At 37.3% G+C, this 72,089-nt stretch overlaps 3 protein-coding genes and 3 non-coding genes across 7 annotated transcripts; 4 read left to right on the top strand and 2 right to left on the bottom strand.

The window, feature by feature from the left end:
- Window positions 1-1,263: 1,263 nt before the first annotated feature.
- On the top strand, window positions 1,264-2,284 carry LOC104758006 (ethylene-responsive transcription factor RAP2-1). The gene has a single exon (XM_010480806.3). It carries the CDS (start codon window positions 1,485-1,487, stop codon window positions 1,956-1,958), a length of 474 nt encoding a protein of 157 aa, XP_010479108.1. The 5' UTR covers window positions 1,264-1,484; the 3' UTR covers window positions 1,959-2,284.
- A 10,369-nt stretch (window positions 2,285-12,653) lies between these two features.
- On the bottom strand, window positions 12,654-12,760 carry LOC147924564 (small nucleolar RNA R71). Its single transcript, XR_015587862.1, has one exon. It is a non-coding gene; the product is annotated as a small nucleolar RNA R71 (small nucleolar RNA).
- Window positions 12,761-31,821: 19,061 nt separating this feature from the next.
- Window positions 31,822-31,928, top strand: LOC147924563 (small nucleolar RNA R71). The gene has a single exon (XR_015587859.1). It is a non-coding gene; the product is annotated as a small nucleolar RNA R71 (small nucleolar RNA).
- Window positions 31,929-38,118: 6,190 nt separating this feature from the next.
- Window positions 38,119-39,597, bottom strand: LOC147924562 (uncharacterized). Its single transcript, XM_087496835.1, has 3 exons — window positions 39,104-39,597; window positions 38,726-38,854; window positions 38,119-38,617 (listed from the first exon to the last, which is right to left on the bottom strand). Exons 1-3 carry the CDS (start codon window positions 39,595-39,597, stop codon window positions 38,119-38,121), a joined length of 1,122 nt encoding a protein of 373 aa, XP_087352961.1.
- Window positions 39,598-43,612: 4,015 nt separating this feature from the next.
- On the top strand, window positions 43,613-43,718 carry LOC147924561 (small nucleolar RNA R71). The gene has a single exon (XR_015587911.1). It is a non-coding gene; the product is annotated as a small nucleolar RNA R71 (small nucleolar RNA).
- Window positions 43,719-65,498: 21,780 nt separating this feature from the next.
- Window positions 65,499-67,016, top strand: LOC104758005 (WUSCHEL-related homeobox 4). Of its 2 annotated transcripts, none has more exons than XM_010480805.3 (3): window positions 65,499-65,944; window positions 66,165-66,482; window positions 66,579-67,016. In XM_010480805.3, exons 1-3 carry the CDS (start codon window positions 65,705-65,707, stop codon window positions 66,771-66,773), a joined length of 753 nt encoding a protein of 250 aa, XP_010479107.1. In that variant the 5' UTR covers window positions 65,499-65,704; the 3' UTR covers window positions 66,774-67,016. The 2 variants fall into 2 exon arrangements, with proteins under 2 accessions (XP_010479107.1, XP_010479106.1); XM_010480804.3 differs by having other exon boundaries at window positions 65,499-65,959.
- The last annotated feature ends 5,073 nt before the right edge of the window (window positions 67,017-72,089 follow it).

The raw sequence follows: 72,089 nt of genomic DNA, 5'->3' as shown, positions 1-72,089 counted from the left end.
TGTAAATTACGCTAAACAAGTTAAATTGAATTAAAATAAAGCAATGCAAATATTTAAATAAAAGTGTTGTGAATTCAGAAAATCAAAAGAGCTAAGCCTAGGGAATTTCTCAAAAAATTATGAAATATTAAATCAGATAAATTAATTAAGGTTCAAGTAATAAAAATCAGATCTAGAACTCTAAACTTTTGGTAAAATAATCAGTTCTCACTGCAATTATAATCTAAATTTAAAACCAGAAAATCCAAATCTCTTTGTAAAATTCCAAGTAATAAATCAGCTTTAAGAACAGGTTTAGATAAGTTCACAGAATTATTAATTCAAATCTCTTTGTAATAAACAATTCTGCTCATCAATGGTTTAATCAAGAAAACAATTATATTCTCATATCAATTTATTTCCCTAAGATAACAATTTTAGGTGATCAGTCAAGAATTATTGTGAAGAACAACCAAGGATGAAGATCATAAAAGATTAAGAACCCTAAAAATCTCAGATCTGATAAATCATAAAAACCCTATGAAAAACCCTAAACCTAACAGGCAAATTACTCAGACATGTTAAATAAAGCACAAATCATAATTCTGAATAACATGAATAGATATTAAAAGTAAAAGAGGGAGTTCAAGAAATCTTCTCTCTACAAAAAATTCAGATCTATCTCTCCCAAAAGCTCTCAATATCTTTTCTCTCAAAAACTGCTAGAAGATAATTTAAAGGTTTCTAAAACCTAAAAATAATATATATACATCCTAAAACACGTCTAGGGGCTTATGTTGCAATTATAGAAGACTTTGGGCAAATTTGTAAAACATCCAATTTCTTATTCTCTCGTCGGGTAAACATTAGTGTCGATCGATGCTCCTTTGTGTGGTGTTGATCGACGCTCGTACTCTGATCCAACTCTAACTTGACTTCCTTCGGTAAAGTGCTCCAAAATGATCCAAATTGTTCCATATTGCTCCATCCGTGCCAAATTCCTAGATAATCTGTAAAGACTCACAAATAACCTAGAAACAAATCAAAAGACTCAAAAAGCACACTTATATCATGGTTCAAAACCGTAAAGACCATGATATATCACAAGGACTCACTTACATAAAATAAACTATAACATACGTTTTCTAAAGTAAAATAACAAAAAGATTGTAAATGATACTTCTAGACATAAACCTAACTTATAAATTAAGTATCCATCGAAATATTGACAACGTTTCTTACAAAAGATTCTTGATTCTTCCATCATTATAATTCTGATTTCTCTTTTTGGGCGAATACACAAGAAAAATTTAGTCGGTCTCATAACAATCAATGACAAAGTTAGTGATAAATTTAGTAAAGAGATAAAAAGTGAGAAGTACGAGGTTACTTGGCAATTTCTACAAAAACAATACTTATAAGCGACCGTATTTTTTTAGAATTCAACATAAGCCACCGTACTTTATAAACTTCCACTGCCCCCAAAAAGTTTTGTCTCTTTATCAATGGAAGGAGAACAAGAAGAGTCTACGATGCGAAAGAGAAGACATCCATCTCAAGAAGAAGTGGCTAGGAACGTGGCTACGAGGAAGCCATACAGAGGAATACGGAGGAGGAAGTGGGGTAAGTGGGTGGCTGAGATTCGTGAGCCTAACAAACGCTCACGTCTTTGGCTCGGCTCTTACACAACCGATGTCGCCGCCGCTAGAGCCTACGACGTCGCAGTCTTTTACCTCCGTGGTCCCTCCGCACGCCTCAACTTCCCTGATCTTCTCTTACAAGAAGAGGACCACCGATCAGCCGCAGCTGCCGCCGACATGCCCGCCGCTCTTATAAGGGAAAAAGCGGCGGAGGTTGGCGCTAGAGTCGACGCTCTCCTCACTTCTGCTTCTAAGTCACCGCCTCCTCCGACGGCTAAGTCCTCTCTGTCGGTAATAAAACCCGATTTGAATCAAATACCCGAATCCGGAGATATATAGTCAAGAGACTGAGAAGTACACACAATATATGTAGTTTGTTTTGGTTTGTTTAGAAGATTACATTTACTACATATACGATACATACAAGAATACATGAAGATATAGGTATGTATACATGCATAAGTATTATATATGAATCAACAAATTGTTATAGACTTTTATTAGTTCCCCGGAGACAAACCCGGCTAAGAGCAATCCTTGAGAAGCGAGTTTTAGTTCAAGTTGTAATACTATGTACATTAATTTTTAGGTAATTTTGTTTAAGAATTTGTAGTTCGTTTCCTCTTACTAGTTTATTAATATTTGAACTCCAAATTTTGATATTATAAGCTTGATGTAATCTTTGGATCCGTAATCCCAATAATGCTTATTTACGTTATCATGAGGATATTGGTAGAGAATTTAAACCGAAACTTGTACTTTACATCAAAGATCTATCTTTAATTATCTTTATGTGCTTTCAACGTTCGCTCATCAATGAATTAATTAATTTATTGTATGATTCGCCGATATTCCGATGACTGTACTAGCCTTATTTAAGGCGTGCAAGGAAAAATTTGTTTGTGGTTTTTTTACCTTTTTTTTTTTTTTTTTTTGGAGAAAGTCAAGTTAGCAGTAAACAAATCCTTAGATTTCGATAAAGTGGCACAGCATTTCTTTTGTCTGATCAATATAATCTATACAGGAAAGCATTTTTAATAAGTAGACATAGATTAAGAGATTATTACATGAAATGCCACTCAAATTAGACTTAATTATCTAGCCAAACAGATATTGAATGAGTTAGGATTGTCAAACAAATTGGAGCCAAACATATATTATTTTAGGCCTGGGCAAAATACCCGGATCCGAATATCCGATCCAAACCGATCCAAAAAATCCGATCCGAATCCGTATCCGAAATTGTAAAATATCCGAATGGGTTCTAAATCTCTAAATCCGAAAACCCGAATCCGATAGATTATACGATATTAAATTGTCATTTAAGCTAAACAAATAAAAATCGTAGCCAAACAAGATGGTTACACGATATTAAATTGTATATTTTCCTAAAAGCTAAATAAATCTTTCCACGTAATTACCATAAATACCAATAATTACAAGATAATTTTCTAATTTTGAAATTATTATCCTATAACAGCGGAATCAACAAGATAATAATTATCTAATGTTTATGGAAATTGAATTAAAAATAATAACAATTACCTAATATTAACAGAAATTATTTAAATTTGTTGTCATAAAAATCGGAGTCTTAAATTCAAAATTACATATATGTAAATATATTTATGGTGGCGAAATTTGTGGACGAACAATTAGGAAATTTATACAATATTTTGGACAAAAAATATCTTAACAATAAATAAAAAATCACAAACCGATATTTAATATATGTCATACGATATCATAACAATAATGAAATAATTGTGTTTAAAGCCTAAGATTGTCCCTTTTTGTTTTTCAATTTCAGTAGCACATATTTTTTTCTTTATATTTGCTAATTGAAGTAGAATCTATTTTTGAGTTTTTTTTTATTCTTGATTTCAGCGTTCGAATGGATCAGCGTTTAAATAGAGCATGGAGACATTTGTTTCTCCATCTTGTGTGTCAGTATCTCTTCAAAACTATGATACTTTGATATATTTATTTTTGAATATTACTTAGTTTGTTGATTTGGTGGATTTTATACTATGTTAAGTTTGATCTTCATTTTGCATGACACACCCTTTGATTGAAAGAGTTTATAAATAGATTTATTAAATCATCAAAAAAAGTTACCAGGATATTGAGAAGAGCAGGAAGGGCTGTTCATAGAACATGGATCCTCAAAGCAACTCATTGAACTGTAATTATTTTTGTTAAATAATGATGTAATTTTGTGGTTATTATTGAGTTTTAAATTGATTTTTGTGTATTATTAATTTGTGTGCTTTGTTTTTGTAGATGGTAAGCTTTGGTTCAATATTTTGGACTTGGGAATCAAACTCATAGGTATGTAGTACACATAAACATTAAGATTCTAATTGTTGTTAATTTTTATTGTTTTTTTTAAATAGCTAATAATTTGGGTGTGTTTGTGCAGGGTTAAACGTCATCATAGTCGAGAAGCCTACAAAACTGTCTTTTTCTAAACAAAATTGTATTTTAATTTTATGTTAATAAATCTTTATATTCATACAGAGAATAAATGACTACTAAACCTGAAAATTTTGTACAATTCCAACTCATCCTAAGACAAAGATTACACAAAAAGAAAGTATGAAAATCATTTCAAAATAGCTTGGCTGCAGTCATCAAACGCACATAAGGATGTCCATATTTTTTGTGAGATTAGGAGTGTGAAGAAGAAATCATGTAGGTTGAAACATGGAGTAGTAAAATCAAGGGACTTTAATTATGACGTGAAGAATATATTTCACTTGTGATTGATTTTATTGTATTTAGACTTTTGAACAGGCAAACAATATGTTGTATAGAAGATTTCTGTATCCATCCACACATTTAGTGTAAGATATATATGTGTGGTATAAAATATAAAGTGTTTATTAATATATTTTACAAAGACATTGTAAGTTCACATTTTTTGTTTTCTATTTTACCAAGTGTATAATAATATTATTGAATGAAGGAAAAAAAAAACCAACTCCTGGTTTATCAACAGTTTTATACCCAATATTTTTGAAAATCATTTTAAAAAATTGTGAACATATCAGGTTATTAAAAAACATATCCTATATATGTAAACTTATTTAATTTGATGGTATATTATGTTTATAAACATAACTTCACACATGTAATATATTATAAATCTAATCAGTGTTGGCTTAGCACATGTGTGGAGGGTGCAAAAGATTTATTCTTTTACATGTTATCATTTTTTTTAATATAAATAGTATATATTTAGGTATTGTTTTTGAAATTGCACTGGGTCTATATTAAATTTGAGCCGGCCCTGAATCTAATAGCAATCTTAGTTTTTGAAATCAATACCGCACATACGTGCAGGTCCGAATCTAGTAAGAGATAATTGGAAACAAAGGATCACTAAAAAAAAGTTTGTTCATATACATTTTTATTTTAAAATTGTCATTTTTACCTAAAATATTCATACAAATTAATAAACTCAAATTTAACAAGTTTTAAGTAGTAAAAGCTAGGTGTATATGTAGATATACAATTTTTTTTTTTTGAATTGAATGTAAAATTAATTCAAAGCTAAAAAGACTGTTTTTACAATGGATGTGTACTGGTGTTTAAAGAGATCCTAAAACTGGATGTTGAGAAAATTTTGATTACAGGAAAAGTAAACTTCTAGTATCAATTATGGCCTTGTTGCAAACCATTGGACAAGCCCGCCATCGTAGGAGTAATCTCCTTGATTGCGGATCAAGATGAATCTGTTGCGAATAGTCTTGTCAATGCGCTTGACTAGCTGTGCAGAAGGAGTAGAAGGTTCACCGTGACGTCGTTTATTGCGTTCTTGCCAGATGTGATATACAGCAGATTGGAAACAATACCGGAGAGTGAATAAGCGCGTGGTGCTATATTGGTTGGTGTGAAGCAGAGTGAGGATGGGATTCCACTGAGAAATGTAGTCTGCACCAAGGAACACTGCGACAAGCGTTGAACAAACAGAGCCTGTCTAGGAACAAGAAAAGAACAGATGATCCCGGGATTCCGCAGAGCCGCAGAAAATACAGGAAGGATTATGAGCAGAATTCCAACGACAGACGCGGTCACCAGTGGAGAGGCGATTGCGGATTGTTAACCAGACAAAGAATGAGTATTTAGGCGTGGCCTTTTTGAACTAAACATCTTTAAACCAGTCGACCTTTTGAGTTGTTTAGCGAATGAGAGCTGCCGTGTCTTTGGTATTAAAATCCTCTGTGTATGTGTTTCTCGGTCCCTTCCAGAGAGAGAGATCAACGGCCTCTGTGAGCGTGAGATTGGCGATCAAAGTCTCAATGTTATTCAGGGCAGTGTTGCGATGATGTTTCCTGTGATGAGTAGCCTTCCCAGAAGTGATGGTAGCTTGGGATGGGATACCAAGAGCAATATGTCCCGGAGATTCAGTATACTCAGAGAGACGACCCAATGAGCTCCAAATATCATGCCAGAAAGATGTGGACTGGCCATTGTGCACCTCTACTCTATGGAACTGTTGCGCCAAATGTTGGTATTTCAACAGTTTCCTCCACATCCAAGACCTCTGGGATGTAGTAGCTTTGATTTCCCAGAAAGATCTCTGCTTCAGAAGTGTCCCTAGAATCCAGCGATGCCAAAGAGAGTCTTTCCCCGACAATATTCTTCATATAAGCTTGAGACAGCTTACCTTATTGGCTTCTTTAATCGAAAGCAGACCGAGACCACATTCATCACGGGGCCTACAAACCTCTATCCAGGAAACCTTTGCCATGTTAGTTTTAAGCTCCAGTCCAGACCAGAGAAACGCAGAACAGAGCCTGTCAAGTTGGTTGATACACTCACTAGGGAGGTGGTAAGTGGAAGTCCCAAAATTCAGTGTGCCAGCAATTACTGAACGAAGCAGCTGTAGGCGACCTGCAAATGATAGATAGCATGCGCGCCACGAAGTCATTCGTGAACGAATACTCTCGATAAGAGGAAGACAGTCAGCAAGCGTCAGTTGCTTCGTTAATAGTGGTAACCCCAAGTAGCGAACAGGGAGATGACCAGTTGCAAAGGGAAAATGTTGAAGTATATCAAAATGACTTGTCTCTGGAACCCCAGCCATATATAAGGTGGATTTCTCCACACTTATCCGGAGACCTGACATGATAGCAAACTCACCAAATATCCCCAAAATAACTTCAACAGAAGCTTTTTGACCATCCACAAACACCATTAGGTCATCAGCAAAGCAGAGATGAGTGAGTTGAATGCGCTAGAATTTAGGATGGTATCCAATACGTCCCTCAACAGCAGCCTTATCTAACAATGTTGATAACACATTCATGAAGATAACAAATAGATATGGGGAAAGAGTGCAACCTTGGCGCAATCCCCTTTCACTCCTAAAGAAACCAGCAAGTTCTTCATTCACCTGAACCGAGAAAGATGTTGTGGTAATTCAAAGTTTAATCCAGTGAATAAATGTGTCTAGTAGACTCAACGCCCTAAGACCATTCAAGAGAAAATCCCATTGTACAGAGTCAAATGCCTTTGAAATATCGATCTTCATATCACAACGGGTGAGATTGTGCCATACGGTAATCTGTGACTACTTCAGAAGCTAGCAACACATTTTCCATCAGCAACCGGTCCATCACAAACGCAGACTGATTAGAAGCAATAAACTTAGGCAACAACACCTTCAGTCTATTGGCAAGTATCTTTGATATGACCTTATAGATCACATTGCAACAAGAGATAGGCCTATAATCCTTCATCATCGTGGCTGAATCCGCTTTTGGGATCAATGCTAGAATGGTAGTTATTGATGTCTTTAGGGAGGAAACCTTTTTCAAAGAAAGACTGAATGGCCACTGTAAAATCACCTTCCACTGTTGACCTTACTTCTTGAAAAATTCACAAGTGAACCTGTCTGGTCCTGGTGACTTGTTAGACGGCAGCGAGAAAAGGACCGATTCGATCTCTGCCGTCGTAACCGGTGCAATTAAATGTTCATGATCCGCAGTAGAGCATCAAAAACTCAATATTGTAAGTCCTCCACAGATAGACCCTGATAATCCGTTGGGATATTTGTTAAAAACTCTTTAAAAAACCGCTCTGCTTCCTCCTTGATGTCGCATGGCTGATGTAGAACATCCCTTTTCTGAAGTTGTGATTTGCCTAATAGTATTCTGCGTCTTTCTCATCTCTGCACTTTGGAAAAAATAAGCAGTATTCTGATCTCCTACATTCAGCCAGTGAAGTTTCGACTTTTGTTTAAGATATCCCTCCTCTAGTTTAGCCACAAAATCCCACCGTTGAAATGCATTTTTTTCCTCCTCCATCCGAGCCGGTGATGTATTAGCCAAAGTGGCTTCTTGCTTGCTACAGAGGTCGTCTTAAGCTTCCTGAGTGCGTCTAGAGATATCTGCCTGATTTTCTCTACCCAGGCGACGCAGAATTGGCTTTAGACTTTTGAGTTTTTTTGAGAGTCGAAACAAAGCAGAAGTAGAGGAGAACAGAGAAACAGAGCCCTACCAAGTGGTCCTTAACAGTGGCCTGGAATTGTGGAAGCAAGGTTAGGAAATTCGAAAATTTAAATGGCTTCTTCCCATGCTGATTGACAACATCAAGGCTAATCTGTCCGCGAGAATGGTCAGAACAACCTCCTGAATCAAACACACAGTATGAATGAGGGTAACACTGCAACTAAGCTCTGTTAACTAATCCCCTATCCAGTTTTTTTACAAATAGGATCCGTGTCCCGCTTATTGCTCCAGGTGAACTGAGGGCCATGTTGTTTCAAATCAACAAGGGAACAGTGATTAAAAACATCCTGGAAATCACGCATCCCATACCACATAATTGGACAGTCCACAAAAGTAGAATGCTCACTTCCATCAAGAGTCTCATTGAAATCCCCACATAACATCCAGGGTTTGTTCTGAAACAACGGAGAGTTATGGTGACACTTAATATCTTCCCATAGTTCTCTTCGACCTTCATCTGTGTTATAAGCATACACAAAAGAACACAAAAATTCCTCCTCCGCTCCGGCCAGCAGAATCAACCAGGTGATCATCTGACTACTCTTGAACACCGGTGTTACCCTGACACTATCCTTCCACACCACCCAGATACGACCAAGGCGATGATGCTCATAATTAGACATAAAAGACCAAGATGAAAAAACTTTATTTACAAGGCTAGGCGCTATATCTTCCTTAACCTTTGTTTCTAACAAGAAGCCAAACTGCATGTTCTTACTATTGATCCAACTCTGAACGACCGAGTGTTTAGATATTTTATTGAATCTTCGAACATTCCAAAAGAAACCTGACATTAAGGTTTCTTCTTAAGACCTTTCTTCTTCCCAACACCAGAATTGGTTGCTTTAGAAGCTTGGGAAACCGTTGTTGAGAGATACTTGTGTAACTCTTACGAACCCCTTGGGAGTGAAGGCCGAATACTAAGCTCTGCCTACCGTATTTCATCCGTTACCACCACGGTTGCGGTTTCCTGCTCACCCTCAGTATGGACTTGAGTATTCGAGGCAAGGATTTCGCCTTCCTCGACATCCTTAATTGGTTCCTCCTCCGTTTTGGTATGTCCTTCCTCTCCCAGCACAGCAAACCGGGAAGGCGACACAGAAATGCCCTGAGTAACCATAGGATATATATTCTCCAACAACCTGCTTCCCTTTGATGGAGATACCGAACACCATTCTCCATCCACACCCGATCTCTCCCCTGCATTGGCATGAGTATGTGACTTATCACCCTCCACTACTTTCTCTGACAACCCTTGTACCGACTGAACAACTGCCCCCAAATTTGGAACTGGAAACATGACCTTCTCCAATGCAGCGTTCTGAATATTAGTCCCTGCATCCCAAACCAATTCCTTAGTAGGATCCTCTACTTCCGGTGAACAGGTAGTACCCTCAAGACGAACAACCGCCGACCCTTTTTCAACCCTGCAGACTTCCTTCAAATGTCAACATTATACAATTATACAATTATAGAGTTAATACAATTTTTTACAAAAAAAAGAATAATTTATAAGTTATTTTTTCGAGAGAGAAAATTTGACACAAAATATTTAGAAAACGTTCTTACTGTTCTGAACATACCGGATTTTGTATTATAACATTTTGTACATGTTATACTAATTTCAGAAAAGGTTTTTGTTCTAAATAGTTTAGTAGTCCGAAACAATAATTATCGGAACCGGATCCATCACAATAATTTCAGAAAAGGTTTTTGTTATAAAGGTTTCATGTTATACTAATATTTTGTATATTTGTATTTTTTATCCAATTATCAGAAACAATAATTATCGGAACCGTATCTATCACATACCAGAGCATGATGAAGGAAAATAAAGAATAATGAGAAAGACGATGACGAATTGGATGTTCAAAAATTAAGTTCTGGATATCTCTGTTGATGTGAAGAACAAGGTGAAGAATAAGGTGAAGAACATGTAAATCCTTTTTGAACAAAGTGAAGAACAAGACGAGTAGAAAAAAAAAAGGTTTCATTTTTTCTTTGATGATAATGATATGGAATGATGACATGGAATGATTCATCTGACGTAAATTTTTAGGTTGATGAAGTGGCAAGTAAGCTACCAAACTAACATGTAAATCAGCCTAATAAACCAGCCATCAAACAAAACTATAAGTCAGTCGCAACATGAATACTATTATAGTAATTAAAAAACGAAAAAACAGTTGTCCAATTTAGCCATTTAATATCGTAACTCAACTAAATTTTTTTAACTCAGTCGTATCATTTTCATAAATCGGCCGTAATTGTATGATATTCTAGTAATTAATCTTTCGCTGCTAATTCAGCCGTAAAATGGCTGAATTTTCTGATAATTCAGCTCATTACAGCTGATTTATGACACTTACACGTAAATCAGCCGTAACGACATCTCATAAGTAAGCTGTTGTTAATAACTCAGCCAGCCAGAAAAAGTTAATTTAGCCGTGTTGAAGTATTAACTCAGCCAAAATTTTGACAAATCAATGATCGGGTAAAAAATTAGCCATAATTAAAAGCTGAATTATGCTCAGAACTCAGCCATTTTCTCATAACTCAGACAGATTTCATTAAGTCAGTTGTAACTTCAGACTGAGTTATGCTCGTAAGTCAGCTGTTTGCTCATAATTCAGCCATTTTCCTTAAATCAGCCGCAACATACAATAACTCAGCCAGCATGGCCGCTGTAGCGCTTTACGGCTGAGTTATTTAATACACGTCAGCGATTTCTTATGTGGCGACGCATTTTATCTGATGTGACAATGATATTTTTTGTAATTACATTTTTTTCTATAACATGCAACAAGGGTACGATGGGTATGGAAAATGTACTTGAAATATGATAGTAATAAAAATGATTTGCATGGTTCTTGTAATATTACTTAGGGTTCGAATGGTAACCGCGGTTTTGGTTGTGCGGAGAAAGCGGTATTACAGTGCGGTACGGTTCAACTGCGGTACATGCGGAAGAAATATATTTGCGGGACAAGTGCGGTTTGTACAAAAGGAGCGGTACAGAATAATGTTTGATTGGTGAAAAAAACTACTTGCGGTGCAGATATATATATATATATATATATATATATATATATTAATACATATTTTTCCTTATTAATAAATAAACAATAACATATATTTATAAACCACTAATACAAAAATTGATCAAAATATAAATTTAATTTTTAACATACATATTGTTAAATGCGTTGAATAGTTATATCATTTAAAAAAATACAACACATTTAAAAAGTATTTATTTATTACTTTGATTCTCCCATAACATATTTGCAATATTGTCTCTTATTTGCGTCATATGTTCTCCATCTGTTATCTTTGTTGCTTCTATGTCACCTAAATCATGTTGCGAGAGCTAGGTTTGGAAGTGGTTGAGTTTGAGTAGCTTCTGTCAAGAGATTGGATTAGCTAAGAAATGATGTTCATTGTTTAGGGATGGTTTGCTTGTGGCATGTTAAATACTCTATAGACTAGGATACTCCACCGACATCAATTACTCCCATCCTTAGGACCTCTTTCTTTGTGATTTTTATTACATTCCTGAGACTGTTTCGTTTCTTGCCTTTTAGTTCATGCTTAGACTCGTTTATGTTTTTATTCATTTTCGCTTCTTGTCATGCATTCTCGTTTCTAACTCCGTGACTTATTTACGTTTTGTATCGTCATCATTCTGGGACTGTTAGACAAACACTCTCTTTGAATTGGCTTAACTTGTGACTCCTTGATTGCATCTTAATTGTTAGTAAAGTTTCCCATTTGGATTGACACCTGAAGTACTACAACTACAAAAGGTTAATTGAGACCTGCTAGGACGCACAAAAATCCTAGTATCAGTTTGGCGCCGTTGCCATTTGGGATTCGTTTTGCTACATTTAGGATTTCAAATTTTGCAAGATTAAGTTCTGTTACACTTATCATTTTGGGTACTGACTTGCTTTGGTTGTCTGCTTATTTGTTTTGCATCTCAGGTACCTGTTGATTGCAACCTTGCATGCACACCAGATCAAGAGGGCATCAAAATCTCCTTCCTGTTATCGACGAAATCAATCGGTTGCAACGACCACGACAAGCTCGTCAACTCACTGATCATCCCACACCCGTCACTATGGAACAAGCGAATGGACCACATCCGGGACCGCGAAACATTGGTGCTGGGGATGCACCGAATACTCATACTCAGCGTGCTGGAATCGTCCCTCCTGCCGTGCAGAACAACAACTTCGAAATCAAAAGTGGTCTGATCTCCATGATCCAAGGAAACAAGTTCCACGGGTTGCCTATGGACGATCCACTCGACCACTTGGACGAGTTCGACCGTCTGTGCAGTCTCACCAAGATCAACGGCGTGAGTGAGGATGGTTACAAGTTGCGCCTCTTCCCATTCTCCCTGGGAGACAAGGCTCATCAATGGGAGAAAAACCTTCCCAAGGGATCCATCATTACCTGGGATGGTTGCAAGAAAGCATTCTTGGCCAAGTTCTTCTCCAACTCCAGTACAGCACGTCTCAGGAATGAGATTTCTAGCTTTAATCAGAAGACCTCAGAATCATTCTGCGAAGCCTGGGAGCATTTCAAGAGTTACCATAGCCAATGTCCCCATCACGGATTCAGCAACGAGTCATTGCTGAGCACTCTCTACCGTGGTGTGCTACCAAAGATACGTATGCTGCTTGACACTGCTTCAAACGGCAACTTCCTGAACAAAGACGTTGATGAAGGTTGGCAACTCGTTGAAAATCTCGCCCAGTCTGATGGCAACTACAATGAAGACTTTGACCGCACAGTTAGAGGCGACGCTGTTTCTGAGGAGAAGTACAAGAGGGACCTCAAGAACGTCAATGAGAAGCTTGACCGCCTGTTGCTCAATCAACAGAAGAGCGTCCACTTCGTATCTGAGGGTGAACATTTTCACGTCCAAGATGGGGCGGGTGAGCAGTCTGAGGAGATCAGCTACATCCATAATCAAGGTGGAAACAATAAGGGTTACAACCCCTATCAGACGAACCCCAATTTGTCTTACCGGAGCACCAACGTTGCAAATCCACAGGATCAGGTGTACCCTCCTCAGCAGCAACAACAAGGTCAACAAAAACCTTTTGTGCCTTACAATCAGGGATTCGTCCCTAAACAACAGTTCCAACAAGGTTACCAAGCTCCCTCAGGACCACCACCAGGATTCCGCCCACAACTAGTACAGCCTACTCCAGCCCCAGATCAAGAAATGAAGCAAATGATGCAACAACTTCTTCAGGGTCAAGCTAGCGGATCTCTGGATACTGCTAAGAAGTTTGCTGAACTCAGTCAGCGAATGGAGTGTTCATACAATGATCTTAATGTCAAGTTTGAAGCTCTTAACTCCAAGATGAAGTACATGGAAGGCAAGACTGTTTCTACTTCTACCCCAACACTTGGCCAACTACCTGGAAAAGCAGTTCAAAATCCCACGGACTATGCTACTATCCATGCCATCACCACCCAAGCTGTAGATGTACGGCTCACTGAGGACAATAAGAGTTTAGATGGGGAGGATTTTCTTCAAGATGTAGTTCAGATAAAGGATCCCGTCGAGGTGCTCAAGGATCCAATTAGGTCAGCCAAGCAATATGATCCTGAAGCTACTAAAGAACCCGCTGCTCCCAAGGACAAACCTGTGAGATTCATTTCTCCACCATACAAGCCACCTCTACCATTTCCAGTGAGGTTTAAGAAGCAGCTTACGGAGAAGTATAAAACTCTGTTTGAAAACCAAGTCAAGGAGATTGAACTTAGGATGCCTTTGCTTGATGCATTTGCACTTGTGCCTCAATATCAAAAGTTTTTAACTGATTTGGTAACAGAAAGGACCAAAGAGAAGGAGGAGATAGCTAAAGGAGTTCAAGCTAAGGCTCTAGAAGATGAGAGGGTAGTGCATGACATAGGTGAGGTTATTCATGAATGCAAGGCTGTTATTCAGAAGATGATTATCCCAAAGAAGCTAGAGGACCCTGGTTCTTTCACCTTTCCCTGTTCTCTAGGTCCATTGGCCTTCAAAAAGTGCCAATGCGACCTTGGTGCTTCAGTAAGCCTCATGCCACTCTCTGTAGCTCAGAGGCTAGGATTCAAAAAATACAAGTCATGCAACCTATGCTTAATACTGGCTGATATGACTACTAGATTGCCTCATGGTGTATTAGAGAACCTGCCCATCAAAATTGGACAAGCTGAGATTCCTACTGACTTTGTGGTGCTGGGAATGGATGAAGAGCCTAAAGATCGACTAATCCTGGGAAGGCCTTTCTTAGCTACAGCTGGAGCAGTCATTGATGTCAAGAAGGGGATGATTGATCTCAATCTGGGTAAGAATTTCAAGATGAAGTTTGATATCAAGGATGCTAAGAAGAAGCCAACTATTGATGGGCAGACCTTCGTGATTGAAGAGAAAGATCAGAAAGTTGGGTTTGACATCTTTGAGGGTGTGAATGAGGCAGAAACAGAAGTTTGGGTAACCAAAGAAAAAACTCGAAGGGGCACTCGACCGTGTTCCAACTCGAGTGCAGTTGTTGCTCTTCCTAAGCGTCATGACCTGCTTCCTAAACTTCACCAACCGCAAGAGACAAGTCCTCCCGCGCTTGACATTTTGTCTGAACCCCAAACTACAAAGATTTTAGGGGATTCAGTGAGAGAGTTAACAGCTATGGTGAAGGAGATGAGTGGGCAAATCAAGAAGCTCCAAAGTACAATGAGAAGTTCTCCTCCAAGGAAATTAAGGAAGAGGTTTGGGATAATGAAGAAGAGCAGTTCATTTGTTGATCAATTCTAGGTGATCAATCAAGAATCAATATGAAGAACAACCTAAGATAAAGATCTAGATAGATAATGAATCCTAAATAATCAGATCTAATAATTCATAAAATCCCTATGAAAAACCCTAAACCTAACAAGCAAGCTACTCAGACATATTCAATAAAGAACAAAACATATTTTTGAATAATAAGCAATAGAGATTAAAAGAGTAAGAAGGAGTTCAAGAAATTCTTCTCTCAAAGCAGTTCAGATCTCTCTTCCAAAAGCTCTCAAAATCTCTTAGGGTTGCAGGAAAAATAAAACTTGATAGAATAAAACTTAAGGGTTTGGAAAACCTAAAAACACTATTTATATGTCCTAAAACACGTCAGGGACTAGTCTTGCAATTATGGAAAACTTTGGGCAACTTTGTAAAACTTCCAAATTTGGCTTCTCTCGTAGGCAAACAAGGGTGCCGATCGATGCTAAGGCAGTGTCGATCGACACCATCTCCTATGATCGATTCCAAGTTGATTTCTTCCAGATTATTGCTCCAAACTGATCCAAATTGCTCCACTTTGCTCCTTTCATGCCAAAATCCTAGAAAACCTGTAAAGACTCAAAAACATCCTTGAAAACAAATCAAAAGACACTAAAAGACTCTTTATATCATGGTTAAAAACCACAAAAACCATGATATATCAACTCCCCCAGACTTAGCCTTTGCTTGCCCTCAAGCATGGCATGAAAAACAAGTTCATTCACGTCAACAAACATCCTAGACAACTAATCTCTTAGGCTAGGAACGTAAGTCTCTGGCACTAGTTGGTCAGACATTTCATCGAACACCTTTTGGATGCGGAAATGTCTAAAACCCAGTTCCAATTGATCAGAGAAAAACTAGTATTTCTAACTCTAGTCCAGAAGGGAATCATACAATCAAAGCTTAAACACTCTACATCCTAAGATCCTCCACCTAATCTATCCCATCCTCAAGAACTATCACACTACTCAGATCCGAAAATCATCATCAAAGATACAAACTCATAAAACATTGAATCAAGCATCCTAAGATAAAAATGAGATGAACAAGTTTGTAGAAGAAATCGAATCAAAATACTGAATAAATTCAAAGGTATCGGGATACAAAATGTCAAGCGTTTTAGGTGGCTAGGGTAAACCTTAAGGGAAAGAACAAAAACGAGATAAAAGCCAAGATCCCCGAGTGAAAACTTAACCAAACGTATAGGAAAACATGGAAATCTCTAAAACATAAAACGACAATGTAGAACGTCGGTTCGGGAATCCTTCTCGGATGCGTCTTCCGGACATAACCAGGACATCGGTTTAAGAGCGTCGATCGAGTCGCATCGTGAGAGTGTTGATCGAGTCGTGACGTAAGAGTGCTCAGAAACTGTCGATTGAGTCGCGACATGAGGGTGCTCAGAAACTGTCGATCGAGTCGCGACAAGAGGGTGCTCAGAAATTGTCGATCGAGTCGCGACGTAAGAGTGCTCAGCAACTGTCGATCGAGTCGCGATGTGAGGGTGCTCATCTTGAGGGTGCTTAGGAGCCATCCTGGGACGTCTTGGTCGAGTCGCTGCTAACATCCGATCGAGTGGGAGCTCTCCTTTGCGTGCGGGTCGAGTCGGATTTCTGAACGTACATGCGTCCACTAAAACGGAGATAACTCATGAACCACGACTCCGATTGGTTTGAAATAAACTGAATTGGAAAGATGACTCAATTTCCTACAGCTTTGATGAAGACGTCGAAAGCTGAATCCCAAAGAAAAATCTTCACTCGACTCGATCAAAGACGTGGAGGCTTGCGTCGCTGGGTAGTGTAGATCGAGTCGCTTAACTGCTTTCCTGATCCTTGTTTGCATTTGATGGTTTGGATACCTCCTAAAACACCTGAAACAACTCCAAAATGCAAGATGCGTGCAAGACCAATGCAAAGACTACCTAGATATGCATGTTATGCAAAAAGGACCAAAATCAATACAAAACAATGAGTTAAGAGAACAAAATGAATGACAAATGCATGATGAAAAGGTGTAAAATATATACATATCAATTGATCACCTAGAATTAATAGTTTAGGAAAATAAATTGATATGAGAATATAATTGATTTTCCTGATAAAACCGTTTGATGAGCAAAATTATTTCTTGCAAAGAGATTTGATTTAATAATTTTGTGAACAATCTAAACCTGATCTTATTGCTGATTTTTGACCTAGAATTTTACAAAGAGATTTGGATTTTCTGGTTTTAAATTTAGATATTATTTGCAGTGAGAACTGATTTAATTTACAAAAGTGTTTAGAGTTCTAGATCTGTTCTTAATTGTTTGAATCCTAATTTATTGATTGATTTAATATTCATAATTTCCTGAGAAATTCCCTAGGCCTAGCTTCTTGATCTTCTGAATTTACAACAGTTTTATTTAATATTTTGCATTGCTTTTATTTTAATTCAAATTAATCTGTTTAGCTTAATTATAAAACTCTATAATTTATTGTGTAATCTTGAGTCCTTGTATAATTTATTGTGTAATCTTGAGTCCTTGTAAAACTCTATATAAATCCCAAGTTTGCTTTTTTTTTTTTTGGGATACTTTAGTTTAGTAAACAGAAGAAGACAATAGCAGCTCTTGAGATGGAATTTAGTGCAGCAAGGAAAGAACGCTTTGTTTCAAAATCTCAAACATACTAATGGCATTGAAAGTAAGAAAAGAATCTGTGGGTACATCTTGTTTTCTTGTTGGTGTGGGTACAAGAATTACCATCTTGTAGTCTTGTTGGTGTGGGTACGTGAATTATAAAGTTTTTGTTGCATTAACATGTTGTCTAAGACAATTATGGTTAAAAGTTCACTAAGGTTTTTTGTTGTATAAATGGATTTTAAACAGGTTTGGAGATTGGATATCAAGGCTAGAACCAAGTGTTCAAGATTCTAAGAGGAAACTCACAAGGATGAAAGCCATGTGTGAACAAGTCTACTGGAGGTATTACATAGCTCTCCTACTTTCTTAAAAGTAAAAGCGATGAAGGATGAGGATGGTGTGGCTAGAGCCGTGACGATCTGGTTGTTGGTGTTACCAAATTCAACGCAAGATCTAGTTGGTGGCACTTAGGATGTTAGTTTTATTTTATTTCAATATTTGGCTGCAATTAAGATATTAGTATAATACTTGGTATGATTTTATGTATGCCATCTTTTTGGTTAAAATATTTATATTATATATATATATATATATGATTTATGAAATATGAAATTTATATATAAACAAATTTTGCAAAATAAATTGTTTTAATAGAGCTACAGTAGAAGCTCCTAACATAGCATGAAAAATGACTTATTACATTAGTTTAAAAATTTATAAAAACGCAATAACAAAGCATTTCACTACTGCTATGGTAGAAGACTCTAACGTAGCATTTGTATCTGGCACTATTGTATGTGTGGTACCTACGATAACAAGAGCTTAACATAGCGTTTGTGAAAAGCTATAAATGGCGTATTATAGCTTTTCTCTACTGCTATCAATGTAAATATTTGTTGTAGTGCGGAGACCCATGAATTTTTTGTTTCCCGTGATGCTATCTTTAACAAAGACGTCTTTCTGCATTGTACAACTAAAGTATTAGATTTGCAGGTTGCTTCTCCTATCATGACAATGACTTTCGTTTCGGATGATGACTCGGTTGATGAGAATTCACCTACGACTTTTGCAAACAGGGGGAGTCTCTCAGCAGATCCTTCCTCCTTACAGCCATCGGTCTAGTCTACTTATATCAATACTACTCCTGCTCCAGTTCTTGATTCTACTCATGCTATTGTTCTTGACTCTACTCCGGCTCCTGTTATTGATTCTACCAAGGCTTAGAAAAATGATTTGGCTGTTCCTGTAACATCCACAAACCAATTAATCGGTTTTTGGGATGGGTGTCGATCGACACCAACTTTTTCTGGTTTGACCAGTTCGATTTAATCATCGATTTGGGTCGGTTTGGTTTAAGGAAAACTATTAAACCAAGATACTTAAGTGGGAATCGACAAAAATGGGTTTTGGCAAGTTTTGTTTGTCGCCGTTTCATCGTTTTGAGAGGAAAAGAGAGAAAAAGCTGTTCTTGAGTTTTTGTGAAGAGATTGGTGAGATTGTTGGCTTTTCTTGGGAGATTTGAAGCTAGGAAGAAGCTACAAGCTTGCTAGGAGGGTTGGATTTGTTGCTCTTGGTCAGAATGTTCCTGCAAAAAAGAGGTGAGTGCATGACCATGGCTTATCTAAGCTAAGATCTCTAGTTTAACTGTGATTTGGTGCTTATGTGGTTGTTTTTTTGAGTTCTTTGTGGTTATTCTTGGCTGCTATGGCTGGGTTTTGGCTCCTAGGATGCATTGAGCGGATTGGAGAAGATTGGAGACGAGATTCGGAGTTTCTGATAGGAGGAAATCGATGCTCGGCATCAGTGTTGATCGACACCAGTTGGGGTGTTGGTCGACACCAACGTGAGGACGGCTCGGTAACTTTGGCGAGTGTCAATCGACACCATGTGGAGATGTCGGTCGACACAAACTAGGGTTTCGAGAATATCGAGCATGGTGTCGGTCGACACCATATTGTCAGTGTCGGCAAAACGGAAATGAGTCACAAAACTAGAAACGAAAATGTATGACAAGAAGGGAAAATGAATAAAAACATAAACGAGTCTAAGCATGAACTAAAAGGCAAGAAACGAAACAGTCTCAGGAATGTAATAAAAATCAGAAAGAAAGAGGTCCTAAGGATGGGAGTAATTGTAAGGTTAGAAAGAACTACTAAGAGTAGAACAAGTGATCGAGAAAGAGAAGAGAGTCGTAGAGTGTAAACAAGAGAGAGAGAAAGAGAGTGTGGAGTGTAAAAGAATATTGAGAAGAAGAATTCTTACTTCTTACTAAAATTGGTTCCTAGTTACAATCTATTTAAAGACTATACAAAGTAGAATATTCTCTATAGATCCTATGCACAAGTTACATGACTGAAAGTGACATGTCTTCCTTAAACACACATGTGACTCCTATTTGACTTCTCTTGCTTCCCACTTGTGTAATGTCGACAACGGCTAGGTTAAGGATGGTTCTAGATCCTTTGTGACCGTTGGAGACTCTAGCTTGTGGACTGGACTCGCTGATCTTCTAATGTGTACGGACGGCCCATCATGAGTTGGTTGTACGGACGTACGGACATGTACAGACATTGTGTGAGTTCTTATACTCCCCCTCAAGCTTGATCGAGTATGATCATCAAGCTTGGACTCACGAGCACCCACCTCATTAAAAACCTTAGTATAGAAAACCACTTGGGAAAAACTATACATAAGGGAAAAAGAGTGTAGGTGCCGAGGTGGTGAACCTCATGGCCGAGTGAGATCTTTAAGCCCGAGCTTAGGGTGAATATACTCACACACTTGTGGACTTGCTGCCTTTGTAAGAATATCGGCTAGTTGTTCTTTGCTGTCGGTGTGACATGGGAGGGTGACACCGAGTTGAATTTTCTCTCGCACCTTGTGACAATCAACTTCAATGTGTTTCGTTCTTTCATTTCTTCCCATCCATATGCCTTGTCTCGGTGATCCTTTGATGTACTTGAGGATTCGATTTACCATGTTTTAGTGATGTCTAGTTGGGTTTTGCATAGGTTGACTTACCTGGTTCACAGCAAAACAAATATCATGTTTAGTAATAGTTAGATATATAAGCTTACCTACTAGACGTCGATATCGTGTGACATCTTCAAATGGAGCTGCCTCAAGCTCCCCCTTTCCGGCTGTCTTGTAGTTTTCCTCAAGCGGTGTAGTTACAGCCTTTGATCCAAGCTTTCCTGCTTCACTTAAGAGATCAAGTGCATATTTTCTTTGTGATAAGAATAATCCTTCATCAGATCAATATACTTCTATCCCAAGGAAATACTTAAGCTCTCCAAAATCTTTAATATCAAAAACTGATTTAAGAAACTCTTTAGTATCTTGAATGCCTACCTTGTCACTTCCAGATATGATGATATCATCAACATATACTAGAATGACTACAATACCTTTGTCACTTGGTAGTGTGAAGAGTGTGTGATCTGATTCGGACTTCCGGAAGCCTCTTCCAAGTAAGGTTGTACTCAGTTTGTGGTACCATGCTCTTGGTGACTGTTTAAGGCCATATATAGCCTTATTGAGCTTCAACACCAATAGTGTCTTCTAACCCGGGTGGTGGCCTCATATAAACCTCATCTTCAAGCTCGCCTTGTAAGAATGCATTCATGACATCCATTTGCCAAACCTCCCAATCTAGATTCGTTGCCAAGGAGAGAACGACTCTAACCGTATGTAGCTTGGCCACCGGAGCAAACGTATCTCGAAAGTCCTCCCCGTACGTTTGTGTGAACCCATGTGCAACTAGGCGAGCCTTATGGCGTTCGATCTCCCCGTTACTCTTGTACTTAATAGTGAAGATCCAGCGTGATGTGACAGCCTTTTTTCCTTTTGGTAAGTCAGATTCATCCCATGTATGCTTTTTCTCCATAGCCGTTCGCTCCGCTTGAACCGCATCACGCCATACCTTTTGGTCTTTGGCCTCCTCATATGTCTGGGGAACCCAATGATCATCAATTTGGCTAAGAAAGGCTTGGTGTTCCGCCGGAAAGTGAGCAAGAGTACAAACTGCTTGAATCGGATGTGCTACCGCTGCATTGTTATAGTACACGCGATTGTTCTGCGAGGCAATCTGTTGGCTGTGTCTTAATGGTGTTACTGCCAGGCGTTGGCTACGTCGTAGTGGGATGACCTCCTCATGATCATTTTCCCTCATCTCCAGCTTCGGTTGGTGTGCTTTTGTCCTCACTTTGCACCTCAGTTTCAACATGTTGTAACGTATCTTCATCGGCGTGTGTTGCGTCTATCGGATCGGAGACTGGGTCAGGATCGGTAAATTGACTTGGTTTAGCTTCATTAGGTAGACTAGGCTCTCTTGGTAAGTTTGGCTCAGCTTGTTGTTGGTTGGTCTGATCATTTTCCACACCTAGCCGTTCAAGGATGATCCGGAGGTTTCTAGCCTTATCGGAAGCCGAGATAGATAAGTCTTGAAGATCTTCCCAATTTCTCTTATCATAAAAGCCTTGATGTTCGACAAACTTCACATCACGAGAGACTAGAACTCGCCTTGCCTCTGGATCATAACATTTGTAGCCCTTTTGAGTGGTGGAATAGCCAATGAACATTCCTTTGGTACTCTTGGCCTCAAGCTTATCCCGTAATTCTCCTGGTCTTAAGACAAAGCAAACACAACCGAATACTCGAAGGTGATCAAAAGTAGGTTTCTCTTTGTTTAATACCTTGAATGGAGAGACATCTCGCAAAATCTTTGTAGGCGTCCGGTTGATGAGATAACATGCGGCTAGAACAGCATCACTCCAAAAACGTTTTGGTACATGAGTATGAAACATCATAGACCAAGCCACCTCCATGAGATGTCTATTCTTCCGTTCGGCGACACCATTTTTTTGGGAGGGGTATAAGGGCAGCTGGTTTGATGAATTATCCCATGTTTATTGAGATGTTGTTTGAAAACATGACTTGTATATTCTCCACCATTATCTGATCTCAAAATCTTAATCTTGGCATTATAATGGTTAGTCACATAATTTTGAAAATTAATAAAAGCTTCAAGAACCCTATCTTTAGAAGGAAGCAAAGTTAGCCAAGTATACTTAGATTTTTCATCAATAAAAGTCACAAAATATTTCTGATTTTCTCTAGATAAACATGGAGAGGTCCAAACATCGGAATGAACAAGATCAAAGCAATTATCATAAATAGTTAATGACTTGGAAAAAACAGATTTGCAATGTTTACCAAGAATACAAGCCTCACATTCATCATTTTTAAAAGAAATATTTGGAAACATAAGTTCTAGAGCTCGAGAATGAGGATGTCCTAGTCTAGCATGCCAAATAACATTGTTTGCATTACTAGAAATTGAACTAAAACAAGAGGAATTCGGAGAAGATAAGTTTAGGTCCTTAAGCAAGTAGAGATCATCTTGAGTAGAACCTTGACCAAGCACTTTACTTGTCTCAATATCCTGAAAATAAACCTCATTAGGACCGAATATTGCATAGCAATTTAAATCAGTTGTAGCCCTTTTAACGGATAGGAGATTAGAAGTAAAACTGGGCATGTAAAAAGCTTTAGATTCTTTATCAAAAAAATTTAAATTTCCTATTCCCTTAACCGGTATTTTTTCACCATTAGCAATAATCACATTTCCTAAGGCAGGTTTAATGTCACTAATCAACTTAGAATCACTAATCATGTGATGAGATGCGCCATAATCAACTATAAGGGGTTTATTCGGTGTTAAAGGAGTTACCGGAAGCCTCCTTGAGGGCTTTGATGAGTGCATCAAGGTCGGATCTCCTTACTAGCTCAGATGAAGCTGCTAGGGCAGTTCCATTTCCTTCGGATACTTGTTGGTTTGGTTCGGAGGTTGTTGCTTTGGTCACCATAGTCGCTTGATGAGCTCTTGGTCCTCCACGGTTATTCATTGGTCAATTCACACGGAGGTGAGGGTGAAGGATCCAGCATCGGCTCTTGAAATGTCCAATTTTCTTACAATGCTCACAAACAGGTGGATTCTTGTCATCGTGTTTGAAGTAGCCTTTGTTCGCGGAAGCTATCTCCACCTTGTTGGCCGTTGCAAGCTCCCCTTTGTTCCCAAACAAGCCTATTGAACCGTGTTCTTTCTGAATCTGGCTACACACATCATCAAGGTTTGGTAGTTTGTCCGACCTCAAGATGTGTTTGATGAGGTCGTTGTAGGAAGGATTCAGAGTAAGGAGTAGGCCGAACACCCTGTCGTGTTCTCGCCGCTCGTTCAAGATGACCGGATCGAGAGTGGCCGGCCGAAGCATCTCAAGTTCAGCCCAAAGAGATCGAAACTTCCCAAAATGTTTGGTGAACTCCATGTCTTCTTGGCTAAGGTTTTTAATGGCCCTCTTGATCTCAAATACTCGGTTTAAGTTCGTAGTGTTACCGAACACATTTTGCAAGGTGTCCCATAGATCCTTGGCCGTTTGGCAATACGAGTAGGCTTCGAGTATTGGAGCATCAAGGGAGTTTTGTATGATTGCGAGAACACTTTGGTCTTCTTGGAACCATTTTTCCTCACCACTTGCGGCTACAGCTTTGCCGTCTTCGTTTAGCTCTTCTTTTGGAGCTTCACTTGATGTAATATGGGTCCAAAGCCCTCGGCTGCATAGTGCCGTCTTTGTGGTTTTTGCCCACAACAAATAGTTCTCTCCTTTGAGAGTAACTGGAACAATTAAGGTTTTAGACCCTTCCATGTCGAAATAACCGTTGGGTAAAGCTATTCTCCAACGGATAAAGAGACTTGACTTTCAAAGTCGAAACAGAAAATGGAAAGAGAGATGAAGTGGAAGTATTTGGTGGGTGTCATATTTAGAATGAGGAGCGTAACCGCTCTGATACCATGTAAGTTTAGAAAGAACTACTAAGAGTAGAACGAGTGATCGAGAAAGAGAAGAGAATCGTAGAGTGTAAACGAGAGAGAGAGAAAGAGAGTGTGGAGTGTAAAAGAATATTGAGAAGAAGAATTCTCACTTCTTACTAAAATTGGTTCCTAGTTACAATCTATTTAAAGACTATACAAAGTAGAATATTCTCTATAGATCCTCTGCACAAGTTACATGACCGAAAGTGACATGTCTTCCTTAAACACAGATGTGACTCCTATTTGACTTCTCTTGCTTCCCACTTGTGTAATGTCGACAATGGCTAGGTTAAGGATGGTTCTAGATCCTTTTTGACCGTTGGAGACTCTAGCTTGTGGACAGGACTCGCTGATCTTCTAATGTGTACGGACGGCCCATCATCGAAGGAAATCGATGCTCGGCATCAGTGTCGATCGACACAAGTTGGGGTGTCGGTCGACACCAACGCGAGGATGGCTCGATAACTTTGGCGAGTGTCGATCGATACCATGTGGAGGTGTCGGTCGACACAAACTAGGGTTTCGGGAATATCGAACATGGTGTCGGTCGACACCAGATTGTCAGTGTCGATTGATACTAGGATTTTTGTATGTCCTAGTAGGTTCAATTAACCTTATGCAGTTGTAATACTTAAGGTGTCAATCCAGTTGGGAAACTTTACTAACAATTGAGATGCAATCAAGCAATCACAAGTCAAGCCAGTTCAGAGAGTGATTTTATTTCTAACAATCCTAGAGTGATCAAAATGCAAAACGGAAATGAGTCACAGGACTAGAAACAAAAATGTATGACAAGAAGCGAAAATAAATAAAAATAGAAACGAGTCTAAGCATGAACTAAAAGGCAAGAAACGAAACAGTCTCAGAAATGTAATAAAAATCAGAAAGAAAGAGGTCCTAAGGATGGGAGTAATTGATGTCGGTGGAGTATCCTAGTCTATAGAGTATTTAACATGCCACAAGCAAACCATCCCTAAACAATGAACATCACTTCTTAGCTAATCAAATCTCTTGACAGAAGCTACTCAAACTAAACCACTTCCAAACCTAGCTCTCGCTAGAGAAACATGATCAAGCATGGCATGAAAAACAAGTTCATTCACGTCAGCAAACATCCAAGACAACTAATCTCTTAGGCTAGGAACGTAAATCTCTGGCACTAGTTGGTCAGACATTTCATCGAACACCTTTTGGATGCGGAAATGTCTAAAACTTAGTTCCAATTGATCAGAGAGAAACAAATATTTCTAACTCTAGTCCGGATGGGAATCATACAATCAAAGCTTAAACACTCTACATCCTAAGATCCTCCACCTAATCTATCCCATCCTCAAGAACTACCACACTACTCAGATCCGAAAATCATCATTAATTATTCATACACAGAAAACATTGAAACAAGCATTATTGGGTAGATAAAAATAAGATGAACAACTTTATAGAAGGAATCAAATGAAAAATCTGAATAAATCTCAAAGATATCGGAATACAAGTCTCAGAACGTATTTTGTGGCTAGGTTAAAACCTTATGGGAAAGAAAACAATACTAGATAAAAGAAAAGATGTCCCCGCAGAGACTTAACAAAAAGTATATATATTAGTCCAACATGGAAAGCCCTAAAACTTAAAATGACAAGGTAAAGAGTCGGTTTGGGAATTCCCTGAAGCGTGTGAGACCAAACGTCTTTCTTTCTGACATGTGCGATAGAATCCGTGCGTGTCGAGTGGAATGCAATGTCATCGTGGCTCGACCTAGGTGGCTCAAGTGAAGCCAGCTGGAGTGTTTGGAGAGTGAGAGTGGCTCGGTCAGACCGTTGGCATGCTTGGCGAGTGAGAGTGGCTCGGTCGGACCGCTGGGGTGCGTGGCGAGTGAGAGTGGCTCGAGCGTGGTGTATACGCATCCATTAAAACGATGATAACTCTTGAACCACACCTCCGATTGGCTTGAAATAAATGGCGTTGGAAAGATAACTCAATTCGCTACAACTTTGATGAAGACGTCGAAAGCTAAATCCCATTCGAGTGGAACGGCTCGAACGGATGGCTCGGTTGACACTTCATGGGGATGGCTCGGTTGACGCTTCCCGGAGATGGCTCGGTTGATGCTTCCTGGAAATGGCTTGGTTGACGCTTCACGGGGATGGCTCGGTTGACGCTTCTGAGAGTGTTGTGAGATTGGCTCGAGAGACGGTTCCCGGAGTGTTGTGAGAGTGGCTCGAGAGAAGGTTCTGGGAGTGTTGTGAGATTGGCTCGAGAGACGGTTCTGGGAGTGTTGTGAGATTGGCTCGAGAGACAGTTCCGGGAGTGTTGTGCAGCGTATGGGTCGAGCGATGCATCCCCGACGTCTCCTAGATACCTGAAATACTCCAAAATGCACAATGTATGCAAGGATGATGCAAGAACTACCTAGACATGCAAAGTGTATAGAAAGGACTAGAAAATGAAGCAAAACTATGAGTTATCCTAGCTAAATGCATGATAAATATATGCTAGCGAGAGACAAAATATAGACATATCAACTCCCCCATACTTAGTCTTTGCTTTCCCTCAAGCAAACGATCAAGAACAAAGTATGGAAGAGAGGTGTGAAGATGGGGTCTCAGAACCTAAAACATGCTGAATAGAGTAGTTAGAATCAAGATCTTTGTTTTTAGTACTATGATGCATGGTGAAGGGACTTTATTTAAAAGCTTTGTTGAAACGATTCTGATCTTTAATCTACACATGCAATCCTATCAATCATTTCCTTTAACATTCATTAACAGAGAACCGTGAATCAAGCTAAACAATGTCATTGAACTCATTTGGCTAGGGTAAAAGGTCAGAGACAAAGATGGTCTCCTTCTCAAGTGGTTTTATCAATACAGAACAAGGTTCTCTCACGAAAAGGAGTTGAGCTTAAGAGAAGGCTAAAGGTTGAAACCAACTGATACATACAATAGCAGTGCCCTGTCTACCCAAAGAACATTCCAAACCGAAGTTGGTCCTATCTCTACCCTTCATCAGAAACATCATCTCAAACCCATTCTTTCATTCTTTACACTTGGTCTTAGGAGGAGTTCACTTCTTATCTAACTAGCGGATTGGAAAATCTTTATTATCAGTAAGGTTCTTTTTCTTTTCTTCTAAGGACTCTAGACATCTTAAACATTTTACTTTCTCTTCTTTGTCTAATCTTTTCGTTTTATGCCCAGAACCAATAACTAATTATTTTGCTTAACCCAAATCCTTTACTAGACTTGTAAACTTTGAAAACACGTCCCCCTCCTAAAGACTTTCTACCCTTACTTTCTTTTTACTCTTCACTTTTCTGCACAAATCCATACCCAAAACCCAAAATCGAGTTCTCACCTATTCCTACTAGTCTGGATACCGCGAACTAGAACTACACAGGATCCTACTCTTGTCGGTTAGAACCTAACACTTTCTAACAAGCTCAATTCGGAAAAAGGCCTGACACTCAAGAATACAATTGGCTTGAAAGAACGGTTGGTTAAGGGTGCGGGAACTGTTCCAAAGATGGGAATCAGCTACTTGGATTGACAAGGGTGGTAAAAATGTGAAAAAAATCGAAGTATGTATATGGTATCCATGAGTTCAACTTTAATGCATAACAGGATAATTGCAAGTCAGGATTAGGTTCAGGTAGATAGGGAATGATATCAATTCAAAATATGCTTCAATCTTAAATTTTCAAGTTCAATCAACAAGCATCAAAGAACTAATAACAATGGCCTTGATTGTATCATATTGAATCCAGCATGCTAACAAGGTTACAATCATCATCAACCCCTATGCTAAATGCAACAAACCTATGTGAATAACACTAGACTCAATCCTAATATGCAAGTGCAAACTACATGAACACTCTGTTTTTGTGGAAATTTTTGATTTTTTTTTTTCAATTTTTTTTTCTATGCAAGTAGATGGATGCAAAGGCAAACATGATATGATGCAAAAATTTGAAATAAGAATCACAAAACACAACATCAGATACATCATCTCAAACCCTCCCTCAAACTTAAATTACACAGTCTCCTGTGTAAAAAAAAATTTGCAGAAGGATTTGAGAATCACAACAAAAGCAATGCATGAATGAAATGGTATATACAAAGGAAAGATAGGAGTACCTCAGTAGTAGAAGAAGGAGTCTGTGCTCGCCCAAGGAGGAGCGTGAAACTGACTTTGTCCTTCGCCTTGTTCGGGATCCGCGGGAGTGAACTCAGCTGGTTGGTTGACGTGTTGCTCAACCGCTTGCGTGTTCTGATACATTTTCGGCTGCTCGACACACTGCATGTCATCGATTCTGGACTCACCATGGTCCGATACCAATACAACAACCTCCGTAGGCTGATAATCACCTTGATGTTCGATTTGTTGCTCAACCCCATGCATACCCTGATGATCACCCTGAGCTTCAACTCGCTGCTCAACCACAACCTCATGCTCATCTCGAGCTGCAGAACGACGCACTGATCGATGACTAGAAGAGGCTCTGGAACCTCACAAACTGCATCTCCTTCTCTCCCCGGACTCATGTGACGAGTGGCGTGAAGGAGCGGGTGAAGGCGGACGCTCCCGTGATACATATGAAGATTGACGTGCTGGGGAGGGAACCGGAGAGAGTGTTCTCTGACGAGTTGGCTCGATGGAGACTTCGTGTGTGGCTCGAGAGAGGGGCTCAATCGGGTGTTGGCTTGAGTGGCTCGAGCGTGGTAGTTGCAGCGTGTGCGGAGTGAGATTGGCTCGAGCGTGACAGCGGAGGTGTGGCTCGAACGAGTGCAGAGTGATGAACCTTACAGGATGGATCGAGTCTGATTCCACGCCGTCGTTGAACCTTGCTCGAGTCTACAATGGTTGAGAACGCACGGTGGTGGTTGAGCTCTCTATGTCGCATCGCAGTGCCTTCTTTTGACTTATACTTTCACTTTTTTTTTTGGTTGCCCATACTCCCTTTTGCAGATTCCTGAGCACCAGAAAACTAAAAATAAAAATCAAAAATACAAGGATCCTAAAAAATATTTACAGTGATACCTTTGGGACTTCCTCCCACGTGAGCTTGTTTAAAGTCTCTGAGCTTGACTTTGCATACTCCTTATGCTTTGGAAGATTCACAGAGAGGCTTCAGAGACCCCTCTAGAATGTCTTGTCTAGCCAGATACTCTTTAACATTCTGCCCAGGTTCAACAACAAATTAACTGCTCTTCTTCATTATCCCAAACCTCTTCCTTAATTTCCTTGGAGGAGAACTTCTCATTGTACCTTGGACCTTCTTGATTTGCCCACTCATCTCTTTCACCATATCTGTTAACTCTTTCACTGAATCCCTTAGAATCTGAGTATTTTGGAGTTCATACAAAGTGTCAAGCGCGGGAGGACTTGACTCTTGCCGTTGGTGAGGTTTAGGAAGCAGGTCTTGACGCTTAGGGAGGGTAACGACTGCACTCGAGTTGGAGAATGGTCGAGTGACACTTTGAGTTTTCTCTTTGGTTACCAAAACCTCAGTTTCTGCCTCATTCACACTCTTAAAGATGTCAAACCCAGCTTTATGATATTTCTCTTCAATCACGAAGGTTTGCCCATCAATAGTTGGTTTCTTCTTAGAATCCTTGATTGCAAACTTTATCTTGAAGTTTTTACCCAGATTGAGATCAATCATCCCTTTCTTGACATCAATGACTGCTCCAGCTGTAGCTAAGAAAGGTCTTCCCAGGATTAGTGGATCTTTAGGCTCTTCATCCATTCCCAGCACCACAAAGTCAGTAGGAATCTCAGCTTGTCCAATTTTGATGGGCAAATTCTCTAGTAGAACATGAGACAATCTAGTAGTCCTATCAGCCAATAATAAGCGGAGGTTGCATGACTTGTATTCGTTGAATCCTAGCCTCTGAGCTATAGAGAGTGGCATGAGGCTTACTGAAGCACCAAGGTCACATATGCACTTTTTGAAGGCCAATGGACCTAGAGAACAAGGCAAAGTGAAAGAACCAGGGTCCTCTAGCTTCTTTGGGATAATCATCTTCTGAATAACAGCTTTTCATTCATGAATAACCCCACATATGCCATGCACTACCCTGTCATCTTCCAGAGCCTTAGCTTGAGCTCCTTTAGCTATCTCCTCCTTCTCTTTGGTCCTTTCTGTTACCAAATCAGTTAAAAACTTTTGATATTGAGGCACAAGTGCAAATGCATCAAGCAAAGGCATCCTAAGTTCAATCTCCTTGACTTGGTTTTCGAACAGAGTTTTATACTTCTCAGTAAGCTACTTCTTAAACCTCACTGAAAATGGTAGAGGTGGCTTGTATGGTGGAGGAATGAATCTCACAGATTTATCCTTGGGAGCAACGGGTTCTTTAGTACCTTCAGGATCAGATTGCTTGGCTGACTTAATTGGATCCTTGAGCACTTCGACAGGATCCTTTATCTGAACTTCATATTGAACAAAATCCTCCCCATCTAAACTCTCAGTGTCCTCAGTGAGCCGTACATCTACAGCTTGGGTGGTGATGGCATGGATAGTAGCATAGTCCTTAGGGTTTTGAACTGCTTTTCCAGGTAGTTGGCCAGTTGTTGGGGTAGAAGTAGAAACAGTCTTGCCTTCCATATACTTGATCTTGGAGTTAAGAGCTTCAAACTTGACATTCAAATCATTGTAAGAACATTCCATCCGCTGACTGAGTTCAGCAAACTTCTTAGCAGTATCCAGAGAACCACTAGCTTGACCTTGAAGAAGTTGTTGCAGCATGTGTTTCATTTCTTGATCTGGAGCTTGAGTAGGTTGAACTTGTAGAGGTAAAAATCCTAGTGGTGGTCCGGAAGGAGCGTGAGAACTTTGCTGGAACTGTTGCTTAGGCACGAATCCTTGATTGTAAGGAACAAAAGGTTTTTGCGGACCTTGGTGTTGCTGCTGAGGAGGGTACACCTGATCTTGTGGATTTGTAACATTGGTGCTCTGGTAAGACAAATTGGGGTTCGTCTTGTAGGGGTTATAACCCTTGTTGTATCCACCTTGATTTTGGACGTAGTTGATTGCTTCAGACTGCTCACCCTTCACATCCTGAACTTGAAAAGGGTCATCTTCAGATACAAAATGGATATTCTGCTGCTGACTTAGCAAGAGGCGGTCAAGCTTGTCATTGACATTCTTAAGGTCCCTCTTGTACTTCTCCTCAGACCCAGCATCACCTCTAACTGTGCGGTTGTAGTCTTCATTGTAGTTACCATCAGATTGGGTGAGATTCTCAACCAGTTGCCATCCTTCATCAACGTCTTTGTTCAGGAAGTTACCGTTAGAAGCAGTGTCAAGCAGCATGGGAATTTTTGGAAGTAGACCACGGTATAGAGTGCTTAGCATTGACTCATTGTTGAAACCATGGTGTGGGCACTGGCTGTGATAACCCTTGAAACGCTCCCAGGCTTCACAGAATGATTCTGAGCTCTTCTGAGTAAAGCTAGAAATATCATTCATGAGACGTGCTGTTCTGGAGTTGGAGAAGAACTTGGCCAAGAATGCTTTCTTGCAACCATCCCAAGTGGTTATTGATCCCTTGGGAAGGTTTTTCTCCCATTGATGAGCTTTGTCTCCCAGGGAGAATGGGAAGAGGCGCAACTTGTAACCATCCTCACTCTTGCCATTGATCTTGGTGAGACTGCACAGACGGTCGAACTCATCCAAATGGTCTAGTGGATCCTCCATAGGCAACCCATGAAACTTGTTTCCCTGGATCATGGAGATCAGACTACCTTTGATTTCGAAGTTGTTGTTCTACACGGTGGGAGGGACGATTCCAGCACGCTGAGTATGAGTATTCGGTGCATCCCCAGCACCAATGTTTTGCGGTCTCGAATTTGGTTCATTATGTTGTTCCATAGTAACTGGTGCGGGATGATCAGTGAGTTGTCTAGCTTGTCATGGTCTTTGTAACCGATTGATGTCGTCGATAGCAGGAAGGAGGTTCTGATGTCCTCTTGATCTAGTGTGCATGCAATGTTGCAATCAACAGGTTCCTTAGATACAAAACAAACAAGCAGACAACCAAAACAAGTCAGTTTTCAGAATGATAAGTGTAATAGAACTTAATCTTGCAAAACTTGAAATCTTAAATGTAGCAAAACGAATCCCAAATGGCAACGGCGCCAAATTGAAACTAGGATTTTTGTATGTCCTAGCATGTTCAATTAACCTTATGCAGTTGTGATACTTAAGGTGTCAATCCAGTTGGGAAACTTTACTAAGAATTTAGATGCAATCAAGCAATCACAAGTCAAGCCAGTTCAGAGAGTGATTTTATGTCTAACAATCCTAGAGTGATCAAAATGCAAAACAAAAATGAGTGACAAAACTAGAAACGAAAATATATGACAAGAAGCGAAAATGAATAAAAATAGAAACGAGTCTAAGCATGAACTAAAAGGCAAGAAACGAAACAGTCTCAGGAATGTAATAAAAATCAGAAAGAAAGAGATCCGAAGGATGGGAGTAATTGATGTCGGTTGAGTATCCTAGTCTATAGAGTATTTAACATGCCACAAGCAAACCATCCCTAAACAATGAATATCACTTCTTAGCTAATCCACTCTCTTGACAGAAGCTACTCAAACTAAACCACTTCCAAACCTAGCTCTCGCTAGAGAAACATGATCAAACATGGCGTGAAAAACAAGTTCATTCACGTCAACAAACATCCTAGACAACTAATCTTTTAGGCTTGGAACGTAAGTCTCTAGCACTAGTTGGTCAGACATTTCATCGAACCCCTTTTGGGTGTGGAAACGTCTAAAACCTAGTTCCAATTGATCAGAGAAAAACAAGTATTTCTAACTCTAGTCCAGAAGGGAATCATACAATCAAAGCTTAAACACTCTACATCCTAAGATCCTCCACCTAATCTATCACATCCTCAAGAACTACCACACTACTCAGATCCGAAAATCATCATTAATGATGCAAACACAGAAAACATTGAAACAAGCATTATTGGGTAGATAAAAATAAGATAAACAACTTTGTAGAAGGAATCAAATGCAAAATCTGAATAAATCTCAAAGATATCGGAATACAAGTCTAAGAACATATTTTGTGGCTAGGTTAAAACCTTCTGGGAAAGAAAACAATACAAGATAAAAGATAAGATGTCCCCGTAGAGGCTTAACAAAATGTATATATATTAGTCCAACATGGAAAGCTCTAAAATTAAAACAACAAGGTAAAGAGTCGGTTTGGGAATTCCCTGAAGCGTGTGAGACCAAACGTCTTTCTTCCTGACATTTGCGATCGAATCTGTGGTTGTCGAAGTGAATGCAATGTCATCGTGGCTCGACCTAGGTGGCTCGAGTGAAGTCGACTCGAACGGTGATGGTGTTGGCTTGATTGAAGCCAGCTGTAGTGCGTGGCGTGTGAGAGTGGCTCGGTCGGACCGCTGGGATGCGTGGCGAGTGAGAGTGGCTCGGTCGGACCGCTTGGGTGCGTGGCGAGTGAGAGTGGCTCGAGCGTGGTGTATACGCATCCACTAAAACGATGATAACTCTTGAACCACATCTTCGATTGGCTTGAAATAAACGGCGTTGGAAAGATAACTCAATTCCCTACAACTTTGATGAAGACGTCAAAAGCTAAATCCCATTCGAGTGGAACGGCTCGAACGGATGGATTGGTTGACACTTCACGGTTGACGCTTCCTGGAGATGGCTCGGTTGACGCTTCCCGGAGATGGCTTGGTTGATGCTTCATGGGGATGGCTCGGTTGACGCTTCTGGGAGTGTTGTGGGATTGGCTCGAGAGACGGTTCCTGTAGTGTTGTGAGATTGGCTTGAGAGAAGGTTCTGGGAGTGTTGTGAGATTGGCTCAAGAGACGGTTCTGGGAGTGTTGTGAGATTGGCTCGAGAGACGATTTCGGGAATGTTGTTGAAACAAGATTTTGTATGTGTGAGTGAATGATGATGAATGTATGTAATGGTGAGATATGAATGAATGGATGGTAAGGTGTTTCAATTCCCCTTATGCAGTTGCAGTATAAGAGGTGTCAATCCTATCTGAGTGTTTGTGAACAATTAAGACATGTATATGAGACTAAGTCAAGCCAAATGTAAGGGTTGTTTGTCACTAACAATCCTAAGATGAAAATGAAAAATGCAGAAAGTAAACTACAAGAACTAGATGCTAAATGTAAATGGAACAGAATGATTATGACTTATATGAAGCTAGAACAGAAATAGAAACTACAATAAATAAACTAATGCAAGACAATAATGAACAGGACAATAAGTAAATGCAACAGAAATGCAAACAGAATGAGACTAGAGATAAGACAGGACAACTATAAATCATAAACCAGCTAGGGAAGGACTCGAGCAAGCACTCGATCGAGTGTAGATCGAGTGCAGGGTCGAGCTGGACTAAACGCAAAAACAGAGCAACACAATAAAAACAGAGCAATGCAGAAATGAATCAAACAACAAGCAAGCAACAGGATTAAGACTTAAAAATCAATAAACAAAGAAGGTCCTAAGGAGGGATTCATGGGCTGAACTAATCATTGTGGTTATCTAACTTGGTCAACAAATCTCAAGCAAACTATGAGCTAATCTCTAGACATATAAATCTAAGACAAGTTTCATCCACTCTCATGGCAAGAAACAATCAAACCTATGCATCTCTAGACTTGTTCTCACATAGTAAAGAGTCTACACAAGCAGGCATTAAGCAATACATCTCAAACCAAACAAGACCTCTAATCTCTTAGCAAGCCTAATGGTAAGCTCTAGATCTAGCCTTATCTATGCTTCTTAAACATTGGTGTGATGCTAAGAGAAATCAAACCCTACCTTCTCAGATATAGGATCAGCATTAAGAACATCTAGCCTACAAGAGATCTACAACAATCAAGATTGACCAAATCAAACAAACCACAAGATCAATCCAGCCTAACCCATCCTCAAGATCCTAGAGAACTACTCACAAGAACACATGATGAACAAAGTCAAAAACCCAGAAAAATACGAAACTTGCATCATTAGAAAGATGAAACAAAGATCTATAATATTGGAGAAAGAATCAAACTCGAATTCTCAATATTAAGAAAGTTATGGAACCAACAATATTGAAGAATTTAGTCTTTTTTCCTTAAAAACAAGTACAAGATCTAAGAAAAATAAAAGTGCAAAAGGAATAATTCCCAAAAGGGTAAAAACTAGTTTTAGAGAATATCTAAAAAGCTGGACTGGTGGCTGCAGGTACAAGACTTTATATAGGAGAGGGAGTGGAAGCCCTAAAAATACTAAAAGACAAAACAGTCAACGGCTCGGTCAACTCGACCTGTGCTCGGTCGAGTGGCAGGTCGAGCTGGCTTCTCTCGTGCATCCTCCACTCGGTCGAGTCCTCTTCAGCACACGGTCGAGTGTCTGGTCGAGTGTGCGGTCGAGTTAGACTCTGGACCTTGGTTCTTCAGCCTTAACTCTCTTGCTTTCCCTTCATGATTGCTTCACTTCTCCTCAACATTGCTTCCATGCTCCTTAAGCTCCAAAATCACCTGATTATGCATGAAAAGATGCAAATGCAATGCAACTAAACTCTAATGCATGATTAGTCCTAAGGCTATGCAATAATGTTGAAAATGGCTAGCAAAAGATGCAAAAGATGTGAATAAACTAAGGGAAAACATGGTAAAATATATGAACATCAACACCCCCAAACTTAGTCTTTGCTTGCCCTCAAGCAAATAAACAAGACATAAGAAGGTAGGTGAGGTTTGAAAGTGGGATCTCAGCTCCTAAAGCTTGCAAATAGACCATCTAGAATCAATGTCCAAGTTGCTAGTACTATGATGCAAGTTGAATGAGCTGTACTTAAAGACTTTAGACAAGCATATCACAACATTTACTGATTTGAGCCTAGGATATCCACATACATTCAAATCAACCATTTCCTTTAACATTAATTAATCAAGAACATGAATCAATTCTATGCAATGCTTAAAACTCATTTGGCTTGGAGATAAAGATTTTGAGACAATGATGGTCTCTTTTTAGAGTGGAGCTTGTCAATATCAAGGTTCTCTCATAAAATGGATTGAGCTTTAGAAGAATGCTAAAGGTAAGAACACTTAGACACATACAAAAACAAAACCTTGTCTACCCAAAGGTACCCAAAGTGTTTATCCTATCAATCTAAACCCAAATGATCCTAGTGCTACCCTTTAACTTCTTCTTTTCTCTTTCACCCTTTTCTCTTTTGGTTTTCAAGTCTTAGGAGAGGTTTCTTATTTGATCTTTCTAGTGGGATGGGGGATTCTTACTTATTTGCTATGGTTCTCTTTTCTTCTTATTCTTAAGACATACAAGCTTTTTGCTAGACTTTTCTTTTCTTTCTTTTCTTTTCTTTAACTAGAACCATCTTCAACAATTTTTTACTTCCCATCCTTTCATTAGACTTTGCTTAAACACATTCTCCTCTTAAAGACTCTACCTTTTTTTCTTTCTCTTTTTCCTCTTTTCCTTTCAAAACAGCCAAGTTCCAAACCCAACAAGTGAACCACCTAGTCCTATCTAGTTTGAAAAATGCAAACTAGAACTACACAAGGTTTTACTCTTGTCAGTTCAAACCTAACACTTTCTACCAAGCTCAATCCCAAAAATAGGCCTCACACACACAAGAATAAACATGGCTTGAAAGAAGGGTTGGTTAAGGGGTAGGGGAACTGATTTTAAAGGTTTAATCAGCTACTTGGATCAACAAGAGTGGTAAAAAGGAGAAAGATGATCCAAATATGTATATGGTATCCATGAATTTAAAGCAATGCACACATTGATAATTAAAATTCAATATTAGGTTCTTATAAATAGGAAATGGTATCAAGTCACAACATGCTTCAATATAGACCAAATGCAATGCAGGAATTCAAGGGTTGGTTCAATCTTATGCTTCTAACTACTCATGGCATTGATCCTAGTCTAGTGAATAAGCAAGCTAACAAGAAAAACTCATCATAGATCCCTAATGCAAATATTACACAATCCTATATGAAACATGCTAAACAAGATCCTAATATGCAATGCAAACTACATGAACACTCTTTTTTTATAAAGATTTTTGCAAAAAAAATTTAAATTTTTAAGGTTTTTCTATGCCTTAGATGCTATGCAAATACTAATATAAAGATGCTAAAAATTTGAAATAAGAACACAAAACAAAATGTCAAATGCTATCTCAAACCTTCCCCCAAACTTAAATCACACAGTCCTTTGTGTGAAAGAAATTTGTAAGAGGATTCAAGATCAAAAACAAAACATAATATGAGATGCAATGGTATTTACAAGTGAAGGTAATAGTGGTACCTCAAGGGTTGTGGAAGAAGTTGTCCACATCCTCTTGCATGCTGTCAAAGGAGTAGTTGGGGTCTTGTTGGTGACTTGGAGATGGAGATTGGAGCAGCTCGACGACGGCGATCGACCGGCACTCGGTCGAGTGCGTGCTCGAGTGGGGGGGTCGAGCTGGACCGCGTGTGTCCCTCTCCTCTTCTGTTTAGACTCCCTTGCTTTCCTGACCATGAAAACACCAAAACAAAAGTCAAAATACCAAAATCCTAAGCAATATATATAGAGATACCTTAGGGACTTCCTCCCGAGTGAGCTTGTTTAGAGTCACTAAGCTTGACTTTTATAGCTCTTCAAGCTTGAGGGGCATCCTTGAGAAGCATTGTGCACTTCTCATGTGTCTCCTTCTCTCCGAAATATTTTTTAACTCTCTGCCCATTGACTGTAAACTCACTACCATCTTTGTTGAGAAGTGTGACAGCTCCATATGGTAAAATCTTCTTTATTTCAAAAGGACCTCCCCATCTACTTTTCAACTTCCCAGGGAATAACTTGAGTTTTGAATTGTAAAGCAAGGCTTGATCTCCAGGCTTAAAGTCCTTTATGAGAATCTTCTTATCATGGAAGGCCTTAGTCCTTTCCTTGTAGATTTTGGAGTTTTCATAAGCTTCCAATCTAATCTCCTCAAGTTCATGCAAATCAAGGCTTCTCTTAGCTTGTGCTGTTTCAAGATCCAAGTTCAGAAGTTTGATTGCCCATAGAGCCTTGTACTCAACTTCAACTGGAAGGTGACAAGACTTTCCATACACAAGCTGGAATGGGGTTCTTCCTATAGGAGTTTTAAAAGCTGTTCTATAAGCCCAAAGTGTTTCATCAAGCTTACTAGACCAATCCTTCCTTGTTGCTCCTACTATTCTTGATAGAATGGTCTTGATCTGTTTGTTTGACACCTCAACTTGCCCACTTGTCTGAGGGTGATAGGCTGTAGACATCTTGTGCTTAACTCCATATTTCCTTAGCATTCCATCAAAGATCTTGTTGATGAAGTGTGTTCCTCCATCACTTATCACAACCCTTGGGATTCCATACCTTGGGAAGATTATAGTTTTGAAAAGTTTAAGAACTACCTTGTGATCATTAGTGGGGCGAGCAATGGCTTCCACCCATTTGGAGACATAGTCCACTGCCATTAAGATGTAGACATTCCCATTTGAAGGGGGATTATAAGGTCCCATGAAATCAATTCCCCACACATCAAATATCTCAACTTCAAGAATTGGATTTTGAGGCATCTCATTCCTTCTTATGATATTTCCCATTCTTTGGCAAGCATCACACTTTATGATGAACTTATGAGTGTCCTTGAATAATGTAGGCCACCATAGGCCAGCTTGCAAGACTTTCTGTGCTGTCTTGAAAGTTGCAAAATGTCCTCCATAAGCAGAGCCATGACAATATCCTAACACTCCTTCAACTTCTTTTTCTACTATGCACCTTCTAAACAATCCATCTGATCCCTTCTTGTATAAGTAAGGTTCATCCCAATAGTATCCATTGATGTCTTTGAGGAGCTTCTTTTTCCTATAGGGGTCCATGTCTGCTGGGATTTCCTCACACACCTTGTAATTGACAATATCAGCATACCAAGGCAGATCCTCACTCTCTAGTGTCATCCACTCTTCCATCTCGTCCTGCTCGATCGGGCACCCGAACAGACTCGGCCGAGTGCCTGTTCGAGTGGTTGGTCGAGTTGTGAGCCGTGTTGCCCCAATCAGCATCAGTTTTTCCTCAGGCATTGAATCATCAGTTGGAATCTCCTCTTCTATCCTCATCCTGGACAAGTGGTCAGCTACTCCATTCTCTATCCCCTTTTTATCAACTATTTCCATGTCAAACTCTTGAAGAAGCAAAATCCATCTCAACAACCTTGGTTTTGTATTCTTCTTTAAGTAGATGTGCCTTAAAGCAGCATGATCAGTGTACACAATTACCTTGGACCCTACTAAGTAGCTTCTGAATTTTTCAAAGGCAAATACCACTGCTAGGAGCTCTTTCTCTGTTGTTGAATATCTTCCTTGAGTTTCATCCAAGGTTCTACTTGCATAATGGATCACATGCAGCCTCTTGTCTTTTTCTGTCCTAGGACTGCTCCTACTGCAAAGTCTGAAGCATCACACATAATCTCAAATGGAAGATCCCAGTTAGGAGCTTGGACTATTGGAGCTGAAATCAAAGCAGCCTTGATCTCCTTGAAAGCCTTCAAGCAATCTTCATCAAAGTTGAACTCAGTTTCCTTGCAAAGCAACCTTGTCAAATGGCCTAGCTATCTTTGAAAAATCCTTGATGAATCTTCTATAAAACCCAGCATGACCAAGAAAACTCCTTATGTCCTTGACTGTTTTTGGTGGTTGAAGTTGAACCATGACTTCAATCTTTGCCTTATCAACCTCAATCCCTTTCTCTGAAATCTTATGACCAAGAACTATCCCTTCTTCAACCATGAAGTGACACTTTTCCCAATTCAAGACTAGGTTTGTCTCTTCACATCTTTTTAAAACCCTGCATAAATTATCAAGACAAGAAGAAAAGGAGTCTCCATAGACAGAGAAGTCATCCATAAACACTTCAACAACATCCTCAATGAGATCAGAGAAGATAGACATCATGCATCTTTGAAAATTTGCTGGAGCATTACATAATCCAAATGGCATTCTTCTATAGGCAAAAGTACCATATGGACATGTGAATGTTGTCTTCTCTTGATCATTAGGATGAATAGAAATCTGGAAAAATCCAGAATATCCATCCAAGAAACAGTAGTGAGTGTGATTAGCTAACCTTTCTAGCATTTGATCAATGAAAGGAAGGGGAAAATGATCTTTCCTAGTAGCTGAATTAAGCTTTCTATAATCAATGCACATTCTATGCCCTGTAATGGTTCTAGTTGGAATTAATTCATCATGATCATTCTTTACTACAGTGATTCCTCCTTTTTTTGGAACACAATGTACTGGTGAAACCCAAGTACTATCAGAGATAGGATAGATTACACCAGCATCAAGCAACTTAAGGATCTCTTTCTTAACTACTTCTTTTAGGTTGGGGTTTAACCTTCTTTGGGGTTCAATGCTGGAGTAAGATTCATTTTCAAGATGGATTCTATGCATGCAAAGACTAGGTGAAAGGCCTTGAATGTCATCCAAAGTATAACCAATGGCTCTCCTATACTTCCTTAGCTCAACAACTAGCAAATCAAGTTTTTTCTTACTCAATTTAGCATTTACTATAACAGGATAAGTAGAGTTCTCACCTAGAAAAACGTACCTTAGCCCAGATGGGAGAGGTTTGAGCTCTACTTTTGGTGCCTTTAGTTCGGACCAATCATCTGCGTAGGACTTGGCGTTGCACTCAGTCGAGTGGCTTTGGTGCTCGGTCGAGTGCGTGCTCGAGCTGACGGTCGAGCTATCTGAAGTTGCTATTTGAACTGACCAGACTTCCTCTCTTTGTGCAGGTAATCCCTCAAAAACCTCTGGATGATCTGATTCTCTACAGGAGTCCAATATTTCTTCATAGGCCTTGGTTTCCTTATGAATGAATCCTTCCTCTCCACTTTTTGTTAAAGCAGTCCTAAGGTGATCTTGTTCAGCTAGTTCTTCCATCAATTCTCCTGATAATTTTTCCATCTCTTCAGTCCAAAAGACTTGCCCTCCAATGGTTGGTTTCTTCATAGCTTCTACAATGTCAAATGTCATTTTGAGGTCCTCTCCCAGGTTAAGATCAATCTTCCCTTGTCTCACATCAATTATTGCTCCTGCTGTAGCTAGGAAAGGTCTCCCTAATATCAAAGGGTCTTTTGGTTCTTCATCCATTTCCAAGACTACAAAGTCTGTTGGGACTTCTACTGCTCCAATTCTAACTGGTAGGTCCTCCAAAACACCATGTGGTAGTCTTATTGATCTATCAGCTAAGATCAAGGATATATTGCATGGCTTGTACCTTGTAAACCCTAGGCGCTTAGCAACTGATAGAGGCATTAGGCTTACTGAGGCTCCCAAATCACATAGGCATCTGTTGAAGGTTAAAAGGCCTATAGAGCAAGGTAGAGTAAAGGAACCAGGATCTCTTAGCTTTTGAGGATTCACTTGCTTTGTGATGATAGCACTACACTCTTGGCTAAGAATCACCATCCCCTGAACTTCTTTGATCCTTTCCATCACAGCATCTTTCAAGAATTTCTGGTAAGGAGGAATCATCACAAAGGCATCTATTATAGGCGATCTAAGCTCAATCTCTCTAACTTGTTTGTCAAACAATGCCTTGTATTTCTCAACCATCTGCTTCTTAAATCTTCCTGGAAAAGGTAGTGGAGGCTTGTAAGGAGGAGGAATGAACCGGACTTCTTTTTCGTTGGAAGTAACTGGCTTAGTTTTTTCCAGAGAGGCTGCTCGATCGGGTACTCGATCACACACTCGATCGAGTGAGTGGTCGAGTAGCTGGTCGAGTTCGACATCGTTTTCATTTTGAGTCTCTTCTTGTTGAAAACTCTCCCCTTCTTGATCACCACTGTCCTTAGTGTCTGGTAACGCTCCCTCTCTTGTTGGTAGAAACCTTCCACTGCGTAGATTGATAGCATGTGCAGATTCTATAGAGTGCATAATGGCCTTGCTTTTGCTGTTTGGGGCATTAGCTAGTTGGTTCTCCATGGTCTCAATCCTGGAAGTTAGTGTGTCAAACTTGGCATGGAGTTCATTGTAAGCATCTGATATCCTCCTGTTTAACTCAGCAAATCTGTTTGCTGCCTCAATCTTTCCTTGTGTTTGCCCAATCAACAACTGTTGCATCATAGCTCTTAAGTCTTGTTCTTGGCCTTGGTTAGTCTGAAACCCTGGTGGGGGACACAACTGAGGCTGGAACACTTGATGTTGTTGTTTGGGGACATCGTTTTCATTTTGAGTCTCTTCTTGTTGAAAACTCTCCCCTTCTTGATCACCACTGTCCTTAGTGTCTGGTAACGCTCCCTCTCTTGTTGGTAGAAACCTTCCACTGCGTAGATTGATAGCATGTGCAGATTCTATAGAGTGCATAATGGCCTTGCTTTTGCTGTTTGGGGCATTAGCTAGTTGGTTCTCCATGGTGTCAATCCTGGAAGTTAGTGTGTCAAACTTGGCATGGAGTTCATTGTAAGCATCTGATATCCTCCTGTTTAACTCAGCAAATCTGTTTGCTGCCTCAATCTTTCCTTGTGTTTGCCCAATCAACAACTGTTGCATCATAGCTCTTAAGTCTTGTTCTTGACCTTGGTTAGTCTGAAACCCTGGTGGGGGACACAACTGAGGCTGGAACACTTGATGTTGTTGTTTGGGGACATAGTTTTGTTGCTGTTGAGGCTCTTGAGGTGGATACACTTGGTCTTGTGGATTAGCTATATTGGTGCTCATATAGGAGAGGTTGTTGTTCTTGAACCCTCCTTGGTTGTAGCCTTTGAATCCACCCTGGTTTTGCATGTAACAGAGCTCAGCAAATTCAGTCTCCCCCTCTTGAACTGGAACCTCTTCTTCACCAATGAAGTGAATAGACTTTTGTTGGCTAAGAAGGATCTTGTCAAGCTTCTCATTGACCATCTTCAAGTCCTTCTTGTACTTGTCCTCTTGATCAGTTGATGATGACCTTATGGTTCTGTCATAGTCCTCATTATAGTTGCCATCTGACTGAGCAAGATTCTCAACTAATTCCCAGCATTCTTCCATATTCTTGTTAAGGAAGTTGCCATTAGAGGCTGTGTCAAGAAGCATCCTGATCTTGGGAAGCACTCCTCTATACAATGTGCTAAGTAGGGACTCATTGCTGAAGCCATGGTGAGGACACTGAGTCTGAAATCCTTTGAACCTCTCCCAAGCTTCACAAAACTTTCATTGTTTCTTTGAGCAAACCCAGAAATTTCATTCCTCAATCTAGCAGTCCTTGCATTTGAGAAGAATTTTGCCAAGAAAGCCTTCTTGCAAGCATTTCATGTGGTTATTGCTCCAGTAGGAAGAGTCTTCTCCCAAAGGTGTGCCTTGTCTCCAAGTGAGAATGGGAAGAGCCTCAACTTGAATCCATCTTCAGTCACTCCATTAATCTTGGTAAGACCACAGATTCTGTCAAACTCATCAAGGTGATCTAGTGGATCCTCCATTGGCAACCCATGGAACTTGTTGGCTTGAATCATGGAGATCAATCCACTCTTAGTCTCAAAATTATTATTAGGAACTGTAGGAGGCACAATACTAGCTCTTTGGTTGTGTGTGTTGGGTGCATCTCCAGCACCAATGTGCCTAGGTCTCTGCTCATGGTTTGCTTGTTGCTCCATGATGACTTGATCCTCTTGCTGAACTTGAACTACTCTTCTTCTCTGATGTCTCAAACCTTTTTGCAGCCTATGGATGTTGTCAAGAGGCTTTTGAAGATTGTCTTTCCCATTAGACCTTGTGTGCATCAACAGACACAAGTACAGACTCGAACAGGTACACAGTTGAGCTCAGGCTCGTGTAGGCGGTTAAGGCGACTGGGAAGTGGTGTCCAAATAGAGACGGCTTTTGACTCGATCAGGTGCTCGATCACTGCTCGGTCGAGTGGTGGTCGAGTGGTTGGTCGAGTGGGTACCTGAAACTCAAGACAACCCAGCAACAAAAGATTCGAATCCAGCAACTTCACAAGTGTATAAACGAACTTAATCTTAGACTAATATGGATCCTAAATGTCACCAAAACACACTGAAATGGGCAACGGCGCCAAATTGAAACAAGGATTTTTGTATGTGTGGGTGAATGATGATGAATGTATGTAATGGTGAGATATGAATGAATGGATGGTAAGGTGTTTCAATTCCCCTTATGCAGTTGCAGTATAAGAGGTGTCAATCCTATCTGAGTGTTTGTGAACAATTAAGACATGTATATGAGACTAAGTCAAGCCAAATGTAAGGGTTGTTTGTCACTAACAATCCTAAAATGAAAATGCAAAATGCAGAAAGTAAACTACAAGAACTAGATGCTAAATGTAAATGGAACAGAATGATTATGACTTATATGAAGCTAGAACAGAAATAGAAACTACAATAAATAAACTAATGCAAGACAATAATGAACAGGACAATAAGTAAATGCAACAGAAATGCAAATAAAATGAGACTAGAGATAAGACAGGACAACTACAAATCATAAACCAAAGTTCTGGGGAAGAACTCGAGCAAGCACTCGATCGAGTGTAGATCGAGTGCAGGGTCGAGCTGGACTAAACGCAAAAACAGAACAACACAATAAAAACAGAGCAATGCAGAAACGAATCAAACAACAAGCAAGCAACAGGATTAAGACTTAAAAATCAATAAACAAAGAAGGTCCTGAGGAGGGATTCATGGGCTGAACTAATCATTGTGGTTATCTAACTTGGTCAACAAATCTCAAGCAAACTATGAGCTAATCTCTAGACATATAAATCTAAGACAAGTTTCATCCACTCTCATGGCAAGAAACAATCAAACCTATGCATCTCTAGACTTGTTCTCACATAGTAAAGAGTCTACACAAGCAGGCATTAAGCAATACATCTCAAACCAAACAAGACCTCTAATCTCTTAGCAAGCCTAATGGTAAGCTCTAGATCTAGCCTTATCTATGCTTCTTAAACATTGGTGTGATGCTAAGATGCTTGAAATCAAACCCTACCTTCTCAGATATAGGATCAGCATTAAGAACATCTAGCCTAGAAGAGATCTACAACAATCAAGCTTGACCAAATCAAACAAACCACAAGATCAATCCAGCCTAACCCATCCTCAAGATCCTAGAGAACTACTCACAAGAACACATGATGAACAAAGTCAAAAACCCAGAAAAATACGAAACTTGCATCATTAGAAAGATGAAACAAAGATCTATAATATTGGAGAAAGAATTAAACTCGAATTCTCAATATTAAGAAAGTTATGGAACCAACAATATTGAAGAATTTAGTCTTTTCTCCTTAAAAACAAGTACAAGATCTAAGAAAAATAAAAGTGCAAAAAGAATAATTCCCAAAAGGGTAAAAACTAGGTTTAGAGAATATCTAAAAAGCTGGACTCTTTTGGTGGCTGCAGGTACAAGGCTTTATATAGGAGAGGGAGTGGAAGCCCTAAAAATACTAAAAGACAAAACAGTCAATGGCTCGGTCAACTCGACCTGTGCTCGGTCGAGTGGCAGGTCGAGCTGGCTTCTCTCGTGCATCCTCCACTCGGTCGAGTCCTCCTCAGCACACGGTCGAGTGTCTGGTCGAGTGTGCGGTCGAGTTGGACTCTGGACCTTGGTTCTTCAGCCTTAACTCTCTTGCTTTCCCTTCATGATTGCTTCACTTCTCCTCAGCATTGCTTCCATGCTCCTTAAGCTCCAAAATCACATGATTATGCATGAAAAGATGCAAATGCAATGCAACTAAACTCTAATGCATGATTAGTCCTAAAGCTATGCAATAATGGTGAAAATGGCTAGCAAAAGATGCAAAAGATGTGAATAAACTAAGGGAAAACATGGTAAAATATATGAACATCAGTTGTGCAGCAGATGGGTCGAGCGATGCGTTCCCGACCTCACCTAGATACCTGAAATACTCCGAAATGCACAATGTATGCAAGGATGATGCAAGAACTACCTAGACATGCAAAGTGTACAGAAAGGACTAGAAAATGAAGCAAAACAATGAGTTATCCTAGCTAAATGCATGATAAATATATGCTAGGGAGAGACAAAATATAGATATATCTGGTGAGTTTTCTGTAATTTTGTGCTTATGTGGTTGTTTTTTTGAGTTCTCTGTGGTTATTAGTGGCTGCTATGGCTGGGTTTTGGCTCCTGGGGATGCATGGAGCGGATTGGAGAAGATTGGAGACGAGATTTGGAGTTTCTGATTGAAGGAAATCGATGCTCGGCATCAGTGTCGATCGACACCAGTTGGGGTGTCGGTCGACACCAACGCGAGGACGGCTCGATAACTTTGGCGAGTATCGATTGACACCATGTGGAGGTGTCGGTCGACACAAACTAGGGGAATATCGAGCATGGTGTCGGTCGACACCCTTCTTCAGTTTCGACGGATGATGCGATGCTTTGTATATTGCCTGGTTTGTTTATTTGTTTGTTATTTGTGGCATGTAAAGATCTTATTGCTTGTGTGTATAGCCCAGTAGATGGGAGGATTGCCTCACTGAGTGTTTATAAAATACTCATGCATCTCAATTTGTGTTTGTGGTGCAGGTAAAGGCAAAGTGTGATCGTGGAATCAAGGCAATGAAGAGGAGGGTGTTCTAGGGACTCGATTGGATGTTGTCTGGCATTGCTAGGTTGCTAGAGTTGGATCATTAGAGCATTGCTACGTTGCTGGTTTTACGTTTCCTGATGATTGGTTATTGGATTATTGTTATACTTTGATATTGGTTATTTATTATTGGATATTTGTTGATTAATGTTATTGTTTCTGTTATCCGCTGTTGTGTGTTTGTGGTTAGGTGGCTAGTGGGTATGGGACCACTAGTTGTAGAGTATTTATTATTATTATTTATTATTTTAAGAAAAAAAAACGGGTCGGGTCGTTTCAGTTCCACTTAATGACTCCGCTGCTATCTCAGATGAGAGCTCTAATGAATTTGATCTTCGTACTGAACCGTTTGGTCGTGGTCTTCGAAAACCACGTTAAACCTTATGTTACTTACTCAACACGTCACGTTAAAATCCTCATCTCTCTCAAGCCTACGTCTTCTCCAGCATCTTCAGGTACTTTTTTCTATCCTATATCACATTATGTATCATGTGACAACTTTAGTTCTGACCATCAAAAGATTCTTGCAGCTTCGACTATGGTCGATGAACCTGTTACTTATAAGGAAGCTGTTCAAATACTAGAATGGCGTGAAGGTATGCGCAAAGAGATAGAACTTAACGAGATTTGGGCGCTTGAACGTCTGCCGCCTGGCATTAAAGCTCTTGGTTCTAAATGGGTGTATCGTCTTAAGTTTAATTCGGATGGTACACTTGAATGGTATAAGCCGCGGTTAGTTGCACTTGGTAATCACTAGAAAGAAGGTGTTTATTTTTCCGAAACGTTTGCACCTGTTGCTAAACTGTCAACAGTTCGTACCTTACTTGGTGTTGCTTCGGTTAAGAATTGGGAACTTTACCAAATGGATGTTCACAATGCTTTCTTACATAGTGATCATGACGAGGACATCTACATCAAACCACCTCCGGTTTTCCTTCCAGCTGATCCATCTCTTGTATGCAAACTTTAAATGTCTATCAATTTTCTTCGATAGGCCCCTCGTTGCTGTTTTTCCAAGTTGTCTACCGCTCTTCTTGACTATGGGTTTGTTCATTCTCACAAAGACAATTCTCTATTTACCTATAAGCGTGGAGTCGTTGTACTTCATGTACTTGTCTATGTTGATGACTTAATCGTTTGTGGTGCTGATTATGTGGTTCTCGCATTGTTTAAAGCCTATTTGAGTCGGTGTTTCAAGATGAAAGATCTTTGAATGTTGAAGTATTTTCTTGGCATCGAAGTTTCTCGTGGACCTGATGGCATTTTTTATCTTAACAATAAATATTGTCTTGATATTATTGATGAGTGTGATCTTTTAGGTTCTTGTCCGGTTGATACTCCTTTGGAGCAGAATCATAAGTTGTTATCTTCTAAGAGTTAACTGTACTCGGAGCCGGCACAATATCGTTGTCTGGTTGGGCGTCTTGTTTATCTTACTTATACTCACCCTGAGCTGAGTTATGCTGTAAACATTCTTGCACAATTCATGCAGACCCCGCTTGTGGATCATTGGGATGCATCTCAACGCTTGTTTGTTACTTATATTCTTTACCCCGACAAGGTGTCATTCTTTCTTCCACGGCTCATCTTCAAGTAAACACCTATTGTGATTCTGATTTTAATACATGTCCAACTACTAGGCGGTCTCTTAATTGTTATATAGTTATGCTTGGCGAATGTTGGCTCAAGGAAGCAGAGTATCGAGTCATAGCTATGACTTGTACGAAGCTTTTGTGGCTCATGGAAATCTTACAGTTATTTGGCGCGGAACACACTCAGCCTATGTGTTTATTTAGTGATAGTCAAGAAGTTCTTCATATTGCCGTGAATTCAGTATTTCATGAACAAAGCATATTGAGAATGATTGTTATTTTATTTGTGATGAGATTACTTTCGGTAACATTGCCAATGCTTATATTTCTACCCATGAACAGCCGGCTGACATCTTCACTAAAGCTCTAGGATGTGATCAGTGATATTTACGGTTTAAATCGGGCGTTTTGAGCTTACACGCTCCACTTTGAGGGAGAGTGTTAGGGAAAAGGATATTTTCCATGTCTTAGTTAGTATATCTTTAAGTATATATTCTATAGTTGTGTATCAAGTCTAATGTACCTATATATACTATTTGTTTATCAATAATAAACACAATACATTCTTTGAGATTTTCACAAGGCTCCAATTAGAAGGGTCAACGTGACCGGGAAGATAGTTCGTTTTTTGAAGACTATGGAGATTTAACTATGAGTCTTATCGTAATTCTATGTAACATTCAGTCTACTGTTTAGTAGAACGATTTCAAAAAGATAAATTCTTCTAATGGAAATGGGGTCAGCTCTCTGTCGGATGGGATAAACATTACTAGTTCAAAGAAAATAAATGAGAAATATCATACCTTTTAAGTATGTTCGGTTCTTTCGAGAGGATGGTTGCTACCTATCAAGATGTTTTTGCCTTTGTATATGAATGATGTGAGTTTTTTATATTTTAATTCAAATTATTATAAGATATGTAACCTGCATAGTTTATATTCTTAATGCATGGATCTATTCGAGAAAAGAAAAATAATCCCTTATAATTAGTGGCAGGCAATAAAGATATGGAATGATAGGTTAAAATAAATAGAGAGGTTATAATCAAATTATCAACAATCACACCAAATTGGTCGGTTAGGTGAGTCACAGTGATATAAACTTCAAACTACTTAGTTGGTTGGGCTTTCACTTCTATATACTTAGAAGCCTAAATAAATTAGGTGTTTTTCTTCTCAAAATGTCGGCTCACTTCGTACAGTCGATCTTGAGGATCTCAAAATGCACTGCAGCCCATTTAGGATTATTTTACATTACGTCTTTTCTTTTCATCTTGGATTACTGTTTAAAGTCGTAACAAATAATTAACATTTGAAGCTAGCCCAGTATATGCTTTAATTCCGGTTCAGTTGTCTGAGTTATCAGTTTTATATAAGCTTAAACCATATAAACATGGTCGTCTTAAATTATTTGTAGGTTTTTTTACAAATATTATTGTTAAATTTATAACTAATGTATTAAAGAAATCATGAAATTCTTTAACAAAAAAGAAATCATGAAATTAAAATAGTATAGGTCTCAATGTACAGATATATATTTTTCTAAAAAAATACAAGATTTGAGACAATGTTGAATGCTCCAATTAAGTCTGGACATTTGAATATTCGTTCGGTTCCGCGTATTTTAACTATAGGAATTTAGGATCCATTCATGTATTAATTAAATTTTAGGCTGGTTCAGTTTGGTTCTAGGTATCCAAAATATTGGAGAAAACATTAAACTAGTAAGTTTTATTAAAGTTTGGTTAAATGCTTACAAAAAGTTTGAGAATTTTTGTCCCGTAAGCTTTCCTGAAGAAAATTGTAACAGCTTAACAATATGATTTGTTTGCAATGTGCACTAATGATGCAATTTAGGTGGTGTAAGTATTTTAATTTTGTAAAAAACTTTTATAACAAATATTCTTTTATGTTATATCAAATCTATCTTATTTATGGGAAATGTATTTCATCTGAAACTGTGTGGTTTGATTTGTTGAATAATTTGAAAGTGTTTTCTCTAGTATGCTTCATTATTATATCTATTTCATCTTTAGATTCAATGTAGCTTAAATTTTATAAATAAAAAATTTAGAGATCAATTGTTTTTTTTACAGAAAATTAAATTATTGGTAAAAAATATATTTAAGTACAACAAATGGAAAAATACAAAAAAAAAAAAAAAAATAGTTCAAATATTTCACGGCTGAAATATATTTTACAAAAAATAAACGCAAATTTAAATAAACGAAAAAAAATTTACTTACATATTTTGTTTTATACAAACGAATCTTAAATCTCAAATAATAATATTACTCATAGGTTGTGAATGGTTGCAGCGGTTGGGGCGGACAAATCTATCTGCGAATCAAATCGTTTTTTGTTTACCATTCATTGTGTTTAGTCCGCAGTAGTGCGGTCTACAGAAAATAGAAACAAAACCGCAGCGGACCAACTGCGGACTGTTTTTCCCTACAAATAGAGTTGGACCGCAGCGGTCTGCTGTCCACACTTAAAACAGAGCGGTCTGGTCCTCAGATGGATTTGTCCGCCCCGACCGCAGTTACCATTCACACCCATAATATTTTATTTAAAATGATTTATTCCGCACATAGTGCGGACTGGTACCTAGTTTATTAGTAAACTGTGGATTTAAAGTATAGATTAATGTACATTATTACATTTTTATTTAATTAAAAATAAATACTATATTTTTAGAAATTAAATGCTGAATGGACCAATAAGGAGGGAGTGAAACCTTATAAATCATATGAAATGCAATAAAAAATCCTAAAGATTAATTTCATTTTTATCTCTTTTAGTACATCTTAATTTAAGCCATATTGCTAGGTTAAATTCTAATGATTTACTCTTTGTAGTAAAATTTTGGAAATGGAATATCAAATTGTTTTTATATATGAAATCATTAAATTGCAAAATTTTGAATTAAATAAACATTATAACGATCTTTATATAATTATATTTTTGGATCAAAAGAACTAAATATAATGATGAGTATACAAAAAAATGTAATACAAATTTTTTGGAGGTAAGAGAGAGTTAAAAAATTTGATTTAATAATTTTATTATAATAGTTTATTTTGTTAAAACATTGCATATTTTTAAAAATAAAATAAATATACATGAACAAAGATGATTTCTTTAGCTTAATTCCTTCATTGAGCTTTGATCAAAATTAGTATTCTTTCATTTTCATCCTATAATTTCTTCATTGAGCTTTGATCGAAATTAGTATTCTTCCGTTTTCTCATTTTTTTTCTAAATTATAATCACTTTTTTTCTATAGGATGAAAAGTGATTATAATTTAGAAAAACAAGTGTGAAAGTTGATTCTAATTTATTGTTGAATTTTGGGAATGTAGAAAGAGTTATGTTTTTTGACTATCCATAAATGAAATCACACTAAAGAGAGGTAGTTGACTATCCATATAAAGAGTTACGTTTTTTAAAACATATGAATATTCTTGGAGTTATGACAAAAGAGAAAATTAAAAGCAAATAGTGAGATAATATTCTTAGAGTTATAACAAAGGAAAAAATATAAATGGAAACTGTGGAGTTATGTATTGGGGACAATTTATTGACTATGAATTGATTAAATTTGTAAACTTAATCACTATCACATTTAATATAAGTAAAAAAAAGAAAAAAAGTAATTAACAGAAATCAACTAATAAGAAAAGACCAAAACTTTACTTTTTATATATATGATGTCATATATTATATGAATCTAGAACTTCATTTTTTTTTTGAACTGAAATGAATATTTTTAAAAAATATTTATTAAAATTTTTAAACGATACTATTTAAAAGGAAGGGTTTGACCCATCCTAAATGCCTCTCGGAATGTGGAGTCTTGTCGGAAATAACGATGTTTTACAAAGTAGGGTATAATTCATATTTTTGAAAAATTAAATGAAATGTTGGTTACAAATAAAAAGCTACTAGTACAAATGACAAAAGACAATCATGTTAAATGGAAATGTGAAAGGACAAGTGTCATTCCATCTAGAGATGGTGCGTGGGGGTAATCATATCACGTTTGACACTAATAAACCCACCCATATAGACATTCTTGTACTTTCTCTTTATAATTTTATGTCTCAGGTAAACTAAGAAAATATCATGATTTAGCAAAAATAACTATACTTCAAAGTTCAAACCAAAACAAAGTAGTATGTTATTTTTATTTTTACAACGTATTAGTGTGTTGAACTTAAGTATTAAACGTATATTTAAGTATTTTAGCTAGATGACGACATTATTACTGAGTTTATTTAACGTACGTATGCTTGCAATTCATCAATATAGGTCAAAAAGAAACTGTGTGAGATTTGGGAAAGAGTCGTGGGCTCGTGGCACTAGTTATCTACTATTGTTGTTCACGTAAAATGTTGTAAAAGTAGATGTGCATTGGCAATCTTGTGTTATAAATAGATCATGAGTTAGAGAAATTGGGATGGTCAAAAAAGGACGAGGGAGAATGATTGAATCAAAAGAGATAGGTGATGAAGTCGAGAGTACCTCTTAAGTGGAGCAATCGGTGCCATAATAATATTCATCAATCATTACCAATTCGTATTGTAATCCAACCAAACAAATTTGCTATCGTAGGCACGTGCATGTCGTCCGCACGTGGCAATCCCTTCCCTTTGACGAAACAATTTATTTTATAAATATTGAATACGGTAGACGATATTGTTCACAGTGAAGGATGATACATTGATACATCATACATTGTTTGCGGCCACTCTCACTATTTTATATTTATCATCCTCCATTCCTCATTATACCGTCCACTATGCATATTGTACGTCATCCAATACAACCGTATTCAACATATACAGAGTTTGAAAAGTGGGAGTACAATAAAAACTACACAATACACTTAATTTAACCTAAAACGAAATTTTATCAACTTAAAAATTTTCCTCTCGACAAAATTCCTATTAAGTATTTAAATATTTGGAACTTGGAAGGCTCTGGCAGATATATAAGTGACTAGCTGCCTACAAGGCTACAATGAAAAGAACCAGCGCAAACCGAATCTTGGTTTTATGGTTATTTTAGATTCATATTTACAAAATCAGCCTTACGCACGAGCGCAAACCGGATCTTGATTTTGTTTAGGCAAATTAATTTCTTGGTAGAGAAACTAGAAAGTGATGGATATATACCATAAACCATGAAATTTATTAGGGGTGGGAAAAAAACCGTAATCCGAAAAACCAAACCAAACCAAACCAAAATAAATGGTTTGGTTTGGTTATGGTTTAGTCTAAAAATCCATTTGGTTGTCATATTTATTAACCAAGTAGTTTAGGTTTGGTTTGGTTAAAAACCGTAAAACTGAAAGATTTCTTTGGTTTTTAATGAAAATTTGGAATAATTATATATAAGTATATATGTGCAATTTATATTATATTTAATAATATCTTTAAGATTATTTTTATTGAATTTATAGTTATTTGAATCATTTTTTTGGGATTTTACTTTTTAAATTATTTGGAAGTTTGAGTTTACGAAACTAGATTTAGATTATGTTTTTTAAAGTTATGTACATCTTATTGACTGATATATTATTTCTATTTTTGGTTTATTTTTATGCAATAAACATAACCTTTCTGTGTAAAATATAGAATAACCTAATAAAACCGTAACCAAACCGAAACTAAACCGAAATCAAACCAAACCAAGATACATATGGTTTTTATATGGTTTTATTTTTATAAAACCATAAAAACCGTAAACAAAAAAAAAACAAACTGTAGCCAAGCCGAAATATACGTGGTTTCTATATGGTTTCAATTTTATAAAACCAAAAAAACCGTAAACCAAACAAACGGAACTGAAACCAAACCGAAAAACCGAATGCCCACCCTGAAAATTTAACACCTAATTTTATTAAGTTAACTTTGAAATATTTAACTTATGACTTTGTAGATGAATTAAACTAGTGATTAACATACAAGTGAGTTAACACTCGTAAAATAATATCTTTCACACTAATGTGACAGAAATCAAATAAATATCTTATAATTTTGTTTTTGTTAAAAAATACATTATAAGTTAAATGTCTATAACAAACAAAACATATTACATAAACAATAGCATACTTTTTTAAATAATGAAAGCCCGATTGAATAACCAAATCGTTTTCTAATCTTATTTTGCTTAGATGATAAGTTATACCTATGCTAATTGTAAACATCATCATACCGATTCTCAGTAACTAAATTATTCTTTATTTGTTATATAACTTATATTGGTAGTACGGAGAGTTCTATCTACTCAAAACATTAATTCACCCTAGAAATTCACATTGATTGAGAATTGAGATTCACAATCTTAATTCTCCTGGTCCAACTACTCTTATTGGTGAATCTTCATATTTTTGAGACTTTCTACTTTCTAAGACAATTGATCTTTTATTAGAACGAGGATTACTGTTTGGACTCCTACGACTAGTAATTGGTCATACAAAAAATCACGAACTCTTTCCAAAAGTATCTTTCAACCTGCATAACATAAAACGTTTTCAAAATTGGTGATGGTTTTATGGGTCGTCATTCGTCAACGCAATTCAGCCTAGAACTGTAATGAGAAAACTAAAAATATGTATGTTCACTGGTGTGACTTCTCAGATAAAAACCGTTCTCTTGATGGTTTGATGTTTCACATTGGATCCATTTTCATTGATAAGGTTTTTCGATTTGTTTCATACAAAACCAAAACCTAGTCAGATGTCTTTCAAAAGAAAAATAATCAAAATATTTGAAAAAGAGAGAGAAAAAAACAACTCATTCTCTCAACTATCTCGATCTATAATCTATTTACTTAAGTTGACAAAAAGACATATTTTTACCTAAAAGAAAATGATATGGAAGATTCGTGTTTTGGTAGCTAGCTAGCAGTGGAAAGTAAAGTTAGAATGAACAAAATTCTCTTTGCTTTTTGGGCACTCAGACTCACTCTGTCACTCACCTTCACTTTATTTTTTCTTTTTTTTCAATTTTCCCTCTCTTTTTATTTTCTTGAGAAAGTGAGAGAAAAAAAAGAAGGAATGAATTGAAAAGGGTTGAAGTGAGTGAAAGACATTATGATCGCATGGTGAGGAAATTGTCAAAGTCATGTAATGCTAAAGTTGGTACAAACAAATTTACATCTAAAAATCTCTTCTTCTTTTTTATTCTCTGTGGAGAACACTCCATTTCCCAACTTTTACTGTTTGTTTTCTTTTTCACACACAATTATCAATTTTGACCGAGTTTAAAAATCTTGTATTAGTGTTTGATTTGTTAGCTGATATTAGTTATTTAGTTTAGGGATTAATCATCCACCAATTGATGTTTATCTTCAGGTACGCACATAGCATTTTGTAGTTCTCAAATCCAATCATGATCAAGGCTTATTCTACGAGAGGCTGCATAAAGAGGTCCAACAACTAGCAAGTCGCCTTAATTCTTACGATTTGGAAATCAATATGTACTAGGATTGTCTCTCTACAATATTAAGTCAGTCTCTCTCCGGCTTAGGAAATTACTCCAAGGAAAAGAATTTTAAGGTCGTATAGGAAGTTTTGATGTCTTTTTGTGTTTCTAAAAATCAAATTCACATATTTTATGTTTCACATTATTATCTATATTAATATATCATTAAATAGATAAAATAATATTTTTTAGACTAATCGATTTAATTTAAACTAATCTTGTTTAAAAATGCAATGAGAAAAATGATAAAAGTGGTGAATAAATGAATAGTTTTTTTTTTGTGAAATGTGTAATATGTAAATAGGTTAAGAAAATGATAATTAAATACATTTTTGGATTTAATAGTTGATTAAATCTATCATTTTTAAAAATTAAATAGAAAAAAACATTGTCTCATAATATTTCAATGGCCTATTTATGTAAATAATAATGAAAAATAGGGACATTTATTAAAAAAAGATACTAGAGCTCTATAAACGCGATACCTCAGCTTTTTGTGAGAGTGCTTCTCTATTAATATATAGGGGATTGTAACTGAAATTACATGAAACGACCCGATCCGTTTTTTTTTAATAATAATAGATATAATATACAATTAAGCATCCTATACTACTTAATTAAACCAACCCAAACCACAACTCATCATTGAACCAATAACAACCATTTAGCACTGCGGAAACACATCAATAATACAAAACTATCATATCATCAATACAATAACATTACTAACCATTCTATTCAACAACCTAACAAACTCTAACAATGGTTCCAACATCAATAACATAACCAACAACACACAAACGAGACCCTAGATCATCCTCCTCCTCATCGCCATGATTCCACGTCACATACCTGCACACCACAAACAACAATTGAAATGCGTAAGTATTATCACAAATACTTAGTGAGGCAATCCTCCCATCTACTAGGCTATACACACAAGCAACTGAGAAGCCAATGTTTAACAAATAACAACCAAGCACAAACAAACCAGGAAAAACAGACGTTAGCCGCTGATGACAGGAAGTGGTGTCGACCGACACTACCTAAGTGTCGATCGACACTCCCCACTTGAAGATCTGTTTCCCAAATCCTCCAAATTGTCCGAAACTCATCCAAAACTCCTGGAAACTCATAGAATCCAACATCCAACCACAAAGACACAAGAATACAACACAAACAACAACAAAACAAGCAAAACAAAGGATTCTCAGGCTTAGATCAGCCATGGTCATGCACTCACCTCTTTTGCAGGAAGATTCTGACTCAACAACGACGAATCCAATCCTTAGAAGCCTTCTCCTTTGTTCCTAGCACAAGATCTCCACTCCACAGAAACAGATCTCACCAAAACAGCTTAGAACAAGCCCAATATCTCTCAAGAACACAAACTCTCTCTTTTCTCTCTTTTCTTCTGTAAACGGCGACCAAAACACTCTCTTCCACGACCCTAGGTCGACTTTTCCCTTATATACATCGGTTAGGAACTTCAATTGAACCAAACCAAACTAAAACGACAATTAAAACAAACCTAGTTGAACCAAAAAATGGTGGTGTCGATCGACACTCTCCTTGGTGTCGATCGACACCCCTTCCCAATAACCCGAAATTGGTTCGCGGGTGTTACAATTCTCCCCCTCTAACAAAAGATTCGTCCTCAAATCTGTAACACACCACCACCAGACCGCAAAACTCATCCGACCACCGCCGCAACGGTTCGCACCATCCAACCATTCGGTCTGCCGTAACCATGACACCACTGGTCCACACAATCCTGACCCCACCGGTCCACAAAGTCCAGACCCCACCGGTCAATCCAAACCATACACTCCCAATCATCACCACTCTGGTCTCTCCGACCAGCATACACCTGACCCTCCCGGTCAACACACAGAAACCCCGATATTGAACCCCCATCAACCCCGAGATCCGAGGTCTACATCCAGTCACTATGCTCAATACCCACGTTCTAGACATTGTTTGCTCTCACACTCACACGTTCTCAGGTTGCAACCTTCGAACTGCACCGCCTGCACTCTCAGACCGTCGTCCTCGAGCCATACCGTCTTACTCTTGGATCGTCACCCTGGAGATCTCGGTACCAGGGGAACTACTCATCCCCTCCGAGGAACTAATCATCCCCTAAGAGAACTAATCATCTCCTCTGCCGCCCTCAGGGTCGCAACCTGTCAGCCCGTGGTGCACCAGGGGAACTAATCATCCCCTTAGGAGAACTAATAATGTCCCCAGGAGAACTAATCATCTCCTCTGGAGAACTAATCATCTCCACGTGAGCAAACAAGTCCTAACGTCAATAAGCATCTCCCAACCGGAACTACCTCATGTGGTTCGCGTAAAACATCGCAATGCTCAACCAATCACCATATTCTCTCACTAGAATATCACCACCACCATTGACCACTCTTCAGGCCAACTCTAAAACATCTCAACCATTCGGGTGTTTACACACGCCCTTTTCAAAATAGACAAGTTCTAACTATTCATAGAGCTTTCAATTTGTTTTGCAACCGCACTTTCTATAAATAGGCAAGCCTTAACTATTCATAAAACTTCCCATTTTTTTTTTTTGAACCTGCACATCTCGTAGCACCGTAACACTACCAATAAAAAATCTTTGAGAACTAATCATCTCATCTGTGACCACTCTTCAGGTCAACATCCGAACATCCCCGCCACTCCAGGCATTCCACACCTCCTTTCCAAAAATAAACAATTCCTAACTATTCATAGAACCTTCTATTTATGGAAACTTTCCTTTAATGAATCTTTCTATTTTTATTTTGCAACGACACTTTCCATAAATAGCAAAGCTCTAACCCCAGAACACTTCCATACTTAGTAGCTCTCTAAATTTTCCATTTATGGAACTCCCGAGCGATTTCTTTTTCCATAAGATCCATAAAGCACAAAACAAAATCAAAGAACTCCATTTATTAAAACCTCAAATGAAATAAACGTTTACAACCCCGAACGAAAAAACATAACTGAAATAAAAAGAACAGAAGCCAAACTAAACTTCGGGATTGGTGCCCGCCCTTCCTTCGGCTGCAACCCTCCCACTGTCAACTGCTGCAACCTTGGACATTGAGGCCTGATATGTCCCACCTCCTTGCAGTAGAAGCACACTCGAATGTTCCCTTGCGTGCCGCTCCTCTTGGGGCAGCTTGCCAACCTGTGATCCGTGCTCCCGCACCCATAGCATCCCTGACCGCCTTGGTTTGTCACTGACGTGCCCTCCTCTTTCCTCTTAAGCCTTTGCTCCGACCTGTTACCCTTGCTCGGATTGTTCTGCTCCAAAGTCTCCTCTGTCTGAACCGCTGGACTGGCCACCACTACCTGTGACCTCAAGTTATCCTCTATCTCCGCTGCAGTCTCCATCAGCTCCGCCCTCGTAGCATAACTCCTTCCTCTACAGTGGACCCTCAAGTCCTCACAAAGCGCCCTCATGAACCTCTTGACCTGAGCCACCTCGGACTCCATCGACCGACCCCAATAACAAAGAAGTCGACTGAACTCCAAGTCCAGCTCCCGCACTGAACGTGTCCCTGAGACAACTGAAGGAACTGCACCTCCAACCGATCCAATGCTTCTCTAGGAAAATACTTGCGGTTGAACTCCAAAACAAAGTCAGCCCAAGTCATCTCCCTCTGCACTCTCCTAGCAGCCACTGATCTCCACCACACCTCCGCATCACCACTCAAATGGTGAACCCCTATGTCCACCCAAAACTCCTCAAGACATCTCAGAGTATGGAAGTTACGTTCCACACTCGTCCTCCACGCATCCGCAACAGTAGGGTCTGTACCACCCGAAAACCTCTCAGTGAAGAGACCCTTCATCTCCTTGAGCATGGACAAATAACGTATGTGAGCTCCTACATCTGCAACCACTGGCTGCCGTTCCTCCGCCACCACTGGTGGCACTATCTGAGCCTGAGCCGGTACCACTGGTGGCAACCGCTCCAACAACTGTGCTAGCATAGCCGCAAAGTCTGCACCAGGGACTCCACCCACTGGGACTCCCACACCCGGGACCCTATCACCACCGGCCGCTGGAGCATCAACACCGCCCCCTCCGGCCACACTCACAGAATCCCCCGGAACACCCTGCGACTCGCCAACACCCTCAACTGTCACACTCTTGTCCTCGGTCTCACTAACCTCTGGGACTCTGTCCCTACCCCGACCACGTCCGCGTCCATGACCACGTCCACGTCCACGACCACGACCAGGAACAGCAACATCTCTACCCATCTGCACTACCATGAACAGAAGACTAAGCACACAATTCAAAACCGCACACAACACACACATCTTACCGTAGAATCTCATTGAAGGCTCGAAGAGGATGATACTAGGACTCCATACCACATGAAAATTGACTAACTACTCATAATCAATTCCATCACACAACATCATGCATCACGCAAAAGAAAAATAATTCACCCAATTAAATTCCTAATCGCTCTAACCCATCCATTTAACCATCCTAGAACAATAAGGGCTCTGATACCAAATTGAAACGACCCGATACATTTTTTTTTAATAATAATAGATATAATATACAATTAAGCATCCTATACTACTTAATTAAATCAACCCAAACCACAACTCATCATTGAACCAATAACAACCATTTAGAACTCAGAAACACATCAATAATACAAAACTATCATATCATCAATACAATAACATTACTAACCATTCTATCCAACAACCTAACAAACTCTAACAATGGTTCCAACATCAATAACATAACCAACAACACACAAACGAGACCCTAGATCATCCTCCTCCTCATCGCCATGATTCCACGTCACATACCTGCACACCACAAACAACAATTGAGATGCGTAAGTATTATCACAAGTAATTAGTGAGGCAATCCTCCCATCTACTAGGCTATACACACAAGCAACTGAGAAACCAATGTTTAACAAATAACAACCAAGCACAAACAAACCAGGAAAAACAGACGTTAGACGCTGCTGACAGGAAGTGGTGTCGACCGACACTACCTAAGTGTCGATCGACACTCCCCACTTGGTGTCGACCGACACCTACTTGGAGTCGATCGACACCGGCTCTGCAACTCGTTTCTGCGCGAAGCCGAAAGTCGAAGATCTGTTTCCCAAATCCTCCAAATTGTCCGAAACTCATCCAAAACTCCTGGAAACTCATAGAATCCAACATCCAACCACAAAGACACAAGAATACAACATAAACAACAACAAAAAAGCAAAACAAAGGATTCTCAGGCTTAGATCAGCCATGGTCATGCACTCACCTCTTTTGCAAGAAGATTCTGACTCAACAACGACGAATCCAATCCTTAGAAGCCTTCTCCTTTGTTCCTAGCACAAGATCTCTACTCCACAGGAACAGATCTCACCAAAACAGCTTAGAACAAGCCCAATATCTCTCAAGAACACAAACTCTCTCTTTTGTCTCTTTTCTTCTACAAACGGCGACCAAAACACTTTCTTCCACGACCCTAGGTCGACTTTTCCCTTATATACGTCGGTTAGGAACTTCAATTGAACGAAATCAAACCAAAACGCCAATTCAAACAAACCTGGTCGAACCAAAAAATGGTGGTGTCGATCGACACTCTCCTTGGTGTCGATCGACACCCCTTCCCAATAACCCGAAATCGGTTCGCGGGTGTTACGTTACATAAATTATGAATTGACTATTTTTTACTATTCATTTTCATTCAAACACACTATAAATTATAATTGTAACTCTTCTAATTAAATAATTTTAGAAATGTAACTTACATCCCTTGAAATATTATAAATAATTATTCTCACATCATCATCCACCATATCTCAAATTCTAAATATTTTTTTGTTGTGTTTATGTTCTTGTATGGGTTCAAAACTCATGGTAAGAGTGTAATTATGTGTTTTGTTAGATTTAGCTTATATTTTGTTCAATTTTATTTCTTTGTTTTTATGTTTTTCTTCATTCCTTCTTTGTCTTCTTATTATCTTCAATTTTCAATTACATATATATAATAAAATTTTGGTGGCTGTAAAAAAAATTATGGTGCAGATTCAACAACACTAACTTCAATCAAAGCCCAATGAGGGAATCAAGCTAAAGAAATCATCTTCATTCATGTATATATATTTTTTTAAAGCATGCAATGTTTTAGCAAAATAAACTATTATAATAGAATTATTAAATATAATTTGATATTCCATTTCCAAAATTTTACTACAAAGAGGAAATCATTAGAATTTAACCTAGCAATATAGCTTAAATTAAAGTGAATATAAAAGAGATCAAAAATTAAATTAATCTTTGGGATTTATATTGCATTTCATATGATTTTATTAATCAATTGATACTTAATTTTGCAATTTAATTATTAAATGTTTTAGGTAAATTTTGAATATCATAGTAAATTTTTATTTTTATCATTAATTTTTTTTTAAATAACTGGTATATTTTGATATTGTATGATATGAATAAATAAAGTGTATTATTGACATTCAGGAAATTTTTTTGTTATATATGTTTTTTTAGAAAGAATTTCAAAAATACATCTCTTTCAATACCACTTTTCAGAAATAACATTTTAAAAAACTTTATTAAAAAATCTTCTAAGAAAATTCTCATAGTTTTATGATTATTATATAAAAATTAACATAACTAATACAATCCGCGCATATGTGCGGGATATTACCTAGTTTTTATTAATACATCATATTATTTTACCTCTCTAATTAATAAGCAAATTAATAGGAATAAATTCTAATTTTTTGTTTGAAACATATCCTAAAATTAAGAACTCACATCCTCTGCAAATAAAAATAAAAAATATAATCTGATATATGATGAGACAACTGTAGCGATATCATATAACCTCAAACAAAACTTTATCAAGATTATTTTTGAGATTGAGCAAGAAAACTAATACAAAAATCAAACAGAATTAAATAAAGAAAACGAAAAAAACAAACAAAAATAAGTAGTATATAACTTTCAATATTATGACCCAAATAAAATGTTTTGAACTTGATATGTGGAATGGAGTGGATTGAAGGTTTTGTAGAGTTGTGAAGGCATTTAGTTTGTTTGGTGAACCATGAGTATCTCATGTTGAAATCCATACTAATTTATGAAGTTTTTAGAAGTTCAATTTTTTCTTGTCTTTAACCAAAGACGTTTACTGATTGTCAACTATGTAATATAAAATAATTCATAAAATACTTAGTGAAAACCAATATGTGATCTAAATCTGTATGGACGGTTACATACTACTATTATTCATTATTCATTACATACTACTAAAGAGTGTCATTATAGTATTTTTCACACAAATTAAGAAAAATAAACAAAATTCATTTTTACCTTTTATTAATACACTACATATTAGTACTTTTTCTAATTAATAAGATGAAATAGTAGGATAAAAAATAATTATCCCTTATATATTAAAGGAGAAGCATTTTCACACAAAATGCTGATGTATCGCATTCACAGAGTTCTGGACACTATTTTCTTTATTTATCATCAGTTTTTAATAATATTTACATTTATCTACCATAGTATTTTTCCAAAAATACAATTAACACCCAAAATTAATTTCTTATATTCTCTTTCTAAGTTAATTATATCCTTTAATTACATTTTCATAAAATCTTTTAAATAAATTTTAAGAACTCTTTATTCATATGATATGATAATATAAGATTAATAATATAATAATTCTCACGGATTAAATTTTAATTATTATACAAAAATATATATATATATATATATTTAATATATATATATATATATATATATACTACACAATCAAATTTTAGATTTTAATTACCAATAAATATAATATAAAACTTACAGTAAAAATATTTAAATCTTATACTGCACTATCTGCGGGTTGTTACCTAGTTTAGTCTTAAAACTGCATCAGAAACACAAAACAACATTTTTTATAAAACAAGATTAAAACCTTAAAATGAGACTTTTTGAGAAACAGAATAGTAAAAACCCATTATATTTGAGAAATGAAGTTCTGCAGTTCCAATGTACAAGAGAATAACAATACAATTACACATCTTAATTGAATGAGACTCTTGACATTATCAAACCAAACCATACTTTTGTATTAATATCGAATAAACATAACTTTAATTAATAATTTTATTGTTATTAGAATGAACCTTGAAAAATATTAGTGCATTATAATATTTATAACCTTTTCTTCTCCGCATAAAAGTCTGTTCTGGTTCATTATAAACTACCACTAGTTTAGGCAAAATCCGTATCTTAACAAAAGTAATGAGAGCAATTTCGAGTATTGGGATTGGAAGATACCTTTTTCACTTATTCATTCTTCTTCTCATTCTTCTTTTCTCTAAATAAAGTAGTTGAGACTTGAGAGCCACCGAAAAGCATTAGACATCCTATCATTAAAGCAAACTTTTTTCAGTGTTTTATTTCTTAAATAATCTCTTAAAATAAAGAAATGTGAGAGAGAAATTTTGTCCCTACAGCTTGTAGAATCAAAGATTGTCAAGCTTTTGGTTTGGAAATTTCTGATAAATCACATGCATTTGTTCAAGTTTGATCCCCAAAAAAAAAAGAAGACATTTTCAAACCTTTATTCTGTAAAAGCAAACCTATTGGCTCATAGGTCAATATCAATCTCAATGAATAGTTAAGTCTTTTGATAACACAAATTTATAACATACTACTATTATTTTTCTAGTGGTTCATGACCCTCAACATTCCGCCTAAATTATAGGAGCTCAAGATAGACTCTATAGTAATTATACTCTCTTTTCCTTATAAATGAATATATTAAAATAGTATTAACGTCTAGTTACAGATATATTTTCACACAAAACACTTTCTTAATCATATCTATTAACTAGTAACAGTTCAGTAAATTTAGTTTTTTCAATAATATTTCTTGAAGTTTGCTATAGATATTAAATTAATTTGTATAAGGAAGAGAGAGTAGGATATATTAGATATTTGGTGGTTCCTAAATTAATTTTAACTAGGTGTGGTACAAATATTACGTATAGATCGAAATAGTGCTCCATGCAGACATGAACACATCACACGTACGCAAATTATGTAGTAGACACACGTACGCATATCTATACTCACACAAGTGAGATTTTCACTTTTTCAATAAATAAAAAACAGAGATCATTATCTTCAATTAGTTTCAAAATTTGTTCTTTACCAATTGCTTTAATTTCCGAGTATTTTTATTTGCAATAAAGACAAGGAGATTTTAAATGATAAAAGTCAACCATATCCATCATTTGGTCTTTGGTTTCCCGACGTCCCACTTTTGTAAAAATCTTCTGTTCATTTTCCTTTCTTTTTCTTTTTCCTACCCAACTGGATATCACCAATTATCATCATACACTAACAGTCTAATTTACTATCAATTTCACACTTCTTTTCTATATATATGCATATGCTAAGTCTTGTTAAGAGAAAGGCATAGCATTTGACATTTCCTATAAAAAAAACAATGAAGGTTCATGAGTTCTCTAATGGGTTTTCTTCGTCCTGGGATCAACATGACTCGACATCATCCCTTAGCCTAAGCTGCAAACGCCTCCGACCTCTTGCGCCGAAACTTTCTGGCAGCCCTCCCTCGCCTCCTTCTTCTTCCTCCGGCGTCACTTCCGCAACTTTTGACCTAAAAAGCTTTATTAGACCCGATCAAACCGGTCCAACAAAATTTGAACATAAACGAGACCCTCCTCAAGTTAGTTCCCTTATTGTACGTTACAATTTCATTTACATACTTCTCTTTTGTTTGAAAAAAAAATAACGTATATATCACTCTAGAATAATTTTGCATAATTGCGGCATACCTAATACGTTGACATTTATAACGACGGGAGTGCTTCCTTTTTATTATTATATATTTTTCTTTTAATGTATGATTCTTAACAAATGTAATGAATTATAATGTGTGGGTTCAGTTGGAAACGCACCCGGGAGGGACAAGGTGGAACCCGACTCAAGAACAGATAGGGATACTTGAGATGTTGTACAAAGGTGGAATGCGCACTCCTAACGCTCAACAAATCGAGCATATCACATCGCAACTCGGGAAGTACGGGAAAATCGAAGGGAAGAATGTGTTCTACTGGTTCCAGAACCACAAAGCCCGCGAGAGACAGAAGCAGAAGAGGAACAACCTTATCAGCCTAAGTTGCCAAACCAGCTTCACGTCCACTAGTGTCTCTAACCCGAGTGTAACAACGAAGACAAGAACATCATCATCACTAAACATCAGGGTATGTCTAATGTCTTATTCTTAATAAACGATTTTTTTTTATAGTTCTATTGGTTTTAATTAACAATATTTAAGGATATTTTATATGATTGTGTAGAGAGATTCAATGGTGGAGAAGCAGGAGTTAGTGGAAGAGAATGAGTATAAGAGGACATGTAGGAGCTGGGGATTTGAGAACTTGGAGATAGAGGGAAGAAGAAACAAAAACAGTAGTACTATGGCAACTACTTTTCATAAAATCATTGACAATGTAACCCTCGAGCTGTTCCCTTTGCACCCTGAAGGTAGATGAAGATGAGGCAGAAAATTGTGGAATTCTTTTGTAGATCTGGTTTAGGTTCAGAAAAAGCAATTGGTATCTAGAATTTCAAAAGAAAATAAACATAATAATAAGTTTCTAAAACTACAAAATCTACTTAAGAATTCCCTTATTAATCTGCGAGTCTGATGTATCATTGTAGATTTTTTTTTTTTTTTTTTTGCGATGTAATCATAAATTATGATGCTTAGTTTAAATAGCTCATTTCTTTTCGTCTTTGTTCGTAACAAATTCACTCGTGATTAATTTGTTGTACTCTCTTATAATTGGTCATCTACGTAATCCGCTTTAGATTGTTGATACGTATAACGGTATAAGGAACGTTTCATTTATAGAATTTTCTAAATAAAGACACACTTAATGTTGTTATAATAATATCTCCATCCTACGAACGTACAAGAGTAGTAATAATAGCATTTCCAATGAAATAAAAAGGTGATTAGACCTAGTATATTCCTATAAACAAACTTTGAAATCTGCATATATACTTTTTGTACTGTTCTGACGACTTGAGAACATATAGTAATATAGTATCTTTCCCAAAACAAAAAGAAAGAACATATACGTAGTATCAATATAATTAATTATACAATATTAAAACACTTATTTAAAGAAAGTTTTATTTTTCGGAAAGATATTTACACACGTACTAGTTAAGTTTAAGAGATGATCACAGAAATTAAGACTTCTTTTCAAGAATTTGATATTTCCGATGGAATGTGTACATAGAGTCATAGACATCGACATAGGTAAGCTCTGTGGTGTGTATGTGGTTAGTTGTTTGTCTGATGCTTTATTGACTCTCGCAAGTGGTTTTTTTTTTTTTGTATTTTGGTTGAAACAAAGAGAGAGTTTTTGCTTTTTAGGTTAAAAGTTAAAATGCCATTATATGAGACACACTCACTGAAGTCCATGCACTCGCTTTCCCGCTACATTGCATGCTAGCTAGCTGTTTTCTATACTTACGCAAATATTTGTAGCTATTCTATATTTCCGCACTTACTTGACTTTCTTGACATTGAATACATGACCTCATCATACTGTTTCTAAGAAGTTATTTGTATTACATGGATTAAGATATTGACTAATATAAGATCTTCGTATACAATAAAGTATATGTACTACATTTTATATGTTCATGTGTACGTTAATAACAAAATAAATAATTTGGTTATGTTAACACATTTCCGGCAGAGCTTATCTTTAATAATCAAATTTAGGAATATTTTAATTCTATATTTGCCGGTAATCATATTCACAAATGATTATTTGCCATGCATTATGAATTTGGTGCCCGTGGGCGTGGGGTATGGCGTTCCATTAGTTATAAATCTTGGAGGGAAGCGAGATTGAAATTTACAAATAAATAAAGAACTTTATTCATTTGGTAATGGGACCATGAACATTTTTTTTTTAATAATTCAATGTTTTCTCGGCTTTCACGTGTACATAAATAAGTCCAAAATAAATTCAAACAGCAATAGTACACAAATAGTATTAGGCCTATATATATAAATCAAAAGATGAGGTAAGTGGTGGAGTCGAACTTTCAGTCCAGCAACAACAGCCTTAATTACCACTACCATATAATGATATAATATAAAGACTTACCAGTTACCACTATCATTTAGGGACGTCCACATTACATAAAGAGTTTTTTTTTTCCTTTTATAAGATTGAGTGACATGGTTTGCACATTTTCTTTTGGTTTGTAATATATACGAACATTTGGCTCAAGCAAAGAAGTGGAATGGTGAGTGCTGTGGGGAAAAATACTCAATGATTCAAAACTTTGTCATCGGTACGGAAAATTGGAAAATATATAACGGGTTTGAGCTATCTTTGATAAGAAAGATTGGTCTGATATATTTTGTCAATATCTAGACTTTTCCAATTAAAACTGAGAAAATTTAGATGGTTTTAGGAAAGGTAAGAGATAAAGTTCTAAACTTTCTGAAAAACATCTTTAAAGATTGAGAGATATGTTGGTTGGCTTATGGTACAATACACATTTCTTTGTGTAAACAGATTAGCTGCGGTCTCCGTAATACAACATCAAAAATTATACATATGTTTTGAATCGTTCTTGATAGCAGAGATAATGTCTGGCCATATGATGATTTCTGAAGTGAAGGGCAACTAGGCAAGAAGCTGGACATGTTAACGAAAAACACCAATGTGAAAAGACTAATGTTTATCTCAAACCTAGTCATGTACATAAATAGGCCCAAAAAAGCCCAAATACAATTTACAACATAACTCACAAATCACAATATTAAAATGTGATTGAATTCAAGGGAATGGTGTTGAAAGAAAGAAAGAACCATTGCCAGATATATGAAACACTTTGATGGAGTTTTTCAAATTTTGTTCGGTCGTTTAGTACAAGGTTGGTGAGTTACTGCGGAAGAATTTGAATTATAATAGTTTTCCAGAGGTGACAATAATTTGTTTATCTATGGTGTTAGCCTATTACTTTGTAATTTCAAAGTCATGCGTTATTTAGCCAATGGACTTATTAAAAACTACATATATCTATATAATATTTCATAATTAATAACAGAAATATTTTAAAGATTTTGTTAAGACTATTATGATTCTTTTCTTATCTTTGTTTTTTTTTTTAATTACTTCGAATCATCATATCTTATTTATATAAAACCTGGTTTTCAGAGTTAGTAACTCACATGATCGTGACACGTGTCAATTTTATCGATTAAAATTTTTGCCATGTATAATACAAAAGTTTTGTTTTAACAAATTTTTAAATTAAAAAAGAATTATAATGTTAAAGAACAGTCGCATAAATATGCGGGCCTAATCTAGTAATATATAAAATTAATAAAATATAGTTTTGTTTCATGCATATGTTGTGATTCAAATTTTTAAAAACAGAATATATTACTCAATTAATAAATATTTAAATTAACATAAACTAAAATGACGTGATACAATATTATATGGCGAGACGATTTGAATCGATATTAAAAAAATCAAAATATCATTATAAACATGTTTTACAATATGGTTAAGTTCTCATGTTATTGTTTTGTTGATACCACTAATATTAAAATACTCGACATATCGAATCGTAAATTAAGAAAATGTGAAAACAATTATGCTGTATACTGGGAGTTAAATAAAATCCTAATATATATGTGTAAACTGTTATGTTAATATACAATTTTTAATGACATAATTTTTCTTTTAAATAAAAATAGAAATATGAACTTGATCTTCCTTTGAGAAGTTGAAAATACGATGGCAATTATAAACAATTATTTATAAACTCACGAACAATGTTGAACACAAGTTGCACACTTTCACTCCAAAAATATTATGCACACAGAATTGCATACACAAAACACCATGATAATTTCTTATGGAGATTTGATTTCTAAGATTGGTTCTTTTAACATTACTTGGAATGTTGAAGTTTAAATATTAGAAAACAATCACAACATTTTTGAGAAATTAGAAAGAACAGGCGAACATATCAAACATGAAAGTTGATATATTAAACTTAGGATGCTTCATATACAACACTCCAAGTTAGTGTTAACATAACATTCGCCTTTTTTTAGTGACCATAAAGTCAACAAACCAACATTTTAATCTTAACAGATTCACAACATTCCATGAAGTAATTTTTTAGGATTTATGATTTTCTATTTATGCATATATATATATATATAGGAGATGAGAATAAAAATGCAATTTTTAAAAAATTGTTGAAGTGATTTTAATTTTAATGCAACTTATATATTTTTTTCTCTTTTATTTATGCTACATGAGTCGATGTCGTTCTCTCTATCTCTATTCCATTAGTTGTGTCACAAGTCATCAATAATCATACTGAAATCAATAATTATCAATTAAAATAGGAGCATTGACTGTATATATTAAAATACGATTGCAGATGATAAATATCAATCTTGATTTTTATTTTTTCCGCTTAAGAATAAAATTCCATTTTGAAAATATCTTATTTTTCATTCTGAAAATTCTTTAAGCAAAAAAGATATTGTCTAACTCATTGTTGCTACTGCTCATTGCAAACTTGATTTTTGTAAAATTTTGTGTAACTTCATGTAATTGTGTTCAAATACAAAAGATATGTACTATATTTTTGTTGCATAGTGTCTAAGATATGTAAGACTTGTATACAAAAGATATGTATTATTTATATAGGGTTTTAGTGAGAAAGCTCCTCAACATAATTTATTAATGAAAAAATAATCATGTGTGTCATCTATAATTTTGCCTATATATGCCACTTAATAGATATTATGCATTTTGACTTGCTAAAAAATAACGTGTATATTTTCCCTTAAGAAAAAACAACATGATGTTAAGTTAAAATACGATGTTTTAAATGTTTAATGTCAATTTAGAAATCCCAAACTTATGTAATGTGTAAACATTCATTCATTTTCATGTTTTTCTTATCTCTTAGATACATTTAACTCTTGAAACTCCACATAAATCTATCAAGTTTTATCTCTTTAAACAACTTATAGGATACACTATTTTAGTTACATTGATATATCATTTCTAGGCGGATCAAGACCATGACTGGCCTTTAATTTTTTTTTTGCTTCGAAATCTAACAAAGTTTTGTCAGACTTTAACATGATAATTTGTGAATAGAGTCGACCACACTTGGTTCGACATAGTGCAGCATATGTCAATCCGTCTTTACCTCATGGCCGAGTAGACAAATGCCATGGATCCATCACAAATATCAAAAAAATTATTTAAAGAAAAAGGCCCAATTTTTTTTTTTTTTTTTTTTAAGTATTAAAGGTTTTTAGATGTTCTTTATAATTTGATAGAAGCCCCATTTTAGTTTAACACCGAGCTTCCACATAATGCAACATATGCTCGCCCTAAAAGCTACACATACTTAAATAGAAAAAAAAATCATGTCTAGAGTTCGACGCTTTAAAACGTCTATGAATACCAATTCGAGAAGTTCTTGTAGGCACATACATAATCCCGAATTTGGCTTCTCTGAGAGCTTTTGAACCACAATTTCCATTACATTCCTTTCAATAAGTTGCAAACTCTCAATATTCATTTTATTATGTAAATGATATTCACTTTATGATGGAAAAGCTTTTGGGAAATTAAGATCTCTCCTAGGGATTCTTGGACCTGGAAAGCTATCCTCCGGCTAAAGCCTGTCGCAGAGCAGTTTGTTAAAGTCAGTGTGGGTAACGGTAACTTGACAAGCTTCTGGTTTGATTCTTGGATGCCTATGGGTCCTCTTATCAAAAGATTAGGTCC

The sequence above is a fragment of the Camelina sativa genome, chromosome 17 (genome assembly GCF_030686135.1).
Source record: "Camelina sativa cultivar CO46 ecotype springtype chromosome 17, ASM3068613v1".
In the NCBI taxonomy this organism is placed as follows: Eukaryota; Viridiplantae; Streptophyta; class Magnoliopsida; order Brassicales; family Brassicaceae; genus Camelina; species Camelina sativa.
This window is presented reverse-complemented; position numbering and strand designations above follow the sequence as displayed.

What these genes read in the sequence shown, in the direction of transcription:
- LOC104758006 (XM_010480806.3), top strand. Translation starts at nt 1,485, where the DNA reads ATGGAAGGAGAACAAGAAGAGTCTACGATGCGAAAGAGAAGACATCCA.
- LOC104758005 (XM_010480804.3), top strand. Translation starts at nt 65,705, where the DNA reads ATGAAGGTTCATGAGTTCTCTAATGGGTTTTCTTCGTCCTGGGATCAA. An exon ending in CTCAAGTTAGTTCCCTTATT is followed by an intron (nt 65,960 to 66,164) that starts GTACGTTACAAT and finishes GTGTGGGTTCAG; the next exon opens with TTGGAAACGCACCCGGGAGG. An exon ending in CATCATCACTAAACATCAGG is followed by an intron (nt 66,483 to 66,578) that starts GTATGTCTAATG and finishes ATGATTGTGTAG; the next exon opens with AGAGATTCAATGGTGGAGAA.
- LOC147924562 (XM_087496835.1), bottom strand. Translation starts at nt 39,597, where the DNA reads ATGAGGATAGAAGAGGAGATTCCAACTGATGATTCAATGCCTGAGGAA. An exon ending in ACTCATAAGTTCATCATAAA is followed by an intron (nt 38,855 to 39,103) that starts GTGTGATGCTTG and finishes AATCTTCCCAAG; the next exon opens with GTATGGAATCCCAAGGGTTG. An exon ending in TATCACCCTCAGACAAGTGG is followed by an intron (nt 38,618 to 38,725) that starts GCAAGTTGAGGT and finishes TTGGGCTTATAG; the next exon opens with AACAGCTTTTAAAACTCCTA.